Here is a 72,089-nt window from a genome sequence, read left to right as displayed (position 1 = left end):
TTATATAGCTTTCATTGCTTTTTTACCCTTGTTTCGATTTTTATTTAGTAGAGGACAATCTGGTTTAATATGACCAGGCTTATTGCATTTATAACAAATTAAAGTGTCATTTTTACCTGAATCTTTCTTGGAAAACTTTTTGAATGATTTCCTCGAAGGAGTTTTATTTTTCTTTAAAAACCTCTGAATTCTTCTTGTTATCATCGCAACTTCTTCATCTTTGTCTTCATTTTCCTCATCTTCATCACTTTCACTTTCATGAGGAACAACTTTAAGTGCCAAGCTCTTCTTTGGCTTTCCTTTTTCTTCTCCTCTTTTCAATGTGTACTCATGGGTGATAAGTGACCCGATGAGTTCATTCACTTCGAGCTTCTTGAGATCTCTAAGTTCAAGAATCGCTGTCACTTTTGATTCCCAGCGTTTTGGTAGAGAGTTGAGAATTTTTCTTACTATTTCCACCTTGGAATAAACTTTGCTAAGAATTGTCAAGCTGTTTATGATGTTAGTAAAACGAGTGTGCATACTAGAAATAGATTCATCAGCATTCATCTTTAACATTTCATATTCATGAGTAAAAATATAAATTTTTGATTCATTGACTTGCGAAGTTCCTTCATAAGTAACTTCTAAGTTATCCCAAATTTCTTTTGCCGTAGCACAAGTCATTATTCTATTAAACTCATTTCCATTAAGAACATTAAATAATAAATTCATAGCAGTTAAATTCAAAGTATAAAGTCTATCGTCTTCACGATCAAACTCTTCTTCTTCCTTTTTGACCTTTACTCCATCAACTACTTTTGTTGGAATATAATGTCCATTTACAATGCATTTCCAGATTTCTCGACCTTGAGCCTGAAGAAATATTCTCATTCTAACTTTCCAGAATGAGTAATTGTCTCCACAAAAGAGTAGAAGCCGACTGCTAGATTGACTTTCACCAAATGAAACTGCAATGTTAGCCATAAGATCTTAACTCAAAAGATAGTTAATCTTATAATAGAGCTCTTAGCTCTGATACCAATTGTTGCTCAGATGACTAACACAAGAGGGGAGGGAGGTGAATTGAGTTGTATTAAAAAAAATAACAATTATAAATTAAATATACAATATAAAATATAAACAAAATACGAAATAACAATAAATATAAAGAGTAAGGGTAAGAGAGAAGCAAACTCAGTATGTTAACGAGGTTCAGCCCCACTGCCTACGTCCTAACCTCAAGCTACCCCTTGAGAATTCTCAAATTCACTATACAACCTCCTTCAGGTAGAGATAGAAACCTATTACACCTTTGAACAACACCGCTACAAAGGATCCGTGTAGAACACCCTCTACACTTACAATCACCTTACACGTGGTGATTCAACTATTCCCTGTGTAGAACACTTTTTACACGCACAAGGGTTATACACACCTTTTTACTGATACAAGAGCTGATAGTGGGTAGGTTATCAGAAAACACTCATCAATGAGTGAAATAAGAACAATATAGCGCAAACTATATTTCTCTCAAAATGAACAAGGATTAAGGCTCAATGCTTAGAGAAGAGAGAATGAAAGTTTTGAATGAATGTTGTATGCTCTGGATGTTGTAAATGTGAAGCTCTCAAATGATCTATTTATAGGCATATGAGACTTCATATTCAAATTTAAAAAGATTTACATGTCAAAGATAACATCATTCACTTTTTCAAAAAATTCAAATAAAAGGTTCTTCTTTTTCAATTGTCAAAGACAATATCATTCATTTTTCAAAAATTTCAAAGCTAATCTTTTACTTTTGGCATATGACAAAAGTAGCACACTTTACTTTTCAAAAAAATCAAACCTAATCTTTTACTTTTTGCATATGACAAAAAGAGCACACTTTACTTTTCAAATATTTCAAACAAAATCATCTACCTTTTGCATAAGTAAAAAAAACATCAATCACTTTTGAAAATATTTAAATAAAACATGCACATGTGAAAGATGACAATCAATCATCTTTAATATTTTCAAAATTCAACCCTTTAATCAAGGCATGCACATGTGAAAGAAGACTATCAATCATCTTTCAAAATTTTCAAATTTAATTTTCAAAATATTAACGCACATGTGGAAAATGTATTTTAATGCTTTATGATAAAATATTAATTTTGAGCCTTAATCCTAATTTCGAATTTTTAAGAGATTTACAACATTACTCTATAACTTTAATGTGAATTTGTTCCCTTCTTGCTCATGCTTGTTTTCTTGATGTGCTTGACTCCATTGTGTAGACAACTTGAGTTTGAAACTCCTTTATTCTTTGAATTCATTGTTATCATCAAAATCCATGTGTAGATATATAATTACACAAAACTTGAAACCTTGGATTCAACAGTTCAAACTAGCAAGGTCCTTTTCTTGTAAAAGACGCAATCTTCCTTTGGCCTCAGCAATTTTTACTTGTACATTGCCAAAACTTTTTTTGTTCCAACCCTTCAGTTTCTCCCCCACCTTTTGAGTCCATTGCATCAAAGACTTTAGGCCTCCTTCTTCACTCCTATCCCTCCATGATTCTTTTATAAGCTTAGAGCAACCTTCCTCCCCTAATCACATTGACTCAAATCTGAAAGGTTTGTATCCTTTCCTCTTTATTTGAGATCCAGTTGTATCCATCCACAAAGGAATATGGTCAGAATAGGCTACTGAACCATGTACCACACTCGCCATAGGATTATTCGAACACCAAACTTATTAGCTAGATCCCTAACCAGTCGAGCACTTATGCACTCAGAATCCACTCTTCTATTTGACCACGTATATGGACTTCCCTGGTACCCCAAATCCTTAACACCACAGTCATTTATAGCTTCTCTAAAACTGTTCATTTGCCACTTTGGTCTATCCACTCCCCCCCCCCCCCCCCCCCCCCCCCACTTCTCATATTGGTGCATAATTTCATTAAAATCACCAATCAATAACCACCCCAAATTATCATCACACTTCATTAATCTCATAAGATCCCACATTAAGTGTCTATTGGTCACCTCAGGGAATCTATAGATACCTGTAAAAAACCACCTCCTCTCACCTTGTTCTTTTTCAACAATTACAGCATGCATGTGATTTTTTGAATATTGTAAAATATAAAGATCTACTTCTGTTTTCCAAAATAAAGCCAACCCTCCCCTTCTTCCCTTACTACTAACTGCTAAACAGTTTGCAAATCCAAGCCGAAGCTTACATTTATCCATTTCAGGATTTTAGCCTAGTTTCCTGAATGAACAAAATGACGAGATCTTCCTTCATAACAAGGTTACGAAGGTTTCGAATTCCACGTGGGTTTCCAAGCCCATGAGAATTTCAGCTCAATGTTTTCATAATACCTGGTGGGGCTGACTAGCAGCCTCCACCATTTTCTATGATAATTCATTATTTTCCTGTATATCCCCATTACTTATCTTCCTAGCTTTTGCCAAGAAACAAATGCCTTCATCACTTATCTCCCCCATCCTCTTGTTGCCAAATGATCTCCTTGTTACAGGAGTAACTCCACTCTGAGCACGTGCTCTGCGTTTCCACCTACTACCCACTCCTTGCTCCTTTAGACTCAAAGTAAGTATCGGGGCCACAACTACTTCTACCTCATGCATGCAAACTAAAGGGGAAGTATTTAGCAGAGTTACAGACCCGTGTTCTTGAGAGGGCCCAGACCCATGCCCATCAGGTCCACCATCAGGTCCATGCCTCTGCCCGACAGGCCCACCATCAAACTCATGCCCCTCAGGTCCATGTCTTTGCTCATCAAGCTCATTGTCTCTATTGTCCTCTATACATTGATATCTCACAGTCTTGTTAGTTGTGACGACCCCATTTATCATTTGTTTCTACTGCATCTGTAGGGGTTCTCCTTAACAACCTCGTGGTCCCCACTTCCAGATTCCTCAGCATGGCATTCCTCTTGTTCCATAGGTGCCTTCCCCTCGCCCCTTCCTGCAACAATTCCTTTGTTTTGTTACACCATTAGATTCTGTTGAGTGGGGTGCAATATGCCTAAATCTCCCTTTATCAGATCCTCGCTCTGACCACCTTCATGTCATATTACTTCCCGATGCCTTTGTCTCCCCTTCACCATCGTTTCTTCCCATTTCAGGGGCCCTTCTTCCACTCTTCTTTGCCAGTGTAACCATTACTAGATGAAGACCAGCGCCAAAGACCAGTACTCTCAGCACATAGCCATGACCTGAACTGCATGCCTTTGGGACCTTCACCCCCATGCTCATCTTTTTGAACAGAACATCCTTTCTCCCCATGTAGAATCCAACCAGACGTAAAACAAATTTTTGGTAACTTTTCATAGCGAAAATGGACCCATACTTTCTCTCCCTGTACATTAATAAATCTTCCTCTTGCAACGACTTTGCACAATGGCATTTCTACCTTTACTCTCAAGCATTTCCCCCACCCTACTCCATCACTCTCCACATCAACTTCAATACAACTCCCTACTGAATCTCCAATCTGTTTCCCGCATTTCGTCGACATGCAGCCTAGAGGTAGTTTATGAATTTGTATCCAGAACGCTTCACGATCAAAAGCAATCCGCCCTGGTTGCATGAACCCGTCGTAAGGCAATAAGATAAACAACACATTATCAAACAACCACGGTTTGCCTTCAAGGATTCTTTGCTTATCGGCATGTGTGGGGAAAGTAACCACAAAAATATTTCTCTCAACTTCTTGAAACACTGCCCTTTTACTGATCCTCCAAATTCTTGCCATAGTGTTTCCGAAAATATCTTTCCCTACATTACGCTCTGAGCATACCTTTCCGATCAGACTCCTCTCGCTTTTCCTTTGAATCTCCTCCCCACTTCAGTTGTCAACATCTAGTACCACTTCCTCTTCCACTGTGAGGCTAAGATGCCCCCACATATCCTCAAGACCTTCCATCTTTAGCCCTTTCCTTCTATTTTGAGAGACCTTGGATGAGCTCTGCGCAGAACCCACTATTTCACCACCTCTGGGGTCAATGAAAGTCTAGACCAGAGAGGAGACTGCACCAATATTGCGAGTATTATGTTGTATGTAGATAGTATGTGTATGAGTAATTGAGAAGAGATATCATACTCATAGTCCAAACGCATTAAATATCACATTTATTTTTATTTTTTTTATTTTTTTTCTTAAACTAATTGAGTTATTCTACTTATTATCTTATATACTATATATTTGATAAAAGAAAAAATTAAAAAATTATTTGTGGTGCACAGTATGAGGATGATGGGTAAAATTTTTCAATTGAAAAGTTAAACTGTGATAGCTTAGAATTAATATAGGAGATGTGACTGGGCAGTTTTTCATACCATAAAGTCTAACAGAATAATGATATATACAAATCTGAAATATATAAATTTCGTGGACGCTTTTATAAAAGTAGATTACATTATGAAAAAGTATAAAAACTCATTTCATTTTTTTTTTTGGGAATTTAATTTTTTTTTATAAGAGATTCTTACAAAATTTGTACATTAGGACTTAACCCGAACATTACTCGAACAGAATTATATATGTTTTATACAGGCTAATAAAAACAGTCAATCTTGTAAAAAATTTTCATTAAATTCAAAAATTGTCCTCTTCTATATAAAATAAGAATGTGTCATTGGGATTCTTAAATATTGACAACTCACAGCTCGGAAGTAGTGATAATTGTGGGGATCAAATGAGAGATAAGGCATGCCTAAAATCTTGGAGTGATAAGGTTGCATATCCTCACAATCGAATTAATAGGGAAGCTTTTTCACATGATCTGTTATCCGTTAGTGGAGAGAATTTGAGTGACAACAGAGTTCTAAGTTCAACTTGTTCAAACCAAATGGGAGTCCAAGGAGATGTAACAGCTGCACATGAGATCACAACAAATTAAGAGGATTTCAGGTCTGAAGAGATTGCATCTAGTTCACAACAACAATTCAAATAAGTTGCAGATATTGTAATTTGAATGATTTTTCTGCAACTTTTATGCTAAGTAGTTAGCATAGCTTTTTAGTTTATTCAAACAAATGTTTGTAACGTCTTGTGCTCACATTTTCAAGACAGATTTTCACAATAATATATTTTTCAGTTTACCACATATTCATTTTCTCTTCTTGGTATCGAGCTAGGAGTGAGCACTTGACATACAACACCCACACACTCACAACTCTTCAACATACTACTCCAACCAAGCCAAACATGACATCACTTTCACTCAATATAGGAAATTTCATTACACTTTGACTCACCCTTTCCAACTATCCATTATGGCGTGAACAAGCCTTGACCCTTGCTGAAAGCCAAGAACTTGTTGGCCATCTTACCAATGAAGACCCAGCCCCTCCAAAATATAACAATACCACATCAGACAGACAAACACAAACTTTGACAGAAGCATTCATTGCATGGCAAAAATCTGACAGGCTATCGCGAGGGTGGCTCATCGGAACACTCTCAGAGAAAGCACTAGGCCTTGTTATAGGCATAGACACAGCTCACACAGTCTAGGAGGCACTAAAAAATGAGTATACGTAGGATTCTCAAGAAAGGGAATTTACACTGAAACAGCAAATGACTTATCTACGCAAAGGTTGTGATACCCCATTTTTACGTGTATTTTTACTGAATGAGTATTTTAATTTAATTAAAATATTGATTTTTTTCTTTTAAATTATCAAATTTTAATTAGATTTATTTAGTTGTGAAATTTATTTTGTGGTGCTTTCTTATTACTAATTATTGTTTTGTATTTAAATTGCTGTTTAATTTATTTTAGTTTATTTTTGGATTTAAAATTTAATTGTTAGTTTTTACTACTTAATCATTATATTTTAGCTAGATGTTGTGTTTAAATTATTTTATTCAATTTATAGCTTTTAAACTTGTTTTCGTTGGATCAGTTTCTGGACACCAGAGGTGAGGACTGGACCCCATTTCTTTTCTCTATCTTTTCTTTTTCTTTTTCTACTTTATCTTTTTCTTTTTCTCTTTTTCTTTCTTTTTCTTATCTTTTTCCTCTGGTTTTTCCTTCTCGTGCGCGCGTCTGTCTGTCTCTCTCTCTCCCCTTCATTTTCGCCATTTTCCTTCTGTCGCCCAGAGCCGCCGTTCGCCGGCGCCATGCATCTCACCACCCACCTAGATTTCTTCCCCTTCGATTGGTGATCATCCCCACCAAATTTCATCTCCATCCGAGCCACCGTTAACCACCGCGAGCTCCTCCAAGCCGCGACGTCTTTTCCCTCCAGCGTCGCCATCATTCCACTTCCGGCCACCATCTCTTCACAGCTTCATCGCCGAACTCTTGCCGTCCTAAACCACCCATTTCCAGCTCTGATCCATCGCCGGAGCAGCCCCCACGACCTCACTTTCCGTTTTGGGATTTTTTGGCCTTCTACTGCTTTTTTCGCGACCCCCCAAAGGCCAACCCTCACTTCCGCTAGCTTCATAAACACTTCTAAGCTATTTCCTATCAATCCCGAGCCTTGGATCATCCCCATTCAAAAGTGTGTATTTTACAACCCACAGCCACAATGCTTTTGCACTGTTACGTTGCTTTTTCTCTGTTTTTTATAGCTCTTTGATCCTCTGAAAATTATTTTATAGCACTGTAAGTATTTTCCAAACTTCATTTTAGATTTAAATATATTATTGCTTTTACAATAAATTATGACTAGTTGGTTATTCCGAACTGAGTCAGAGGAGTTGGGGGTCGGATAGATTTGAAGACAGAGTTGTTTGGTTATTGTTGATGTTGAGTTTTGTTGGATAAATTGTGTCTTGAGGTGTGCATTGCATGGTGCATACATGTGCATGTGTTAAATTGAGAAAAACTGGTTTTATCTGTGTAAATGGATTTTCGGGTGCGTGTGTATCACGACCCCAAGCCGGGATGAGGTATTATTTCGGTGGAGCTTTTCTGGTCATTCGGGAGTGGATAATACTTAGTGACATCTCCTGGGTTGTCGCTGGGCGATGACCAGATCGCACGATACGGTAACGCTGTCGTGTCGACTCCGTAGTCCCTTGGCTAGCAGGGACTAGAGGATGGCCTGGTCCAGGTAAGCGCTGGGTGCGAGACTGGGTATCGCTCGTTTAGATGTCACATGCGTGGTAGTTACCTGCGGTGTGGCATAGGAGCCAAAGTGTGCGGATGATCCCTAGGGGAGATCATAGTACATGCATTAAATTGGAACTGGTTTTGGATTTCGGATATAAGCCATTTTCTAAAAAAATGGCGAGTTGGATTAAAGGATTTTTTGTGTGCCATTTTCTGGGCAAATAGCGAGATTTTATATGTGAACTTTGTGATCCATTTTCTGGGAAAATGTGGTTTTCTTGGTTTGAGCCGTTATCTGGGATAATGGCAAAAACTTGTTTTAAAGGATATGTTTTGGGCCAAAATGAGATTTTGGTGTGCGTGGAAAATGTGAATTTTAGGACATGTGCATTTGGCATCCTTTCATGCATATTGTTAAGTATAATATATTTTTATCTTGTAGTGTTTGGATTATTACTTCCCTGCAGCACTATTTTTAGTACCGTAGATTTTGATGCAGAGGTTGAAGAGGAAGAGGCTGAGTCCAAGAAGGCGACTCCGCCATATTATTGTCTTGGAGTTGTTTTACTTTTGGAAATTATATTACTTGTTTTTATATTATGTAATTTGGATTTGAAACAATGTTAAACTTGTAATATTTTGTTACGCTTGTTTTAAGAGAGTTTTGTATTTAAACAAAATTCTGTTATCTAGTTGTAAGATTTTTATTACCGCTGCGTTAATTTTATTGTACATGTGTTGTATGTACACACACTAGACACTTAATGGGATATGTGACCCGTATTGTCATTATCCTGACGCCTCGATTTTCATATGTCTGTACGTAAAAGTTGGAGGCATCACAAATGAAATGTATATGAAAATTAAAAAATATTTGTGACAATTTAGCAGCTATTGAAAAATCAAAGTCAGACAAGGAAAACGTTTTTGTCTCCTTACTAGCTTTGGTCCACAATATGAACCTTTTACAACAACTTACTAGCTTTGTTTCCCAGCTTCAAAGTTTTGATCAAAAGCGTAATTGGTTTTCTGGACATACAGATGGTCAGTTTCGGCAACTCACTCCTCAACTGGCATTTTTTAGATGTATTGCAGAAACATGGGACACATAGCCAAAATTTGTTGGTGGCTGCCAAAGAAAACCACACAAACTGATATTTCTCAAGCACTAACAACGTTAACATTGGACACTATAATAGCTGATACAGCCCCTCATAAAGAACAGTCTATTCTTAAACATAACCAATGAGAACAGTCTATTCGTGAACATAACCAATGAGGAGACTACAAGTAAAGAGCCAGGTATGATATAGGTCCAGCTGTGACCTTCCTTGTCACCTAAAAGAGCCATACACGTCATGACACTGCACAAGCCGACGTCATTTCAAGAGTTATTTATTTTGATTATCTTAGGTATTATCAAGATAATATTCATTATAAAAATATCTTAATTATTTTACTTATCAACGTAAGATAAAATATCATAATATACATAAATAACATTAAAGTCACAAAAAATCACATAAATAAATTTACAAAGTGACGTAGGTTTATATAATATATTATATCTATTTTATAATAAAAATAATTTTATAATCTAACATATCATATTAATAATAATTTGTAAATTTATTTTTATAAAATTTTTTATAAGTAAAATATTTATCTTTATTTAATGGTCACAAATCTAGCTCTTAAAGTAGAACCATTATAAATATCATGCTAAATTAGATTAATCATCCTTTAAAAAAGTATCATGACTGTTGTTTGACTTGTTTCCCGTGTTACAAAATATCTTACTTACCGAAAAAACAATCAACTAAAGCTCATTGAAGCAGCTGAGTATATATATGTGGCGCAAAATTGAAAATATGTAAGTTTAGCAAAGCTAATTAGGATTATATATACACCTTTTTGACAAAACACAAAGTTCATGTTCTACTTATAGAATATATATGTTCTACTAATTGTTTTGTAAATTATAGATGTAACGATTCACATGAAATTACATCTGTCTGTAATTTTATTTTTATTTAATGATTAAAAATAATAATTTTTTTTAGAAATATTTAAAAATGTTAAGAAAATAAAAATAAAATAAAATATTTTGCAATGTTGAGATCGTCGCATGTGCGGCTGTAGAGCTATTCTTTATGGGCGGTGCTACTCCCATCGTCTGCTAATTACAAAACAAAAATAACTATACCATCATCTTAATTTGTTAATTAATAAGGAATAAAAGAAACAAAAACGACTATATCTATCTTGATAATAATTTGCCAAGGAAGAAAGCTTAAAATCATTTGCATAAGAATGTAATTTTCTGAAGAAATACAACCAGCACCATTTCCATTTCGACCCCTTATAATTAATTATCTTTTCTAGGGGGACTAATGAATACCTTGCATGAATGTACTTGAAAAAATAAAAATAAAAATAAAAATAATTAACGTGGATTCAGTTTGATTTAAAAAAAAAAAATCTAGAGATTTTAAATAAGAAAAAAATATCTTATCACAAGATAAATACTGAGATATGGATCCAATTGTACTGATCATGTATCCAAATCGATGATGATCTAAAATCTTATCCACGGGAAAAGTTGATTGCAAAGAGTGGCCGTGGGAATGATGAAAGCCGAAAGTCTACACTTTCGGATTCATGCTTTGCTTATCCATTATAAGTAGGGGTGTCAAATCGTATCAACGGGTCGTATTCGTATCGTGTCAAGGTATGTACATTACAGTTGATGAGTCAACACGAACACGATCTGTTAAGAATTTCGTATCAAAATCTTCAACACGAACACGACACGTTAAGATAACAGGTCAACACGACACGACACGATATGACCCGTTAACAAATATAAATTAAATTGACACGATACGGCACGACACAACACAACACGACACGATATGACCCGTTAACAAAAATAAATTAACACGACACGACACGATCTGTTTCAACCTGTTAGTGACCTGTTTAACCTGATTATAAGCTAACAACAAGTCTGAAATTAAAATCCAAATAATAAAAATACAAACATTAAAATCCTAATAATTAGTACCAATTACCAAATATGATACACAAATATGATCCACAAATATGTTTCACATTCCCGTACACATTGTAATAATATTAAAATTACATCCCAAATATAATAAACAAAACACGTTCTAAACCTATTAATGATACAATCCCAAATATGAACACGAATCTAAACACTTCAACAATTTGAAGAATGAAGTGGAGCATCCTCTTTGCCATTGTTGATCTCCAACTCCATTACATTTTCAGTTAACTCGTCCAATTCAACTTCTTGTGTTTCTATTAAAAAAAAGACATGAGTAATTTTATATCAAATAATATTATTGTATTGAAAAATGACAATCATTTATTAAATAAACTAAAAATAATATTACCTTGCTCATCGCCATGTAACCAATCTCTTGTGCAGACTAATGCCTCAACAATATCTGATTTTAGTGCACTCCTAAACTGATCAATGATACGTCCACCAACACTAAAAATAGATTCAGAAGTAACTGTAAAAACTGGAACACTCAAAATGTCACGAGCCATACAAGCAAGATCAGGATAACGAAATTCATTCCCTTTCCAAAAGAAAAGAATGTCAATCTTTGCATTTCTATCTGCCATAGGTTCATCCAAGTAAAGATCTAATTGACTTTTGTGCAAATGGGTACTAAGATCATCATGTCTAAATGAATCAAATTCCTGTACACAAAAAATAAATAAAAATGTTTCTTAATGATATGTGATATGAAACAACAATATAATATAAATCATTAAACAAAAAATATTATTTGATATTACCTGAAATACTTGTTTATTAACTGAGGACTCACTTTCCACTCCACTAACATTGCTTTCAGAAGTCATGGTAGAACAAGTGAGAACACTAGAAGAACTATATTCCATGAAAAGAGATGCCATTTTGGTCCGAACATTCATAAACTTAATAGAACAATCTCCATAAAGCTTTGTATAAGAGAAATCAACAAAATGAAGCTTGTATCGAGGATCCAATATAACTGCTATAACTAACAACACATTGAACTCAGACTAATATTTCTCAAACTTAGTAAGCATCTCACGAGACATTCTTTTCATGTAGTCATCTTCACCCTCATAGTGCCGCTTTAACGTAAAATAAATCAAAAACATTACTGAAAAGTAGAGATTGCTGTAGGGTATTTTGTCTCAGAAAAGTTACAAGTAGCTTCATAAAAAACACTCAATAAACCTTTAATCTTCTCCACTTTTTCCCACTCATCATTTGATAGACAATGCTTAAAATTAGAATTGGTCAACTCCAAATGGCTAAAGGCACGGCGATAGAAAATAACACTCTCAAGCATAAGATAAGTAGAATTCCATCTAGTGGGGACATCTTGTCTTAACCCGTTCTTACTATCTAAAAACATTTGATTTGTTAAATCAAAAAATTTTACTTTCCTTGTTTGTGATCCTTTCACATACGTGATACTTCCACGAATTTTTTGGATAGCATGATCAATCTCTTTTAACCCATCTTGCACTACCAAATTAAGAATATGAGCACAACAACGAATATGAAAAAACTCACCATCACAAACAAGAGCTTTCTTAATGTTCAACTGAGTTCTTAACAATTCTACTGAAACATCATTAGAAGAAGTATTGTCTAAAGTTAATGCAAAAATCTTGTGTTGAATTCCCCACTCACATAGCAAGTTATAAATTTTTTTAGACAAAGAGATGTCATTATGTGGTGGTGGCATGAAAGAAAAGTTCAAAATTCTTTTCTGTAAGACCCATTTCTTATCCAAAAAATGTGATGTAATACACATATAACCATCAGTGGTTATAGAAGTCCACAAGTCAGATGTCAAACTAATTCTACTAGGAGAATCATTTAAGAGACATTTAATTCTTCTTTTTTCTCGATGATACATCTTAACCAAATCAGCCTTAGCAGTATTCCTAGAAATACTTGGAACATTTGGACGCAAATATTGTAATAAAGATCTCACCCCCGAATATTCAATACATCTAAAAGACAGTTCATGCTTCACAATAGTGGCTACCAACAATTCTCTATATTCATTAGTATCAAATTTAAGATTACCTACTGAAACAGATCTAGATCCACTATTTTGTGCCAACAAATACTGACCAATATCTCGGGAACTTCTCCTAGGGCATGTGTCAATGTGATGCTTCATATTTCCGGTTCCATATTTGCTTGCAGCCATGTAAGTAACTCCACACAACTTGCACCTGGTTTGTGGCTTGCCATCCTTTTTCTCAGATTCAGGAACCATTTCAAAAAAACTCCACACGTTTGATCGCCTCATTCGTTTTGCTTTAGCCTCCTCATTTTGAAAACTTTCTGAATCCAACGAGTCTAAATCAACAAAATCTTCATTTTGTTCTTCTACCTCACTCATCTGACAACAACAAACAATAAGAACAATTATTGTAGTTAGTATTTACCATTTACTCAAAACTTAAAGAAGGAAAAAAATAAAATAAAATAAAAAACCCCAAAAAAGGGTCACTTGCACATATGTACTAAATAAAAATTAAGTTCAATATAAGATTTAGCTCAATCAATTGCATCCACCATAATATGTTAAATGCTTGGACCATCTGCCCCCATTCAATCCCCTTAATCAAATCATTTCCTTGCAAAATGACCAAAATGAAATAATATGAAATAATAACCTAGGCAAGTCAATGCCTTTTGTGGTACTTGCTTCGGTGGGACTTCAGTTTAACCCAACCGAGTTGTAAATTTCTCGGCTACTTATATTAGATATATTGGTATGGAGAGCTTCTCTGTTTGTGGTTTTCACTAGTGTCATACAACTATACCAACTCCTGCCACAATTTAACATCCACAATAGTGATATGCACACAATAAAGGTAGAGTTCTTCTCAAATAAAGGCAATATTGGCTTAACTTTATTTCTTCAGCAAATATGCATAGAGAATATGAATGCTAATTTAACAGACAACAATATCATTTAAGCATTCAAGGAGACAGCTACAAAGATATGACGGCAAAAGCAGAATAAATGTTATGAAAATTCTTGTAGTGGAAATTGAATGACATTCCTAGATTTTTGTACAGACCTGTACAACTAATAAACAAATTGGAAGTCGTCTTAAAATACCTCCTTCCCAGCTACAATAGCTGTGAGGCCCATTATCGGTTTCACCAATGATTAATAGTTTCTCCCAAAAGATTTAACTAATAGATAAAAGCACTATACAAATTAGAAACATCATAAGCAAATAAAATCAATAGAAAAAAAATGTAAATTACTCTTGGATACAAGAAACTATGAAAATGGGAAAAAAAAAAAACACCGACTCTTAAGCGTTTAATTTGAAATGGCCCTGTGAATCAGGAATGCTCAGCAACAATGAGTAGGGTCGGGGGTGGTGAGGTATTACCTTAGACTCAGCAACAATGCTCAACAGAAAACTAGAGATCTGAAAAACTAGAGAAAAAAAAAAAAAAAAACTAGAGATATGAAAAACTAAAGAAAAAAAAAACTAGAGATCTGAAAAACTAGAGAAAAAAAAAATCCTAATCTGAAAATTTACCTTTGAAATTGGATGTGGCCGTGGGCTTGAGAAGTGGGCGTGGCGCCGCCCGCCGTGTGCCACTGGGTGTGGTCGTGGACTGTTGCTGCGTGAGAAGAGGTCGGGGCTATGCCGCTACTGCTGCTGCGTCGTTGAACCGTTGAAGACCAAGACACGTCGGCAACGACTTGAGAAGAGGAGAGGCAGCTGGCAGTGTGAGTCTGGACTGTAAAAACACTAAAATAGAAAGAAAATAAAATCTGAAGGGGGGCGGCGTGGGAATGGTGGGAATCCATGGGATAATGTTTTTGGGTTAGGGTTTCCAGTTTTTTGAATTTTAGTTTTAAGGATATAAATGTAAATTTAATTTTTTTAACGGATTGACCTATTAGTGACCCGTTAAGCAATCGTGTCTTAACGGTCAACCTGTTTTAACCCGAACCGATTAAGCCTAAACCCTAACCCGCTTTTATCATGTCGTGTTCTTGTTGGGTTAACGGGTCGTGTCACATATTTTCACCCTTACCTCTATGGAAGATAGAGACAATGGTACCTCCACAACAGGGTGGAGGTTCGACGGAGAAGCATCCACTACGATGTGACACCGTTTTTAGCACACAAACCGACCATGAGGATCAGGATCGCGTGCTTACTACTTATCAGGCTTTATTGCTACGTGTAAAATAGTGATTTTCCTTTTTAGAATAATTACAGGTACAAAATTCATTTACAAATTATTTTACAAGTCAGTTCATGTTATTCAATATAATCTTATTAATTTATATAAAATAAATTTTAATTTTATAAAAGGACTCTCTATTTTATATATAGAAAGGAAAGATAATTGTAAAGAAGATTATAAATTAATATTTTCATTCATTTTAGACGTTTTTTTTTAATTTTTGCAAAGTAATAAACAATAAATTCGTAATTCATCTGTATTAATACTGTGATTTAATTAGATTAAAAAATTCCATCTATTTCTTTTTGAGTTATAGAAAATCTTAATCTAATTTCTTTGTATCCATCTCAACATGACCCTCTCTTTCAATTGTTTTAACAAGTTCTTTTCCTTTCATATTATATCCACTGATCCTCTTTCAATTGTTTTGATCAAATGCTTTCCTTTTCCATACTATTTTTCCGTTGCAGTATAAATTTTGCACCCATTTCTCAAATTTTTTAAGTAAAGGTTCTCTTTTTTTATATGATTTTTGTTAATGTCGTGTTATATACATCTTTAGGCCGGGTTCCTGCAACTCGGGTCTTGGTCCTTGTACCTACACATTTAAGAAAACACATAGGGAGAGAGGCCTTGGTGGAGGCTGGGGAGTCTACGATGTTTAAGTTAGTATATTTTTTTAATAGTTTGTGAGAGAGCTTAGCCAAATCAGATGGAGTTCTTCGTACCTGGGGGTCAACTTTTATACTAGGTTTTTGGGTAAGGACAATCTATACCTTGCCTCAGCTCGCTTATGTCACTTTAACTGTTTACTTAGTCAGAATCTTTTAATGCGGCGTGACTCCCTTGTAACAGCCCGCTAGAAATTCAATTGTGAAATTTCTATTAACTTTAGGAATCTCGTGAAAACCCCATAAGTTTTCACGAATCCATTAATCGTATAGGTTTTTGTCTAACTATATAGTTAGTGTTATTATTTACTATGGTATCAGAAGTGTATTTTTGATTATTGAAGATAGTTAGAAGTGTCAAAATGTATTATGGTTTGTGCCATTAGACTCGGAGGGTTATTTAAAGTCTTATGGCGCAATAACATTTTTTCATATTTTCGGACAAAACGTCTGTTCAAAACTGTAGATATTATTGGATAAAAAGAAATATCTTAAGGTAATTTTCATGAATATTATTGGGTAAAAATATTTTGAGTTGATTTTTATAGATATTATTAGATAAAAATATCTTAAGTTGATTTTTTGTAGATACTATTAGATAGAATATTATGAGATAATCTTTTATAGATATTTTGGGTAGGAGAAAACTACACTCAACTCTCAACTCCAGCCTCATCTCTTCCATATCTCATCTATAATTATCTCCAGCCACCTCTCCCCACGAAATTATCTTCATTTACACTTTCCATTGAAAGAATATCAAACACTCTCTCTCGGACAGCTTTTAGGAGGTATTTTGCACGCCAATTTCAAAGCTGTTGTAAGTGTTTTATCATAAAGTATCCTTCATATAAGTTGTTCCTTTTTGAGTCTAGTTTACATGGATATTTTATTTGCCCCATTTGAAGATCATTTGGTCAGTAAAATATTATATAAACTATAGAAAGGTCATTCTGGGAGGTAAACTGGAGAATATGTTATAGTTTGGAGTTTTTGACCAAGCTAATGGATAGATATTGGTCCGAAATTTTTATGGAGTATTGTTAACATGTATATATGACTATTGGTTGAGGATTTTTGCATGATTAAAGGTTTTGATGAAAGATGTTCTTAGATTTAGAAACTTAGAAACTGGAAGAGGAAAAACAGTTTCTGTTTTGAGAAAGTTTAACTCTTTGGTGGTCTAAACCTATTATAATGACTTTGATAATTTTATTGGAGGATCCTAAACATCTTATATACATGTTATATTATTATTTTGAAGATATTTGATGTTAGTTTCAAAGATATGAAATTTTATGCAAAGAGATATTCAGATAAGCCAAAGTGTGGATATTCTTGGCTAAATTTATGTTTTGGTTAATTTCTAACCATGTGATCTTGAATTAGAAGCTTGTATATGTTTTAGGACATCTTTTTAAATCATGTAATGGTTTGGTTTGAAGATCATATATTTATAAGTCATAGATCAAGAGATTTATCAAAACTAGTTGAGGAAAAAGTTTCTGTTTTTGGACTAAGTGTAAAACCAAAAACTCCAAATGTTATTTTGTGATTTTGGTAACTTTAGTTTGATGATTTAAAGCATGGTTGATGTTAGGATGATATTATGAATATGTTAGAAGTAAGATTTGATTTTTGAAATTCTTGGAGATGTTTTAATTTAAGGTCAAAACTTGTGATTCAAGTGCTTGGATCTTTTTACAAAAAAGTTTGGTGTTGATTATTAGCTTTTTCTAAATGGATGTTTTAAGTATGGTTTTAAACTTAGGATTGGAAGATGTTTGTTGCAAAATTTTGGTTTAAGCATGAGTTTTGAAGTTGGAAGGAATTGCAACAAAAATAAAAGGAAATGACCTATGGATGTTTCGACCATAGTGTGTTCTTCATAGTTGTATTTTGTTTTAAATTTTTCTGAGTTGATATTTAAGTTTAGGACAAAATTTACATGAGGAATGTAAATTTTAGAAACTTTTGGAGTTAGTATGCAAAATCCTTAAGTTATGGGTAAAACGGTCATTTTTCCACATGTAAAGAGTAAAATGAAAAATTTTACTCTTTAAGTTAGTATTTTCTATATTTCAAATATTTAGTGATTTAGTTCTAACTTTTAGAATCACTAATTACAGTTCCTCGTGGTCGCACTTGAAGTTTTATAAGAAACGCGGAGATCGAGGTAAGTTAGCTTTTAACTTACTAGCAGTCTACTGTGTATGTGTGCTAAGTAAAGGAACTACAATGTATGTATGTATGTTATCATATATGTCATGCCATGCCAAGTTATCACGTAATTGTCTATTATACAGAATTTATTCTGTCATCAATTTTTATCTGTTACATAATATATTCTGTCATGTATTACTGTACATTACAAGTATGTCATGTTAAATATGTTGTCTATTATATGTTATGCCATGTTACGAAATGTTTCTATCTCAAGTTGGTCATGTATTTCAAGTTACGTTCAAATCACGTTATGTTACGTTAGGGCTCCAGTCCTTTCGTTTTCCAGTCACGTTTCATCTTGAGTACATTCAGTATGTGTAGAATACATGGGGCCACAACAACTGTGGAGTATGTATTTTTCATGTTAAGTCAAGTTTGTGTAGAATACATGGGGCCACAACAACTGTGGAGTATGTATTTACACGTAGAATACATGAGGCCACAACAACTGTGGAGTATGTATTTTTCATGTTAAGTCAAGTTTCAGATCAAGTTCATGTCAAGTCAAGTTCAGTTCATGTTTCAATTTAAGTTATGTCAATTATGCTATGTTGTACGCCAAGTTATGCTTTAATTACTTATGAATTTGATTATGCATTTATGTTTTTACTGTCATGCATGCATCATTAGCTTGTGTGGAAGTTTTTTTGTTAACTTACTGAGATTTGTAATCAAATCTCACTTTGGTAGTCCTAACTACCATTCCCCCCGAATGGTAGATCTTGTTACAGGACCTGAAGGAGAATCAGGAGCTGATCAACTAGACACAGTTGACTAAGCGATGGTGCGACGTCAATGTTAATATAGTAGTTAACATAAATTACTACTTGTACAATGGAGTTGCATCTTTAGTATTTTTTGGATCATAACCATTTTGGACTAGTGTTGTGATCTACTCAATGGGTCCTTATGTATGAAGTATGTTTTAAGCATTTGGGATATTTTCAATTTGGTGCATAGTATTGCTAAAGAAAAAAATTATCCGCTGCAAATATTGCATAATGTTAGATGCATGTTAGGAACATTGCATCTTATATGTCATGAACGGGGGCATGTAACCTTGTGTTGCATGTCTCGACGCTTCAAATGTCCGTCTGATCCCAGATGGAATTTGGGGGCGTCACATCTCTCACTACACTTTAACTCTCGGATGATCATTGATAAGCCTCTCCATGCCCATTGTCAGAAGATCGAAGGTCCATCGCATCTCTCACCCACTTGTCTGTACAGGTTTCCGAGGGCCAGGTGTCATTGGAGAGTGTCAGGGCGGTAAGTCCCATCTGTCCCTACCGTACGCCTTTCCCATATGAGGGTTGCTTCATGGGTTGGTTTTACTCATGGGCCGAGTACTCTGTAGAGGTCTAATGACTCCTTTTAGAGGAGAGTTATTGGGCCTGATTGAGCTCTCTCCCCCATCCCCCGAGGTCCCGTATGGGCTTGCTATATGGACCAACATGGGGAAAAAAATCCTTTTACAGTTTGATGGGAATTCATTCTTGCCTTGTTTTTCTTGTTCTTATTTTTCTATAGTCACATACGTTGAACTCTCCTACCTTCAAAATAGACGGTTATTACTTTTCCCTGCTTTGCCACACGTCAAGCCTAGGTTCTTGGTTATACTTGCATGGCTTTTTTGTCATTTAATCGTTTCAGGCGACATTTCCTCTCCCGATTTTAGTGGCACGTCCTCTGACAGTTGGATTTGGCACTTGATTGCGTTTATCTAATTCTCTCAGCATTAATGGTGTCAGACGACTCTTTCTCCCCATGTCACATTGCACAGTACATGCCACAAGATTTGTGCTCGTCTTGCTAGCCTCGTGGGGTGTGTGTGTTCCAATGATTTGGGATAGAGGAATGCTACACATCATTCCACACCACACACTTTATATATTAAAATATTATTTTTTATTTTTTATTTCATTTTATTCTTATTAAACTAATTGAATTATTCTATTTATCATCCACACACTACATATTTATTATAGAAAATATGAAAAAAAATTAAAATAAATATAATATGTGAAATGTAAGGATGATAAAAAGAATTTTCTTTTGGGATACTGTCACTAGGCCTATTTAAATCCCACTTGATCGTCGTTACGGATTTCAGACCCCAACAAAAAGACAGTAATTACCGGTACGTAGTTTTGTGAAACGAGTAGCTTATGTGTCGAGAAATCGGGGAAAGTGTTACGGCCAGCACTCCTTGATCTTTTTCTTTTCTTTTTTGCTAGCAACACTCCTTCTTGATCTTTTCAAAGCTTAGTTTTGTAACTTTTGTTGCTTTTAAAAGAGAATTTTCACGTAGACCATACAATAATGGAAGCCAGTCCACTTCTTTTTTTTCTTCTGATCTCTAGTACTTTTCTCCATTGCTTGGCCGCTCTTAACAATTGCATGTGAATTTACTGTTAATGGTCACAAAAGTTTAGCTAGTCCAGATACCGTACACGTAAATAAATGGCAAGCTAGTACGATTGTACACGTGAGGCTTGTGCTATCAGATTACGGATTACTGCATTTGGGTGTGGCCATTTGTGTGTGAGAGAGAGAGAGAGAGACAGAAGGTGGGTTTTGAGCATTGGGCCAGAAGTCTCTTTTTCTTGCCACAACTACGGTTCTTCTTACTTGGGGTAACCACTGGAGAAGGAACTCTATAAAAGTTAAAAGAGACTTTAGGCCCAATGCTGAAAACCACTCTCTATGCCTTCTTATGTTTATTAATCCTTCTCTGACTTGAGCATTGAAGATCTCCCATTGGACACCTCCAGCACACTTCATTCATGCCTACACTTTAGCTCTTTAGTAGAGATTACTGATCTGCATTTTGACATGGGGAAACTGTTCCAAAACCTATTGATCATAAGTCCATGTAAATACCGTACCATTGGGAATTGTTGTAGGACATGTCAAACCGTAAAAGCTTGTTGCCTTTTACGTGCTTTTTAATTTTGTCACATGGGTTCATCCTAAGGATGATGTTCCACATGCCACAATTTCCCACTAGTGTTTTAAATTTTTAACATGCATCTGCGCATGTTTCATCCTCTTTTTTCCTAAAGAAAAACATCTTTTGCGACAAAGCAGCGGAAAATGCACAACCATTTAACTGCACCGCTTCCAACGGGTATTGCTGAAAGTATTTTTCATCTATCCTTCTCAATGTATTATTACTCGGTCAATAATGAAATAAATATCCATTGCTGTCTGCTTTCAGATAACAAAACTCATCAACTTAGGAAAATGGAATATCCTAGAACTGTGGAACATTATGAGATAAAATAACTTTCGTGTAAGCAGTAGATTGGGATAGAGCACATAATGTACAACACAAGCACCATGATCATGACGTTGTATTATTATACATACATACATTGAACGGTAGAATAAATATCGTCCGAATGTGCATTTTCACTCCGTTGGATATTTGCTGCCATAACTAAGAATCGGCTAGCACAGATACTTTTGTCGAGTGTGATGCTTCATTGCTACAAGCTGCAGGCGAATTGCAGGCATGAAGCGTGGTGCATATGTCTGTTGTTTCCAGGATTTTCTCTGCATTGGCTAGGATTAGAGGTCCATACTCGAAAACCATCTTGCACTGCCAAAGAATTTAGGATATTATAAAATTAAGTACAGTTGATAAACACTAAAGTAATACTTTCTTTGATCATGAATATCTCATTCCAAAACATGTCCCTAAACACTAAAAACAGAAGGCCTGGTTATCATTTTCTGGTACTTCTCTTTTTCCACTGATCGACCTTGAACAGGCCAATATATAAGCATCCTTGTGTCATTAATCGTAAAGATACCTATTCAGTTCTCAAGCATGTTAAGAGAATGAGCATCATTAAGGTGTTAAGACCCTCCACATAGATTAAGGGACATGAGAAATCATTTTTTTTTTTTTGATAAGTAAAAATAAATCAATTATTCAGATCAACCGAGTAGATAGGTATATTTCAACTTAATTTCTTTGATTAGAACCCCCCAAAAAATTTATTATATTTGTTCTCACCTTTTTCGCATAGTTCTCCATGGAATTGCATGCCTCCAAAAGCAACTCAACGATCTCTAGCTGACATAAAAGTACGATAAGATGTACGTTAGTTGCCTAATCAGCAGTAAGCATCAATGGTCTATCGGACCTTAGAATTTTGTGTTTTTGGTTTGAGATATCCTCGTTTATAGTGAGATATATCCCTGTTTTGTTCCACAAGATAGAATTGAGGTAAAATTAGACAAATGATCTGACAAAATGGGTCATGAAAATTCTTTTGATGATGAAATTATGACTAAAATTAAGCTGGTAGTAATACCGCAACTATGTAACTTCAAGATTCTATTATCAACTTTAAATTCCATATATATCTAAATATATATGCAGCAGACTGAAGTGCTGTGCATTTTTCATATACCGTCATTTCCAATACATTTTTACATTGATATTTCAATCACAAGTTGAATTTGTAAATTGTAATCTTCAAATTCCATCATATTGATTTTGATATAATTAAAAAGTAGCGGCCACTAGTTAGGTGCCGTTTAGATAGTGAGTTGAGATGAAAGTTGAAAATTAAATAAAATATTGTTAGAATATAATTTTTTAATATTATTATTGCTTTGAGATTTGAAAAAGTCGAATTATTTATTATATTTTATGTAGGATGAGATGAGATAAAACACTTTTACTATCTAAAGGCCGGGGAACTACATTCACTCTTGCTTTATCTGTCCACCTCATTTTATTCATCAACTTTTGGAATGAATTTTGCTTACAATTCAAAGAGGGCATCAGTTATGCATATAGTTTGGTGACAATTCTCATTGGGTTGGGCCTTCATCCATATAACAGCAATCTAACTCAGCTAGATGATGTCCAGAAGCAGTATAGGGCTTCAGTCTCTGTGTGTGTGTGAATATATATATTTATATATGCAAATGTGATAATATGAGACATATGTCCCAAACTTAAACATTCTGTAAACCTTAGTGCCTTTTTAATTATACTAACTGGAAAACCATGTGTGTGTCAAGGTAAGAAAGGTCAACACTTGCTCATAAATTGAAATAAATCATTCAAAGTTATAATGATTTATGATTAGGAAATGAAGCAAGAACATACCTGTGTGTCAGGATCTTTCAACTTAACTTCTATTTCTGAAACAGCACGGTGGGAAAGCCCACAGCTGTCTTCATGAAATTGAGAAGAAACCATAGCAATTTGTTGACAGAGATTGACTTTTCGGCAGAATTCTTCAGGTTTTAAAGAGGAAACCTCTAAAAAGAAGAGGGGAGCATGATAGTCCACCAAAATGATGCACTCTGCAGATGCAAAAAGGAAAAAGATGAGTTAGGAGAGAAAAAAAAGGGAAGGGTAACAGCCATTGGGAATCAAACAACAATTAAGTTTTAAGATTAGTCAATGTTCTATATGTTTCCATACATAAAACCAAGCTTTCACATACTTATTTGACACAAAAATTTCCAATGAAGTGTACTTGGGCCATGCCTTCTTTTCTTATGAAGAATACTTCTTGAATAACTATAAATATATATAGAACCTATCAGCAATTCAAATTGAGCACAAGGAGGTAAAATTGACCATTCAACATCATTAAATATATTAATTCAAAAAATCAATCAGCATCACCACTCAGTAAGTATGAGGAGTTAGACATGAAAAAAAATTAAAAGTAATTGTAGTGGTTGAGATCTGATGCTGAGATCAACCAAAAACTAATTTGTTTCCTCTTGAATTTTTGGGGGTCAGGGATAGCGCTAACTGTTTTACACCACAATTAACTTGTTTGATCTAATGTAGTAACTCAGCTAAAACAGTAAATATACCTCCCGTTTGAACGAGCCAACCTGAGAGCAGGCTAGATGGAGGATAGCAAGGATCTCAGTCTGGGTCTTGTTTTCAGCAAAGTAATCCAGTGCCTCCGAAGCAAACTCCTCACACAATGTACATACTTTGTCATTCCCTAAAACTTCCTCCATACTTTGAACTTTGATATCATGATCCTGGTAGTTGATCTCCATAACTGAACCAAAACATGTGCCAACATAAATTTTGTAACATTCTCATGACAAAATAAATGATTTACTTATCCAATAAAATAAAGGCACACATGGACCATTAAATTTCTTAGCATAGCCGATAGAAGCTACCTGTAGATTTCATTCTTACAGAAATAATTTTTTGGCAAATACGATTATAGTTTGGTGACACCTACAAGTAGTAATCATTACATTTCTAAGCATAAATTTTTGCAAAATGTCAAAGAATATAATGAGGTTGATGAGATATTTTTTTTTATAAGTAAAAAATTTATTATATCTTTATGCATTTTAAGTGCCCGACTTTTTCACGTACAGGGAGCATTCTTTTTACCACCCAGTACACTTGGGCAAGGTATGCACTTGTTTGAAGAAAATCTAAACCAAGTTCAATATTTGGCTGCAAACTGATGTAGAGATGTAATGATTTTCTTATTCAAAGGCCTTAGCAAGCCCAAAGTAAAGTTCCCGGTGTATCATGTCCCAAAATATTTAAGCTAATTGTGGGATTTAAACCTAGAAAGCCCTAAAATTAAACAGTGAAAGTGTGTGAGTGTGGGTTTGAGTGTGTGTAGAGAGAGAGAGAGAGAGAGAGAGAGAGAGCCTGTGTGCCTGTAATTTTGGCTGAGCTAAGTTTGAGTGTTATCAAATATGTTACCTATTAAAAAAGTGTTGTCAAATATGAAAGGCACCACCGACAACAAATAGATACTTAAGCTAACAGTTCTATGACAGGCCATAAGCAGTACCTTCTTGGAGTTTTATCTAAAACTATGAAAAGTGAATTAAGGCATGCTGAATTACAAGGACTTAAACCTATCCCTGTTGAATTCTTATGTGCAAACCAAATTTCTAATTGGATGGTTCGAACAAGTAGAAAGGGCTGAGATTTGCATTCTCAGCCCTCACACGATGGTAATTAGATATATATTTTTATAAGTAAATATAATGGTAATTAGAGATTAAGAAGTGAAAAAAAAGAAAGAAAGAATGAAAACATGCAAATTGCTAAAGAACAATAACAAGATTAAGAGTTCAGTTGAAGATTTCACCTGATATCTCAATTCCATTCCCACGATGCAACTCAGTGCTCACCAGTTGTCTAGCATCACAAGCCCAACTAGCACCCAACACTACAAGAAGTAAGAGCCCAACTCTCACCTCCATTGTGCCTGAAGTTGAACATAACACTACAAGAAGTAAGAGCCCAACTCTCACCTCCATTGTGCCTGAAGTCGCATATGTTCAACAAAAATATCATAACCTCGATATGGAAAATTAATTCCAAGTGAAACATACTCAGACCATAACTCATAATAATTTCTGAGAAGGATTTTAAAATTATTAGAAAAATCAGAAACTAGTGGCAAGACATTCCATGATGGTAAAGATGAGTTTTGCTACGTACAAGCAAACTTACGCACTAATCTGCATACCAATACTGATTCCTTCACATTCAAAATTTAAATTAGCACTGTTTTTTATAAAATTTACTTTTTGACCAATCACATTACATTGGTGTACATATTAGTGCACAATTATACTTGTAACTAGATTTTTCCGCTAAAGATATCTAAATGGTACAAGGAGTAGAAGCTAAACACTGAGCTTTATTAAGGAGGATTCCAACAATCATGGCCAGAAAACTGAATCAAGTTCAAATCAGCTAAGTCAACCAAATCAAGCTCAAATATAGAATCCTAGCTGTTTCCATTCACTGTAAATATTTTCATTTGTTGTAAAATTTATTCTTGCACAATACTAGTTTCCGTGTATATGTAGTTACCAAAAACAGCTTCTACACTTGTATATATTTGGTTAACAGATCAATGAAAAGGTGTGGTGTTTTTCATTGAAACTGTATGTTTTAAATCTCTTATATGGTATCCAAAGAGCCGTTCTCTCACGAGCAAACAGATCCTACTCTCTAAGATGGCCTCCTCATCGGAACAAACTTCTACTCATCCACCCCACTCTCATCCCATCTCACCCACTGAAAATGCCCTCATCGCTCTCAATATCTCTACACAGATCAATGAGAAACTGACACCATCTACCTTCCCTCAATGGAGAGCTCAATTTGAAGCTCTCCTCATCGGCTATAATCTCCTGGACTATGTCAATGGCATTTCACAGTGCCCCTCCCCTGTCGGCACTTCTTCCATCGAGTTAAATAAAACTCACTGGGTTCGTCAGGATAAATTAATCCTAAGTGCTATTCTGGCTTCAACCTCCACCATCATTACTCCCCTCATTGCCACTGCCAAAACCTCCCATTAGGCTTGGCAAAAATTGAATCATATGTATGCCAGTAAATCTAGAAGCCGAGCCATGCAACTCAAGGAAGAACTTACCTTGATTCAACGAGGAACTCGTTCCATCCCTGATTATTTGCATGCGGTGAAAGCCCTTGCCGATGAAATCGCCCTTATCGATCATCCCATCTCTGATGATGATCTTACCCTTTATGTTCTTAACGATTGGGTTCTGATTTCAGGGAAATTGCAGCGTCGATTTGTGCCCGGGAAACATCCTTGGCCTTTGAAGAATTGCACGACATCCTTGTGGGGCATGAAAGCTATCTGCGGCGTCTGGAGATGAAAACCCAGCAACTTGTAGCTTCTGCGAACTTCTCTTATCGCAACAAGCCGAAGTCTGGTGGGTCTCAATCAAAAGCCACGTATAAGGCCAGTGGGCCTTCTCGACCTCAAGGCCAAAATCGCAACTTTCAAGCCCAGCAAAATCGCAAGCCCTCTAATCCGTCCAACCAGCGCCATTATCAACTGAAATGCCAATTTTGTGATCAAATGGGCCACATTGCCAAGTCTTGTCCCCAGCTTCACCCATCTGAAGTCACGGTCAACTGTGCAACTACGTCAAATCAACAGGATAAAAAATGGCTTCTTGACTCCGCTGCTTCTCACAATATTACTGGTGACTTGGCAAATATATCTATTCACTCTGAGTATGATGGCACTGATGAAGTTGTTATTGGTGATGGGTCAGGTTTGGCCGTCTCACATATTGGTTCATTGACTTTAAATTCTCCAAATCGGACTTTTATTCTTCGAGATACTCTTTGTGTCCCTAATATCTGCAAAAATTTAATTTCCGTTCATCATTTCACCTCTCAAAATAATGTTTTTGTTGAGTTTCACCCTTCTTATTTTCTTGTGAAGGATCAGATTACGGGGGCGTCCCTACTAAGAGGTGCATGTGAAAGCGGCGTTTACATTTTTTCGAAATCACTGGTGGGCTCATCTTCCCAAATGGTGGCTAACGTGCATGAACAGACCTCGTTTGATGGGTGGCACAAGCATCTTGGACATCCGCCATCTAAAATTGTCCAACATCTTGTCAAAAATTTTTCACTTCTTGTTATGAATAAAACAATGAACTCTTTGTGTTCCTCTTGTTCTATTAATAAAGCTCATCAACAACCTTTTCGATCCACGAGCTTTTAGAGTAATGCTCCTCTAGATCTTATTTATACTGATGTATGGGGACCTGCTCATTGTCTTGGTCTTGATGATTCTCGTTTTTATTTACTTTTTATTGACCATTACACTAAATATATGTGGTTCTATCCCATCAATGCAAAGTCTTGTGTTAAAACCATTTTTCCTCAATTCAAAACTCTCGTTGAAAAGCGTTTTCAAGCAAAAATTAAAAGTCTCTATTCCGACAATGATGGCGAATATATCGGTCTCAAACCATTTCTCTCTCTCCATGGCATTAGTCACTACACTACTGCCCTTCACACCCCTAAACAAAATGGTGTTTTCGAATGTCGTCATCGTCACTTAGTTGAGACTGGTCTTACCTTACTTCATGATGCCAATCTTCCTCTCTCATATTGGCCCCATGCCTTCCAAACTGCCACATATCTCATAAACCGTCAACCCACCCCTCTTCTTCAACATAAATCCCCATTTGAGGCTCTTTTTGGTCAAAAACCAAACTACCTCAAATTAAAATTTTTGGATGTCTCTGTTTTCCCCTTACTAGGCCTTATAACACCCACAAACTACAGCCCAAGTCCAACCCGTTCATTGGGTATTCTACAACCCAAAACGCATACAAATGTCTTGAGCCCATTACCCAGAAAATTTACACCTCTTGGCATGTCCTTTTTGATGAAGCTCGAACCCTAGCCTCCCTCGGTTCCTCTCCGACTTCATCTTCTTCTTCTCCATCTGGCGTGCCACACCCACACGATGTCGTTCCGCTCGCACCTGCAGTCTCCTCACTGCCGCCATCGCATGTCGTCCCAGTGGTCTCGGAAACTGTCTCCGCTGTGGTCTCATCTCCTCCAGGTAATATCCCTATATCCCCTTCTAATGAAATTCTAGATTCTCACAATCATTCGGATTCTACATCTCTATTGCCTGTACCTGTGCTTGAATCCCATTGTAATCTGCTCCTCGTACATCTCCCTCTTCCCCTTCCCCTGTTTTTCACTCCGAACCTATTCGGTCACTTCCCAACTCCACACGACGCACACACTCCATGACCACCAGATCTATGAATAATATCTTCTAACCCAAACAACTCAATGTTGTCACCAAACATCCCCTTCCCCCGTGTCTTGAACCAACGTGTGTGACCCAAGCCTTATCCACGCCTCAATGGCGTGCTGCCATATCCGAGGAGCTCACTGCTCTTGTGAGACAAGGCACATGGGACTTAGTTTCCCCTCCAGTTGGCTCAAATCCCGTGGGTTGTAAGTGGGTGTTTCGGGTTAAGCGAAAGGCTGATGGCTCGATAGACCGATACAAAGCCCGCCTTGTTGTGAAAGGGTATAATCAAAGGCCCAGGATTGATTACACGGAGACTTTTAGTCCCGTTGTAAAGCCTGCCACTATTCAATCTGTTCTTACAGTTGCTGTTATGCAAGGCTGGGTTCTAAGACAAATGGACGTGAACAATGCATTTCTGCATGGGGACATGCCTGAGGATGTGTATATGAGTCAACCTCCAGGGTTCAAGGATCTGTCTAAACCCAATCATGTATGCAAATTACGAAAAGCAATTTATGGCCTTAAGCAGGCCCCTCGGGCCTGGTACTCCACACTCAGGGATGCACTTGTTCACCTTGGCTTTCATAACTCTAAGGCTGATTCGTCTCTCTTTATTTATCGAAGTGGCTCGATTATATGCTATTTTTTGGTCTATGTGGATGACCTTGTGCTTACTGGAAATGATTCTAGTTTTGTCCACTCTATCATTCAGCAACTTGGTGTTAGATTCTCTTTGAAAGACATGGGCCCCCTTCACTATTTTTTGGGTGTGGAAGTTATCCCAACCCGTGCAAGTTTGTTTCTATCCCAGCATAAATATATCCGTGACTTGCTGTCCAAAACCAACGTGGCTGGTGCTAAGGATGTGTCTACTCCTTTATCTACTAGTACATCCTTAAAATTGGTTGATGGTACTGCTTCCTTTGATAGTACTGAATTTCAACAAGTTATTGGGAGTCTTCAATATCTTTCACTTACTCGTCCCGATATATCCTTCGCTGTTAACAAGTTATCTCAATTTATGCACAAGCCCACCATTACACACTGGACAGCAACAAAAAGGTTACTTCGATATCTGAAGCAAACCATCTTTCACGGCATTCAGCTCCGAAAGGACACTCCTTGGCATCTTATGACATACTCCGATGCTGGTTGGGCTGGGAATGTTGATGATCGTTCCTTTACCTCAGCCTATATTAGTTTTCTTGGTACCAACCCAATCTCCTGGAGCTCCAAGAAACAAAGGGCTGTTGCATGCTTTTCTACAGAAGCTGAATACAGATCATTAGCTAATGCAGCCTCGGAAACAGTGTGGTTACTTGGCCTTATCAGTGAACTTGGTTTTCCTCTCAAAGATCCACCTTCTCTGTTATGTGACAACCTTGGAGCCACTCATCTAAGTTTTAATCCAGTTTATCATTCTTGCATGAAGCACATTCAAATAGATCTTCATTTTGTTCATGACTTGGTTCAAAAAGGGACTCTCCATGTCAAACATGTACACACCCAGGACCAGCTTGCAGACTTATTGACCAAACCATTGTCTAGGCAACGTACTGAACTTCTTCGATCCAAGATTGGTCTTGCCGATGGAAGCCCTATCTTGTGGGGGCGTATTAAGGAGAATTCCAACAATCATGGCCAGAAAACTGAATCAAGTTCAAATCAGCTAAGTCAACCAAATCAAGCTCAAATATAGAATCCTAGCTGTTTCCATTCACTATAAATATTTTCATTTATTGTAAAATTTATTCTTGCACAATACTAGTTTTCGTGTATATGTAGTTACCAAAAACAGCTTCTGCACTTGTATATATTTGGTTAAAAGATCAATGAAAAGGTGTGGTGTTTTTCATTGAAACTGTATGTTTTAAATCTCTTATAAGCTTAAGATGCATGCCAAGGGACGGCATGTTAAACCTACACTGATAATGGAAGTGAAAGATGTAGCTAAGTTAATTCAATTCAAATGAAATATGTTGTATTCCCACATACTTATAGTAAGTTGGGGCTGCTTTCTTTGTTCAAATAAGCTAAAAACACTATCCTCCTTGGTGTTCGCTTATTTGTCAAATCACCTCAACATTGGCTATGGTTTTAAGATGTTATGCAATTGTGAAACCAAGTGCTAGTTAAAACTTTTCTTGTTTAGGACTTCTTCTAGCTAATGATCTAGAATTGTAAAATCTTCGGAACTCTTAAGCAGCTTGTTGATAATCAGTGCCAATATAAAGTTATAAGCCTCTTACAACAAGCCTAATCAACCCCATAATTAAGGCTCAACTAACTCTAAATACAAATGCTGGAATAGGGGCTTTGGATCATTCTATTTGATTAATGAATAAGCCCAAAAAGGCTTCTAACTGTGCAATCACAAGCGTCTTGCTTTGCAGGTAACCTTCAACCACTATAATATGAACTCTCCTAGATTCTAGTCCAGTTATTAGACCCCAAAACACACGCACAAACAGAGAAGAAACAATAAGATGTTGGATTTTGAATAAATCCGAGATCACCAAGATCTCTTGTCAAAACTGTGAAGAAAATTAACAAGAAAACATACCTCCAAACATTTGTGATGAGTTTTCCATGGAGCTTTAAGAGTTCCTATAAAATAGAAAAGAAAGCTTTGTTTCTATGGAGCAAGCTACTCTCTACCCATTTTTCTGTTAGTTTCAAATACGTATCTAAGCCCTCATTTTCAAAGAGATGAGATAAAAGGGCCAAAAGGGCCAGCTAAACACTAATAGAACTCAATGGGTTAGTTCTATTTAATTGGGGCAAGAGTAGGGGTCTCCATGTATCTATAAAATGGTCCATCCCATTATGGGCTCAATGATTAAACTATAATGCTAGTCCATTAGAAACAAATACAACAATCTCCCTCTTGGACAACATTATAATTAATCACAACATAAACGCAAACACACATTTTCAGAAGAAGCCTCAGAGACAAATCTGAATGTCTTTAAAACAATAAGCCTTGTCCAAAATGCAGTTGCAACACCTAGTCTAGTGACTATATCAACATGATCTTATACTCACAACCACATGATTCAGGCATAGACTAAATAGATTATCTCTGACAGGTAAGCTTTGTCCACAATGCGCGTGACTCAGACACGAGACTAATCAATATATCTCAGTACATAAAGTATGTCCTGTCCAAAATGCGCGTGACTCAGGCATGAGACCAAATATAATGTCTCATTACATAAACAATCGCCTTGTCCAAAATGTGCGTGACTCAGGCATGAAACTAATCAAAATATCTCAATACATAAAGTACGCCCTGTCCAAAATGCGCGTGACTCAGGCATACATTAACATGGATATATTTAAAACAGAATATGAGCATAAACAATATAAGCAAACATTCAATGATCACATAACTCCCACTAACTAATTACAATAGAAGACTCTAACAATCCCAAATGAGTCACATGCTCCTGAAACAATTTTGGAGCTAAACCTTTAGTTAGTGGGTCAGCTAACATGTGTTCTGTGAAAACATGCTCAACACAAATACAAGACTCGGCTATTTTCTCTCTAACAAACAAATACTTAATATCAATATGTTTGGAACGAGAAGAGTTTCTGGTGTTTCGAGAAAAAGCAATTGCTGCAAAATTGTCACAAAATATCTTCAGCGGCCTCGAAATGGTGTTCACAACACCTAGCCCCAAGATAAAATTTCGCAACCATATAGCCTGACATGTAGCCTCATAACAAGTTACGTACTCTGCCTCCATTGTAGAGGAACCTGTAAGTGTCTGTTTGACACTTTTCCAAGAAACAGCTCCTCTTGCCATCATAAAAACATAACCAGAAGTGGATTTCCTGTCATCTAAACAACCTGCAAAATCGACATCAGAATATCCAACTATATCAAGAATGTCAAATCGTCGATATGTAAGCACTAGATCTTTAGTGCCTTGCAAGTACCTAAATACTTTCTTTGCAGCTTTCCAGTGAGCCAAACCAGGATCACGCAAGTATCTTCCAAGTACACCAACAACATAAGCAATATCAGGTCGTGTACATACTTAAGCATACATCAAACTGCCCACAACTGATGAATAGGGAATCATTTGCATTTGAGTCCTTTCATTATCATTCTAAGGGCATTGAGACTTAAAAAACTTATTACCTTTTACAATAGGTGCTTTCCCAGGAGAACAAGAATGCATATTAAACCTACTTAGAACTCGATCAATGTAGGTTTTTTGAGACAATCCGAGAACGCCTTTAGTTCTCTCATGAAAAATCTGGATGCCCAAAACATAAGAGGTCTCACCAAGATCTTTCATATCAAAATGAGATGACAACATGTGTTTTGTCTCCAACAGAAGCTCAATGTCATTTGTGGCGAGTAAGATATCATTAACATAAAGAACAAGAAAGATATACTTACTCCCACTGATCCTTAAATATATGCATTGATCAACAAGATTCTCCTTGAAATCGCAAGAGGTAACAATCTTGTCAAACTTCAGGTACCATTGTCTCGATGCCTACTTAAGCCCATAAATAGACTTATTAAGCTTACATACCATGTGTTCCTTTCCTTCCACTTGAAAACCATCTGGTTGCTTCATGTACACATCCTCAAATAGATGTCCATTGAGAAAAGCTGTTTTGACATCCATTTGATGCAGCTCGAGATCAAACTGAGTTACCAATGCCATAATAATCCGAAAAGAATCTTTGGTAGAAACAGGCGAGAAAGTGTCTTTATAATCAATACCTTCTCTTTGGTTAAAGCCCTTAGCAGCAAGCCTAGCTTTATACCTTTCTACTTAACCTTCAGAATTATACTTGGTCTTAAAAACCCATTTGCAACCAATTGGCTTATAGCCACATGGTAGTTCAACTAAGTTCCATACACCGTTTTGACACATCGATGCCATCTCATCATGCATAGCATCTATCCAATATGAAGATTGAGGACTATCAATGGCCTTATTAAAAGAGGCTAGATCAAGAGACATACTAGTATTAAACTCATGCTCCTGCAAATATACAATATAATCATCAGAAATTGCTGGTCTACGACTTCTCTGTGATCTCCTCAAAACAATATCATCTGTTCTCATATCAACATCAGCTATAGTGTCAACAACCTAGTCTTGGACAATAGTACTGGTTCCCTTTGTCAATGGTGGTGCAACAACTGATGGGGAAGTAACCTGAACAGGTATAACAACACGCTCCTCTCTAAATACAACTTCACGTGTCACTGAACTCCCACTGTCACTAACATCCTCAAAGAAGATGGCTCGATCAAATTCAATAATTCTAATAACATTAGAAGGGCAATAGAATCTAGAGCCTCTTGATCCCACACAATAACCAACAAAATAACTAGAAATGGTTTTAGGATCAAGTTTCTTGTGCTAAGGATTATAAGGCCTTATTTTCACTTTACAGCCCCAAATACGGAAATGATGCAAACTAGGTCTTTTACTTGACCATAACTCATATGGAGTTTTAGGAACTGATTTACTTGGCACTTGATTCAAAATATATGTAGCAGTTTTTAAAGCCTCACCCCACAAAAATTCAGGCAAAGTGAAATGACTAAGCATACACCGCATCATATCCATAAGAGTACAATTTCTTCTTTCTGCAATACCATTCTGTTGAGGAGTTCCAGGCATTGTGTACTGAGTCTTGATACCACATGCCTCGAGAAATCTAGCAAAAGGTCTAGGATTTCTACCAGTTTCATCATATCTCCCATAAAACTCACCTCCTCTATCTGATCTTACTGCTTTGATTTTCTTATTTTTCTGGAGTTTCACAGTAGCCTTGAAAGCCTTAAAAGCTTCTAATGAGTCTAATTTTTCTCGAATGAGTTCAATACAACAATAACGAGAATAATCATCAATAAAGGTAATGAAGTATCTATAATTTCCCAAAGCGGCAGGTAAAATGGGACCACAAATATCAGTATGAATTAAATCTAGACTCTCCTGACTTCTACTGATCTTTTGCTTTTTGGTTTTCGTTGGAAGTTTCCCTTTGATACAAGCAACACAAGTTTCAAAATCAGAAAAATCCAAGTCAACTAGAATGCCATCTTTAATCAACATTTCCATTCTTTCTCTAGAAATATGACCCAACCTTTTGTGCCACAACATGGAAGAATTCTTATTGGATTTAGTACGTTTAGAGCCAACTACAGTATTCACAACAGAAACACTAGAAGAAGCAGGATTTAAAGCAGGAAGTAAGTCAATTTTATATAAACCATCATACAAGGTAGCAGTGTCAACTATAACATAGTCATAAAAGATTGTAGCCTTTCCATTTCCAAAATAAAAAAACATATCCACATTTGTCCAAAACAGACACAAAGATTAGATTTCTTCTAATGGAAGGTATAAAAGCAGCATCAAATAAGTTCAAAACATGTTTAGAAGCCAAAATAAGTCTAACTGTACCAATGTGTTCAACTTTAACCTTCATCCCATTGCCCATATTTACTACTAACTTTGTGTCATTTGGTCTTCTGCGATTCCTTAGCTCTTGCAAAGAATTTGTAGTGTGAATGGTTGCACTAGTATCTAGCCACCAAGTATCAGAAGGTACATCAACTAGATTAGACTCAAAACACACTAGTAGCGAACATGTACCTTTCTTATCTAACCAAGCCTTAAATCTCCTACAATCAATCCTCCTGTGCCCAAACAAATGACAAAAGTTACAATTTCCCTTAAAAACTTCCTTCTTAGGCCCATTTGGAACACTCATACTAGCTTGTTGAGGAGGCTTCCCATATTTCTTCATCTTATGGAAGTTGCTACTATTACTCTTGAAAATTTTTGCTATTATGCCTATTTAGTGGATGATTTTACTAAATATACATGGATAATACCGTTGTAAAATAAATCTAATTTTTTTTATGCTTATCTCAACTTTGAACAGTATGTCACAAGACAATATAATGCACATATCAAAGTTTTCCCTTCAGATGGAAGATGTGAGTTTTTGAACAAAAAAAATTGTCTTCACATTTTCTTGCAACAGTCATAGTTCATCAGATTTCCTGTCCTTATACTCCAGAGCAGACTTGTATGGTTGAACGTTATCATAGAATGATAAGAGAATTAGGTATGACCATGATATTTCACAGTGGCACTCCTTTATTTTTATGGGTTGAAGCATTCATGACTGTTGTATATCTTATTAATTGACTCCCTACATCTGCTCTTAATTTTGAAACACCATATTTCAAATTACATGGATCAAAGTCGATATACACTACACTAAGAGTCTTTGGGTCAAAATGCTTTCCTTACACGTGGGACACAAAACTTAATAAATTTGATCTTAAAATAGAGCCATGTGTTTTTGTGGGCTATAGTGACAAATATAAAGGATATAAATGCTTTCAGCCAATAAGCAAAATATTTTTTGTGTCACGCCATGTGGTTTTTGATGAGATGATGTTCCCCTATAAGGACTCAAACTCCACCAGAAAAATTCTTACAAATTCTCATGTTTTATCCATATTTGATTCCTGGTTACCACCAATAACTAATCTTGTTACTTCTACAGGATAATCACCACTTTATGAATTACCTTTGTGTACGAGTCCTTTGCCCTTGGTCACCACAACAACAAACCACAATCAATTCGAGATACCCTCTCCTTCCATTTCACCAACAACTTCTTCCAATATCCACTCTGAGTCCCCATCCAAAATACAACCAACCATATCCAATCTGGACCAACTTATCCCACAAACAGAAGACACGGTTACCCCCCTCCCCCCCCCCCCCTCCCCCAACCCCAATTGACAACTCACAACTAGATAAAAAAAAAATATGCCTTGACTATCTTAACTTCTTCCATTCCTCGTGAGCCTCATAATATTTGAATTGTTTTAAATCATCTAGGATGGAAAGCAGCAATGGAGTAATGGATAAGGAGCTTACTGCTCTTTGTTGAACTCAATGTTTCAAACTTCATATAATTTTATATCTACACATTGATTTTGATGGTAACAAATGAATTCAACGAATAAATGAGTCTCAAGTTCAAATTGTCTACACAATGGAGTCAAGCACATCAAGGAACGAAGCATGAGCAAGAAGGGAACAAGTTTACATTAAAATCATGTAGTAATGTTATAAATCTCTTAAAAATTTGAAATTAGGATTAAGACTCAAAATTAATATTTTATCATAAAGCATTAAAATACTTATTTGAAAATTTTGAAAATATTAAAGATGATTGATTGTCATCTTTCACATGTGCATGTTTTATTTGAATATTTTCAAAAGTGATTGATGCTCCTTTTAACTTATGCAAAAGGTAGATGATTTTGTTTGAAAATTTTGAAAAGTAACGTGTACTCCTTTTGTCATATGCGAAAAGTGAAAAGACTAGGTTTGAAATTTTTGAAAAATGAATGATGTTGTCTTTAACAAATGAAAAAAAAAGAAGCTTTTATTTGAATTTTTTGAAAAGGTGAATAATGTTGTCTTTGACATGTGAATATTTTTAAATTTGAATATGAAGTCTCATATGCCTATAAATAGATCATTTGAGAGTTTCAAATTCACAACACCAACAGCATATAATATTCATTCAAAATTTTCATTCTCTCTTCTCTAAGCATTGAGTCTTAGAGATATAGTTTGCGTTTTATTGTTCTTATTTCACTCATTGAGGAGTGTTCTCTGATAACCTACCTACTATCAGCTCTTGTATCAGTAAAAGAGTGTGTATAACCATGATGCGTGTAGAAAATGTTCTATACAGGGAATAATTGAATTACCACGTATAACGTGATTGCAAGTGTAAATGGTGTTCTACACGAATCATTTGTAGCGGTGTTGTTCATAGGTGTAATAGGTTTCTATCTCCACCTGAAGGAGGTTGAATAGTGAATTTGGGGATCCTCAAGGGGTAGTTTGAGGCGAAGACGTAGACAATGAGGCTGAACCTCTTTAACATACTGAGTTTGCTTCTCTCTTACCCTTACCCTTTATATTTATTGTTGTTTCGTATTTTATTTATATTTTATATTGTGTATTTGATTTATAACTGTTAATTTTTAAATACAACCCAATTCACCCCCTCTTGTGTTAGTCATCTGGGCAACACTCTTCATAAAAATCAGACCTGGAAGGTTGTTCCTCGGACTCCTGGTATGCATGTAATTGGGTCAAAGTGGGTGTTTAAGATGAAACTAAAACTTGATGGCTCACTAGACAAACTTAAAGCACGGTTGGTTGCAAAGGGTTACCATCAAATTGATGGAAAGACTATACAGAGACCTTTTCCCCAGTTATTAAACTAGGAACTATACGTATGATTCTCATTATTGCACTTGTTCAGAAATGGCCTATTCGATAGCTCGATATCAAAAATTCTTTTTTACATGGATTAATTTCTGAAGAAATATACATGGAACAACCTCTAGGGATGGCTGATCCTCAATATCCAACACATGTGTGCAAACTTCAAAGAGCTCTCTATGGGCTAAAGCAGGCACCATGAGCATAGTTTGATCGTTTTAGTGCTTTTTTGATTAAATATGGGTTTGTGTGTAGTTTAGCTGATCCATCTTTGTTCATTTGTCATTCTGATTTTCGCTCACTAGTTCTACTTCTCTATGCAGATGACATGTTAATCACAGGATCAACATTAGAACTTGTCACCACTTTTATTCAGCTTCTTACTAGTGAGTTTTCCATGAAGGATCTAGAACCTATCACTTTCTTGGAATTGAGATTTGTAGAACAAACGATGAACTTCATTTGTCACAATCTCAATATGCTCCTACTATATTGAAAAGACGAATATGGTCGACTGTAACCCTACGAGTACTCCCTTTGAATCGAAAGCAGCATCCCCACTGAATGCTGAGCCTCTAGATGATCCAAGCTATTTCCGAGAAATTGTAGGCAAGCTGCAATACCTCACTCTTACTAGACCAGACCTCTCTTTCAATGTTAACTATGTGTCAAAATTCATGCATGCTCCAACTACAGCTCATTTGAAAATGGTCCGGCGCATCCTTTAGTGTGTGAAAAGAACAATTTATCTAGCATTGAATTTCACTTGTAACACAACAAATGATCTCTATGCTTTTTCAAATGTTGATTGGGCTGGTTGTCCAACCACCAGACGCTCTACCACTATGTATTGTACGTTTCTTTGACAAAATCTAATATCCTGGTGTGCCAAAAAAACAACATACAATTTCTCGCTCTAATACCGAAGTAGAATATCGAGCTATGACAAATACAACAGCTAAACTAACATGGATAACTTTCATTTTGAATGATCTACACATTCCCCTTTCTTCTACTCCTACACTATATTGTGATAATCTTAATGCTCTTCATATGACGGTTAATCCAGTTTTTCATGCACACAGTAAACACATTGAATTGGATTACCACTTCGTGCACGAACGGGTTGCTCTTGGTCTCCTAGTCACCCAACAACTTGCTGACCTATTCACTAAACCTATATCCAAAGCAGCCCTTCAATAGTTTTGCACCAAACTTTGCCGTCAACCTCGGCATAGTTTGCGGGAGGGTATTGACAACTCAAAGCTCGGAAGTAGTGAGAATTGTGGGAATCAAAGGAGAGATAAGGCATGCCTAAAATCTTCGAGTGATAAGGTTGCATATACTCACAATCGAATTAATAGGAAAGCTTTTTCACATGATTTATTATTCGTTGGTGGAGAGAATTTGAGTGACAACAGAGTTCCAAGTTCAACTTATTCAAACCAAATGGGAGTCCAAGGAGATGTACTCAGAGGATTTTGGTTATGAAGAGATTGCATTTAGTTCACAACAACAATTCAAATAAGTTGCAATATTGTAATTTGAATTATTTTTTTGCAACTTTTATGCCAAGTAGTTTGCACAGCTTCTTAGTTTATTGAAACAAATGTTTGTAACGTGTTGTGTTCACGTTTTCAGGACAAATTTTCACAATAATATATTTTTCAGTTTACCACATATTCATTTTCTCTTCTTTAAATACATAGAATTCTATGTTTTTTGAAATAGTGGCAGAACGTTTGTCTTCTATGTAGGAAAGTAATAAAAAATAACATGGTTTATAGCATAAAACTTGGAAAAATGAGCACAAGTAAGCCTTGACTAGGGTTTGGGATAAGCATTAAGTTAATGTCAGAACATGACATTGCTTCTGAATAAACTAAACAAGTAGGTTTGCCCATGACTCAAGGGGGGAGTCTTAATTAACAAGTAACACACCTCACAGAAAATGATTGTTTTTGTATTAGGCTGTCATTCCTGAAACATTTTTGCTGGTTTATTCGTACCGAAAGTTATTAATTTGTTTACCATTTTATGTATTTTTTTAATATAAAAAGTGGGAGGTTTCTAATCCAAATTTTTTATTTGAAAAATTAAGACATATGTTATTAGGCCATTAAACTATTGACTATTTACCATTTTATATGACTTCACATACCTATTAATTTAATTCATCTCAAGATTATTATATACAGCAACACAAGAAAATTAATATAAAGTACCAATCAACGGTCACGTTTGAGAGGAAAATACACCTCATTGGCCCTCTGTTTTTTATTATTTTGTATTAATTAAAAGAAAAATATTTTAATTATAAAAATAAATTTATATATTGATATGATTTAACATAATACTTTATATTATAAATTTATTTATATTATAAAGTAAATATAAGGCATAATATGAAGATATGCTATTTTATAAATTTGTTTTTATAAAATATTTTATGATTGTGATTAGTTTATTTAAATTATCCTTTTAAATTTCTGTTCGTAAGAAATTGTTTAAGTGACGTGTCAATATCTATCTATTATATGTCATCAACATGTGTACTTTGAAAAACAATCTAAAGAATAAATAAAAAAATAGAAGCAGTACAATCCTCCAATCCCATCCTAATCTAACCCATTAGCATTAAACTCTGTTTTCCACACATCTTGCTGCTCCACTCGCCAGACAGAATGGCAAAAGAAGAGAAGAAAATGATAATAGCAATGAAAGGACATCCCGGCACCGGAAAGAGCACTTTAGCCCAATCTTTAGCCTCATCCCTCAGAATTCCTCTCATTGACAAAGACGACGTCCGTGACTCCACCTTGCCTCTCCAACGCTCTCTCCTTCCCCTTTCCCCCACCGCCGCTTCCAACCTCCTCAACGACCTCTCCTACGACGTCATCTACCGTTTCGCCTCCACCCAGCTCCGAATCGGCATCAGCGTCATCGTCGACTCCCCTCTCTCCCGTAAATCCCACCTCGACCGCCTTGTCCAGCTCGCTGATTCTTCTCGGGCCAGCGTCTTCGTCGTCGAGTGCAAACCCACTGACGAAGAAGAGTGGAGGAAGAGACTCGAGCGGCGTGGCGCCTCTGTTGATGGAACCGCCAGCTGGCACAAGCCAGCCACGTGGCGGGATATCGAGAGGTTGTTGGTAGGTTACGCTGGCTGTACGGATTATGATATTGGCGATGTCCCAAGATTGGTGGTCGATACGACGGCGCCTGTTGAGGTTGGGGAGCTTGTTTCGAGTGTGGTGGAGTTCATCGGCGCTCAAGCTGAACATGAATTGTGAGGTATGCCTTGGATAGAGATACACAAGGTGGGGTTAAAAACAAAAAGCTAACATTGCCATATGGTTTGTTTCTTTTTCTTCTTCTTCTTCTTCCTTGGGAAAATCTGAAATCTCGTACTTTGTTCATTTTCTAACAAATGTTGTGGAATTGGAAATGAAGTTCGAAGCTTTTGTAGCAATTGCAATCACATCAGCAACGACATGACTTATTTTTGCTTGAGCAACAGAAGTCCAACTTGGAACATATTTTTCTCCGCATCATAAGAAATGGAACACAGCATAAAATAAGGCCAAACAGGCAAATATGGGCTTTTTACCCGCCATAAGAGAAAGTTGAGGATTATGTAAAAATAACGAACAGCTTTACAAGCAGCACAATCAGGAAGGAAATACCAAATAACAGGCCGAGATACCCAATATTGAACCACAATCATACATAATTTTAAACCAGGAACGCACTTCAGAACGAAAAGAAGGGGACTGAAAAAATAAATTTTAAGTCAGTGCTTGACTGAGATCTTGATTTTTTTTACAAGTAATTGGGACCTTGATTAACTTACCGCGTTACCTCAAGTTTGGAGTTGGCCTCTTCTTTTTCTTGCTTTGCTTTGCCAAAAGTAGGGAGAACCTAGCAAATCCAGACTGCTTTCTCTTTGCAGAGAACTGCTTCCGACCACTCTTCTCCCTCTCAGCCTTCCGAAGGGAAGGTTGATCACTGTATTGTATGCTAAGCATCTCACCCAGTGATACCTTTCGCTTCACGGAGCTTCTCTGTGCCAGCATCCCTGATTCAAACTCCTCTTTCATAAGCAGCTTCATGCTTAGTATTTGTCCTATTGATAGTGTTGGCTTCAATACAGGTGTGGAACCATCACTAGCCAGATTCAGCCCGTTCAAGTGAAGTGGGTGGGACTCTCTTCGATGGAGGGACGGGCAAGAGTTCTTAAACTTGGTAGAGTTGTGGACAGAACGTCTTCTCTGGCCATGCTCGGGTATCCATTTACGAAGAGCCGCCTCAACTGCTAGCTTCTCCCTGTTTGCAGCTTCCACTCTGTTCAGAGCTTCTTCCAATGCCACCTTACTAATTTTAACTTCCTCTGTAGCTTCTTCCACCCTTTTTAAGATCTCCATTTTGGATACATTTGCTTCATCAACTTGAAGCATAGCATCTATTACTCTCCTCTTAGAAAGTTCCTCAGCCTGCTGAGCTTCGCTGGCCAGAGAAGAGTACTCTTTGAACGAAAGAGTTACTCTGTCAGGATTTTGCAAATGGTTTCTAGACGGGGTCACATGGTTCGATAGAGCCTTGATATCTTCAAGAGCAACAGCTTCTGCCGCTCTAGCTGCTTCCTTCATTTTTCGAACTGCAACCAACCTGATTTCAGCTGTTTTTATCTTATTTTTTGTCTGTTCAATCTCGGACATTGCTCTCAGAACTTCTGACTTTGCAGCTTCTCCCAGTTTTTTGAATTGTTCTGCTTCGGAACTCAGTCTTTGGAGCTCCTCCGAAATATCTAACGCATGATCAGAACCAACTTTAATTTCAGAATCTTTTACCGACTGTAGCTTTAGTCTTGTTTGGTTTAACTCTTCCTCAAGAGAGGATACTTTTGAAGAACTTAGAGTTAACCTCTCATGGGTTTTTCCGAGTGAGATCCTTTCCTTGTCTAATTTCTTGTTAAACGATTTAACAGAAGCTCTAATCTCAGAAAGATCATTAGTGCTCCTGGTGAGGTTCAACTTAGCTTGTTTGAGTTCCAACAAGATTAAACCTGGAGCTGAACAAGGGCATGAGCTCAAACCTTCCACTGAATTCGGATTCACATGGTTTCCCTTATCTTCCTTTTTCACCTTATGAATCATGTTCTTATCATCTATATTTGTCTCAAGGGTCGAACTAAATCCAGATGCTTCTTTTGGTAAACTTGATTTCAATTCTTCGACACTTGCTTTGGTCGACTCCAGTTCTTTCAAGACCTCCTGTGTTTTCCTCTCTTTTAGGATAAGGTCTTTGTCCAACTGTGCTGCCTTTTCCTCTGGTTTAGTAACGTCAACCTCTTCCATGCGATGCTGCTAATAGAGAAAACTTGTTACAAAACAATCAAGTATCATTAACCAGACAGATGGATATAAATGAGGCATCATGCCTACATATGTCAAAGGGAAAAACCTCCACGATAATTTTGGCAACAATGAGCTCAGAGAGCCGCAGAATCAGAAACTCCAAATGTGTAAGGGAAAAACACGCACCTCCTTCGGAGGCACGATTCTCAGTGGGATCATTCCAATTGAGGAGACACTAATGGCGGACATGGGTAAGTGAGCCCACAGTGCATTTAATAAGCAACATTAACCATAACATGATAAAACTTTTTATACATGGATGCCCAATTCGTATTTACTTTCTATGTATGCATTTCAGGCAGAGCAACTGACCAAGACCCTCCCTGAAAACAACGGCTGAGATGAACTCTAAAACGGCCACATTGATGTTTCAAAAAAAGAAGTTTAGATCGATTATACCAGGCTCAAGAACGATGTGCACAAAATGTGGACTACATTGGGGTGCTAACAGTTGCCCTTTTAACAGTCTGCCCGTGAACAGTAGTCTTTCTGTCACGTTGAGATTAATTACTGTCACATGATTTAGCAAAGTAGAACCGTTTTCAAACATAAGAAGGTCATCCTATGAATCACAGTCGCCATGTAAAACACATTCATGGTACGCTTTGACAGCTGACGGAGCACTCTATTCATACGCCTTTGACACGCAGCATATGACTTGAACGTAAGGTAACACTAACAGCAACCAGGAACTAAAACCCGAAACCTAAGTGAAGACGAGAATTTTAAACTATATCATATGTAGAGTATAAACTTCACGACTCTGCTTTTACTCTGAGGATGACAAATAAACTTGACCCATTGCAAAATCAACAGCTTTGAAGAACAGATAAAACATTCTAACCTTTTATTTCCAAGTCAAAATTAAAAACCCACTCTTTGTTATATACAAAAAAGCAAGAAATTAAAAGAAAAGAAGAGAGAGAGAGAGAGAGAGAGAGAGAGAGAGAGAGAACCTCGGGTTCGGCCAGCCTCTTGTCGTGGGGTTTCCAATAACCCAGTCCACCGAATCGACTCACTGCCTCCTTCACGGACTCAAACGGAACCGAAGTATCGATCTGCGATCCGAAACTGCCCTCGTTCTTCACATTGCCGCTCGCACACACCGTTGCACCACTTGTCATACCTGAATCTGAGATTCTAGCGGTAGATTCTGGTTCCGTTTTCGAACCACCCGTTTTTCCTTGGGTTACAGCCATTGGTGTCCGAAGAAAAAACAACAGAATTTGGGCGAAAACAGAACCCTAGCACTTGTTTGTGGTATACAACTGAATGGTGATGATAGTGTTTAGTGGAATGAGAGAGAGAGCGCTGCACAGAGATCCGAGGAAGCGAGGGAAATAGAACTCCTAGTGTACGTGGGGTTTTCCATTCTGTGCGAATTCCCGGGAAAGACCGTGATGTTGGTGTAATTTACGGGGGTGGTTGAACGGATGAGGTTGGAAAATAGTGCCAACTATTTTGCCCTTAATGGGAAAGAGAGAAAAAGAGAAAGATGTGCATTGATGTTTGAAGTTACAACGGCCAATTATGAGTGTCTAACGGCCTTCTGTCTGTGGTTCCTTAAAGGACATCATGAAAACGCGTTAAGAAAGGTTGTATCATGGTAATTAGCAACTACTTTCAACGATTGACATTGTCGAAAAATCTCGCATCAAAATGCGCGCATTTGGAGTTCTTTTTTTTTTTTTGATAGAAATATGCTTCAGTGCATTCATTCATAACGAAGTTACAACTGTGACTTATCAATACAGGAGAACCAGACTATAAGTCAATTAACGCAACTGCTTAGGAGCTTCCCCGTCAACAAATTTCTTTGTGACGGACATTGTCTAAACTTCTACACCTTCTCTCCTGACAACAATCAAAAGAGAAAGTGACAGAGCTAAAAACCACCTTTCTTCTCTAAAGAAGAAAGGTACATTCACGCTCCATCCTCTCAAGGAGGAGGAGTACAACCACACTCTATCCTCTCAAGGAGGAAGAGTACCACACCTACATTCCTCCAAAAGAGGAGTAGGACAAAACACCCACATTCCTCTAAAAAGGACCAACTACGCCGAAGGACCACCGAATGATCCCCGGAGCAGGACATCCACAAATGACCCATGAACGCCCGTACCAAAACAGAGCATCAAGCTCCGTCCCACACCACCTCTCTCCCACCATCCCCTCCTTCCTGTTCTGCAGAAACGGCCTAGACGAGCATCCGGCACCCTTTATATGTAAGAGCTGACACAAAACACAACCAGACTAAACTAGGAAAGTAGGAAAACAAAAGCAAAAAGAACATGAAAAAGGAAGAGGGGAGGGAGGGAGGAGCCGAGGCTCCCACCTCCCTCTGTGGAGGATTTCTGTCTTGCTTTCTAGAGAGAGGCGAGAGCTTCTCTCTCTAGACTCCTCTTTTTTCGACCGCATTTGGAGTTCAGTATGCCTTGTCTTTACATTCAAATTTCATTTTATTTATAAATTTGTAAAATAAATACATATATAGATTTAATACAAAGTGTTTTAATCCCATCCAAACCACCCGTTCTAAATGAGTGGTATTTGAATTGCACACTGTCGTCATTACATATGGTCCTCAACATTGCTGTTTCACTTCTCATAGACTACCTATCAAGACCCCGCTCGTTTAGAAGCCCTAGGCCCAAATTATTACTAAATCCAATCCCAAAAAAAAAAAAAGGAGAGAAGACATCTTTTTGGCACTTACCCTAAAACCCATCCGTCTTCTTCCCCCTAGCCCAATACTCTCTCCCTCTTGTCTCTGAGTTATGTGTCACCCCACATCTCCTTCGCCTCCTTTCTCCCACACATAGAGGCCATCACGAGCCACCACACCAAGCACGCAGTTAAGTCCATCTCTCTCTCTCTCTCTCTCTCTCTCTCTCTCTCTCTCTCTCTGTCTCTCTGTGTACTGCCGTGTCACAACGGCCACCCTTGCCAAGCCCTTGCACCACAAAGGTCCGACTCACCAAGCCCTCATACCCATACTGCACTGCTCGGCACACACCCATACCATAGGTGTAACATTGTGGCGTCTGTTCTAAGTGTACTCGCTTTGGAGGCAAAATGGTTTCTATTATGCTTGGCTAGCCGTATAGATGAACAACTTTGCCACATGGATAAACATGATATATGTTTCTATTTTTCAAGTTGTTTCAGTATGTTCGTGTCTAATGTCTTTTGTCTACTTTTTTATTGTAATGAAATGCTTCATAAATACCATTATTATTTTTTAGAATATTTTATTATAGATTAATTGGCTTCCAGTTACACACTACTATAAGTTCGTTGCTTATTGAATTATTGATAATTCATTCGTTTATCTCCATATTTTTTAGTTGACTTTGATGGTTGTGACTATTGGAATAGATGACACTTGACAGAATTAGAAGAGAAATATGAAACAAGTGCTTGGCGGTATATGTGGATTAGTCCAAGTTAAAGAAAAATGTTGCCAGTGTTTAGCTTATTGTCTTTGGAAGTGAAATTACCCAAGTACTCATGTGAATTCACGAAAGTATAATCCATTCAACAAATTGGTTAGTCGTCAATCATGCAATTATTTAATAAATAAACAATAACATAAAATAAATAAATTGCATAATACCAAGATTAATTATGAAGGAAAACCCTTTAAAAAAATCTTTAAAGGTAAAACCCTCAAGGGCAGCCAAATCCAGAAAAGTTAATTTTATTATTTGAAAATCAAATTACAAAACCTGTTCTCAATTACATAACTTTTGTCAATTGACTTACTTACTTGACCAAACAAACGACCCGTTTGTCTACCGCAGTAGCAGTCAGAACTTCTGACGATCTTCAAATATCGGCCTTTTCTCCTGAAACTCTAGTGTTTGAAACTCGATCAATCAATTCTCCAACATGGAGCAATGATGTGATGCCCTCAAATTCTGTTTGGGATCGGACGGACATTTGAAGCATCGAGACATGCAACACAAGGTTACCTGCCCCCGTTCATGACATATAAGATGCAATGTTCCTAACATGCATATAACATTATGTAATATTCGTAGCGGATAATTTTTTTCTTTAGCAATACTATGCACCAAATTGAAAATATCCCAAATGCTTAAAACATACTTCATACATAAAGACTCATTGAACAGATCACAACACTAGTCCAAAATGGTTATGATCCAAAAAGTACTAGAGATGCAACTCCATCGTACAAGTAGTAATTTACGTTAACTACTATATTAATATTGACGTCACACCGTTGCTTAGTCAACTGTGTCTAGTTGATCAGCTCCTGATTCTCATTCAAGTCCTATAACAAGATCTACCATTCGGGGGGAATGGTAGTTGGGACTACCAAAGTGAGATTTGATTACAAATCTCAGTAAATTAACAAAAAACTTCCAAACAAGCTAATGATGCATGGATGACAGTAAAAGTATAAATGCATAATCAAATTCATAAGTAATTAAAGCATAACTTGGCATAACATAATTGACATAACTTAAATTGAAACATGAACTGAACTTGACTTGACATGAACTTGATCTGAAACTTGACTTATCATTAACTTGTTCTGAAACTTGACTTAACGTGAAAAATACATACTTCACAGTTGTTGTGGCCCCATATATTCTACGTGTAAATACATACTCCACAGTTGTTGTGGTTCCATGTATTCTACACAAACTTGACTTAACATGAAAAATACATACTCCACAGTTGTTGTGGCCTCATGTATTATACACATCACAATGCAGTTAAATACATACTCCACAGTTATTGTGGCCTCATGTATTCTACATGTAAATACATACTCTACAGTTGTTGTGGCCCCATATATTCTACTCGTCACAATTGCTGTGTCTCACGTAGTGTATGCGTCACAATTGTTGTGACCTCATACTTCGTGTGCCACAGATATTGTGGACCCCACAAAACTGAATGTACTCAAGATGAAACGTGACTGGAATACGAAAGGACTGAAGCCCTGACGTAACATAACGTGACTTGGACATAACTTGAAATACATGACCAACTTGAGATAGAAACATTTAATAACATGGCATAACATATAATAGACAACATATTTAACATGACATACTTGCAACAGTGAATATTACATAACTTGACATGCATGTAATAGATGGCATACTTAGCATGACGTACTTGTAAGGTACAGTAATACATGACAGAATATATTATGTAACAAATAAAAATTGATGACGGAATAAATTCTGTATAATAGACAATTACGTGATAACTTGGCATGGCATGACATATATGATAACACACATACATACACTGTAGTTCGTTTACTTAGCACACATACACAGTAGATTGCTAGTAATTTAAAAACTAACTTACTTCGATCTCCGCGTTTCTTATAAAACCTCAAGCGCAATCACAAGGAACTGTAATTAGTGATTCTAAAAGTTAGCACTGAATCACTAATAACTTGAAATATGAAAAATACTAACTTAAAGAGTAAAATTTTTATTTTACTCTCTACATGTAGGAAAATGACCGTTTTACCCATAACTTAAGGATTTTGCATACTAACTCCAAAAGTCACCAAAATTTACATGCCTCATGTAAATTTTATCCTTAACTCAAATATCAATTTAGAAAAATTTAAAACTAATCACAACTATTAAAACTCCATAGGGCTGAAATTCTCATATGCTATTTCCATTGATTTTTGTTTCTAACTTGTTTTGATTAACCTTTTGATCTATGACTTATAAAGATGTGATCTTCAAACCAAACCATCACGTGGTTTAAAAAGATATGCTAAAATATATATAAGCTTCTAATTCAAGATCACATAGTTAAAAATTAACCAAAACATAAATTTAGCCAAGAACATCCACACTTTGGCTTATCTGAATATCTCTTTGCATAAAATTTCATATCTTTGAAACTAACATCAAATATCTTCAAAATAATAATATAACATGTATATAAGATGCTTATGATCCTCCAATAAAATTATCAAAGTCATTGGAATAGGTTTAGACCACCAAAGAGTTAAACTTTCTTAAAACAGAAACTGTTTTTCCTCTTCCAGTTTCTAAGTTTCTAAATCTAAAAAAAGCTTTCATAAAAACCTTTAATCATGCAAAAATCCTCAACCAATAGTCATATATACATGTTAACAATACTCCATAAAAATTTCGGACCAATATCTATCCATTAGCTTGGTCAAAAACTCCAAACTATAACATATTCTCCAGTTTATCTTCCAGAATGACCTTTCTATAGTTTACATAATATTTGACTGACCAAATGATCTTCAAATGGGACAAATAAGATATCCACGTAAATTAGATTAAAAAAGGAACAACTTATATGAAGGAAACTTTATGATAAAACACTTACAAAAGCTTCGAAATGGGCGTGCAAAAAAACTCCTAAAAGCTGTCCGAGAGAGAGTGTTTGATATTCTTTTAATGGAAAGTATAAATTAAGATAATTTCGTGGGGAGGGGTGGCTGGAGATACTTATGGATGAGATATAGAAGAGATGAGGCTGGAGTGAGAGTGGAGTGTAGGACTCTCTTACCCGGAGTGAGAGTGGAGTGTAGGACTCTCTTACCTAATAATATCTATAAAAATCAATTCAAGATATTTTTATCCAATAATATCCATGAAATTAGTTTAAAATATTTTTGTCCAATAATATCCACAAAATTAGCTTAATATATTTTTATCCAATAATATCTATAGTTTTGAACAGACGTTTTGTCTGAAAATATGAAAAAATGTTATTGCGCCGTAAGACCTTAAATAACCATCCGAGTCTAATGGCACAAACCATAATACATTTTGACACTTCTAACTATCTCCAATAATCAAAAACACACTTATAATACTATAGTAAATAATAACACTAACTATGTAGTTAGACAAAAACCTTTACGATTAATGGATTTGTGAAAACTTATGGGGTCTTCACGAGGTTCCTAAAGTTAATAGAAATTTCACAATTGAATTTCTAGCGGGCTGTTACAAATGATCACACTTGAAGAAAGATAAAAAAATATGAAAATTCTTTAAGAAATTTTTCTCATCAAAATATGCGTTGGAAGGTACTCTAGAAAATATCTAAATCTAAATCTCTACATATCCTAACCAGTAGGATCTCTTAAATAAATAATTTGAAAGCAGCTTTAGTCTCAGCAAGATTTTGTTGACGAGGCGAGTCTGTCTCGAAGACGTCCCCTGACGGAATGCTAACACCTGCGATAAATTCTTTCTACAGAAACGGATTCAATTTAACCTCTTCTCTGGATAAGTGCATATTTCTTAGGACTCAACTTTCACAATCATGATTTATTTGAACGACCTCTAATACCTCATAGATAAACTTAATACTATTATAGATAAAGTCAATAAATAATTAACATTCATCCAAAATTACAAACATAATGATAGGATAAACTCTATGATTTTAGTCACCTAGTCTTATCCAAACTTATCAATTTAGTCACCTAGTCCTAGCCAAAATCTTACATCTACAATCTCCCAATTTGAAAAATTGGTGACAAACTCTTGCATTTACAATCTCCCCATTTGGTGGATTAGTGACAAAATAAACTTTGATGAATGTAATATAGGCCTATCAAAACATAACTAGTAGACCAAGAAATCAATTAGAAATTCCAAGCAAATACTCAAGAATAAAAAAAATAATGGCATAGAACAATGACTAAGATTAGTACTATCATAATTCACAAGATTTAAAATCTAATTCAAAGTCTAAGCATGTTCTAGTCCAACATCAAATTTATGTCCAGCAAAAATAAACTTTCTCCCATTCAATATTAAACAACACATAAAAAAATCATTCAATACCCCCTCAACAAATTCATTTCAGTAGCAAATTCATTCAACTCTCCCTCAACAACATACTTACTCAAACTCTCCCTAAATTTCATAATACCAAAATAAATCACAAAATAAATCAGTCTGCTCCTTCATTACTTTTCCTTTTTGTCACTAATCTGATAAGACTCATAAGAGAGTAAATACCACTTATATGTGCCAAGATGACGATACTAAGAAAGATCTTGATTTGACATTACTAAAACTCCCTATGATCTTTACTCAACCATGCATTTTGATAAACCTAATGTATGAGTATGAATACATGTCAAATAATGAGCAAATGAGTATCATGGTTTGGTTGAGATATAAATACAAACACTTGGTGGGCACTTGGTTAAAACTGAAATGTATAATGATATAACCCACCAAAAATCATTCTCAATACATGAGTAAATAGACCCATATGAACAAATATTCAAGTATTCAAGGTATTATAGCCCCAACATCACAAAATAACAACCAAAATCCCAATCTCCATATATGTATACGTCGAAGCCTAGAATTGTAGGGAGAGAAGGATTTGAATAAACTAGAAGCCTTATCGTGATGTAGAATCATAGACTAGGATTATTTGTTCTTAATCATGAGAAAGTCTAAACCGATTGAGCAATGCGGGTAGAACCGGAGGGTAAATGGATGAGAGGGTGTTGTGGGCTGTGTTATTGTAAGATAGGGGGAATTAATATTGGGAAGGGGGACTAAGTGAGTTTTTGTGACTTAAGTCACTTAAGTGATTAAAAAATCGTGTATGTGCACTCTGCCATAGCATCCCACTGGGACTTGTCCTATTAAAACAAAGACAACTCCCATACTTCTACTCCAACATCACACATGCCCAACACTGACCCATCTTCAAAAATATTAAATATATTTTATATTTTCATTACTTTATTTATTTTATTTTATAACTTAATTCAGGTGAACAAATGTTCTCGGCTCTAGAAGGGAATTACAACGTTATTGCCAAATGTGATGTTGAACTCTCAATGGCTTGTTAGGAATGGTCAGTTAAATTTTTGGATGGATAATTGGATGGGGTGTGGTCATTTGAGGAATCTTTGTCCGGTGGTAGGAAGTTCTAATTTGACGGTTGTTGAAATAATTGATGATAGGGGGCCAAAAATTGAAGAAATTCAAAACCTGGTCACGCTCGAGGTATTGCAGCTAATTTCTGAATCTGGTGTAAGGCTTCAGTAGGGGAGGGATGTGTTGGTATGGAAGCATTCTTTGGATGGAGACTTCACCACTAAATTTGCCTGTGATATTTATAGGCAACGTGGACAAGTATGTGAGTGGAGAAAGTGGCTTTGGCAAGCAGATATACCCAAGAAAATGTCTTTCTTTTGTTGGAGTGCGAAGCAAGGAGCTATGCTGACTGATGATTTTATTCAACGTCTGGGCATCCCATTGGTCTCTAAATGCCACTACTGTATCATGCCTCAAGTGAAAACTGTGCATCATATTCTATGTGAGGGGACGAATGCTCAAAAGGTATGGAAGCTTTTTGCAAATCTTTGTCAGATAAGATTGCCGGTGATCTGGAACTGGGAGGGTATGGTGCCTTTTTGGTGGCAGCGAGCGATGGCACACTCTCAAGTTGGGTGGATACATGGACTCATGGAGCTCTTCCCATTATTATTTCTTGGGCTTTATGGAAGTCTCTGTGTGCGGCTAGATTGGAAGGTGTGTTGTTTAAGATAGAAGATCTTATCATAACTGTGAAGTTTTTACTTAAAGATACTTTTTCCAATCTAAAAAATTTCAATTTCAGCATATGAGAAAGAATGAGTGGTCAGTGATGGAGAGTTTAAATATCCTGATTTTTCCTATTCATAAGAAAAGAGTGTCGTTTATTAAATGGAGCTTGCCGCCGACAGGTAGGATGAAACTTAACGTAGACGGTGGTGCTTGCAACAATCCGGAAGAGGCAGGGGTGGAGGGGTCATCCGAGATTCCAATGGTAGAGTTATAGTAGGTTTTGCGCACTCTTATGGTGTTGCATCTAATACTATCGCAGAATGTCGAGTTTTACTTGATGGTCTTCGGTTATGCAAACGTTTAAGTTTGCGGGATGTCTTAGTAGAATCGAATTCAATGGTTGTCATGAATTGGCTTGCATCTGGAATTTGTAGACTTTGGTTTCTTTGAAATTTTTGGAAGGAGATTAAAGAACTTGTTCATGAGCTCAATGCACGGTTTAGGCATATTTTTTGAGAAGCAATTATGGTAGTAGATTTTTTGGCAAAAGAAGGTTCACATGGAGTCACCATAGATTTTTTTGGTGTGGAAATATTACAACCTCGTTTGTGAGGATTGTTGTTTATGGATTGCTTGGGAATTCTTTTTATTAGAGAGAAATGAGGTTTTCTTTTTACGGATTTTTGGTTGGAGAGGTCGACTCTGTTTTTGGTTCAGGGGTTTGGGTTATCACCTTGGTTTGGGCATTATTGTGTATGTTTTGTAAGCTTAAGTGGTTGAGTGTTTTGTAACCACGGTGTTCTTTGGCCATAAGTGAGAGATCTCTAATAATACTCGGGGTAGGGGCCTCTACTGGACATGGGGCCCTAATTATTTTTTAAAAATAAATTAAAATAAAAATAAAAATAAAAATTAAGATATAAAAAATAATAATAAAAAATAATTTTTTTTCTTATATATATAAGTAATGAGACAAGTAACATACTTAGATGCATCTTAATTCAAACATAGTGTCACTCACAAAAACAATTCAATAGAATACACCCTCTTATTTGCAATAATCCCATTGGATGTTCATACCTCATAAGATCATCAATGTCAAAGTTCTTATGAGTGTGTGAGTGATAAAACTTATATAAAATATAGAATAATAACTTTTTATCTCTTTTTCTTTTAGATATATTATTGATAGTATTATTCACGAGTATATCCTTCTTATAGATGGCCAAGAGATTGTCACTCACCTTAAAAGTCAAACTTTACACTAAGGCCTAGATACATAAATATCTCATCCAAATACTAGTATGCACAATCCTTTTATATATCTATTTTTGTTACTCATCTTTTTCTACAATGATTAAAGTAGTGATTCTTTTTATAAGGACTTAAGGGACAGATCCGTGTAGGGTGTTTATCTTTTTTCGCAATGATTCAACACCTACTTTTTCCATATGGATCAACCATTTGTGTTTTGTAAGGGGAGATCCCTTTATTATTGTACTAGGTTTACCTAGCATTAGTCAATTCAATGCATGTACTTCTTCTATGGTGAGTATCTTAATAATAAATATGGAACTTAATCATAAGAAATATAAATATAAGTTCCTCCCAATGCATGTAAATGAACTTTGTTAAAATGACCCATAGGATTAGTATACACAAAGTAGACTGCACAAAATAGAGAAATGTGTAAACTCAAGAATTTACTATGTGAGAACACAAGTATTTAAACCTTGACATATCAAGTATACACTTTCCTTTAAAAAAAAAAAAACTTAGAAACAAACTAGAAAAAATAACCTATTTTAAACTGAAAAACATAAAAATAAGACAAGAATGCATGTCCTAGACTATTGCGATAATATAAGAAATGCAAGAACATGTAGGTGGTCCTATTAATGTGACACGGCATATTCTTTGACCACACACTTTGCTTTAAACTTTGGCATATTCTTTTCATCAACACTACTTTGTATGATTTTTTTTTTTTTTTTTTTTTTTTGGTGAAGACAAAATTCTGCTAGCTCACCATCATCAACTTGATTTTCTAGAGTCTTTCCCTTCCTTTTTAACTTTCTTTTACCTCCATTTTTCTTCACTTTATTCAAGTTAAAGCAATCAGCCCTGCTACGTACAGTCACCGGATATAGTTGCCATGCATTCGGCTGATGTCGGCATATATTAAAAAAAAAAAAATCCCATTTACTGTCTTCTTCCCATTTCGTTTTAAGAAAACAAAAACAAAGTTTATCACAGCTTCTTCCCATTCAATCCAAGCTATCCATCAAGAAGTAGTGGATTCTGTGTTTTTTTTTTTTTTTGTAATTCTCTAAAAACCATTACGTGGGTTTGAGCTATCCATCTAGACGATGTCAGTTGGCGTCTGGGTTTAAGTTTGAATGAAGCGGAAGAGGGTTTCAATCGTTTGGCCTCTCTTGAAGATGGAGATTCGATCTGGGCAGTCCAGCTTTGGCTATGGCTTTGGGGTTGGCTATACATGGCCTTACCAGGAATAGCTTTAAGATCGTAATCGGAAGAAGATGAAAACAAATCAAACAAAGTCTAAAAAACAGAGGGAAATCGAAAGTTTGCCAAAAATTCTGTGATCGATTTTACACAGACCTATTCCAAAAAATTTTCAAGAAAAGTTTCAATACATGATGAAAAGAGAAACAAAACATTCAAAAAAATATCCTACCCAGGGAACCCACGGTGAACAAATCAAAGAACTCACCCAACGTCCCTCCTCCTTCCTAACCCAGAGAACTCTAATCAAAATCTTCAGAGCCACTTGAATGCGTTGTTTCCCTTCAATACTCAAAATTTATGGTCCAAAAAATAAACTCTTTAGTTTCCTTCTCTATATAAAGTTTAACTCTAAACCGTGTTTAACTCTCGATCAAAGTATGTGCTCAAACAATATGGCATCCACATCCAAAAAAATCACCCCTTTCTTGCTGCTTTCCCCATCAAAATTCTCCTCCTGATCATCGTTCTTCACATCTCGATCAATACCCGAAATGGGTTTTCCTCTAACACGAACGGATCCACCAAGAACCCCTCTTCTCCTTGCAGACCACTACGGTCACATGCCGGCCCAGTGAGCCAATCAGTCTTCGTATTCTCCTCGAACCCACAAACCAAATCCACGAACCCACTCGAATTCAACATGATCTGCAGAAATGAGAGCTGCAGTGCAGTGAATCAGATGAACAAGGTTGTAATAAGCAAGGGAAAAACTCAGGAGCTGTAGTTCTTCTAGTTGGGCCTCATTTCTGTTGGCGCTGACGAGTGGGGGAAGAGAAAGGTCAGACGGAGATGGAGATGCAGGGAGGGAGGGAGGGGGGAGCGAAATTGAGAGAGAGAGATGAAGATGGAAGGAAATGGAGAGTAAAAAAATAAATAGATGAAATGCACCGTTTTATTAGATGATGTAGGCAAGCCGGTTACACCCGATGCTTGCATCCAGCATTTTTCTAAAACAATATGGCCTTATACGGCTAGCACTACCATAATAATAACAAGTAGAAATCAACTTACTTTCAAACTTATCTCGAATCAGTATTTTTGAGGTTAATTTTTCATGAGATTTTTTTGAGTGACTTGACTTGGATACGGCTTGATTTTGAGTATCCACAACTTGATTTTCTTTGACAAAGACAATATCTTTAGATGTAGTGGCAGTAGAAGATGAGGTTAGATGTTCTTTTGCAATTTTTTGAGCTTTTGACCATTGATATTTCAACATCATAAATTTTTAGCGCATTAGCAAGGTTATTATTTTCATTCTCTACAGCTGTGAGTTTATTGTATAGCTTCTTGTTCAGTTTTTTCAGCTTGACCACTTCTTCAGATAAATCATTATAAGTTTCATGTATGCTTATCTCATGGTCAGCATTAACAAGAGCCATATCGGAGTCACTACCATTAAATTCACTTTCTGATTTTGTTAGCACAATATAAAAAAAAATCATTAACAATAGTAGACAAAGCCATAAAAGAATTTTTATTATCAGATGATGAACTTGAAATTTTAGATTTTGAACTGTCACTAAGTATGACATTCAATAATTTTCCTTTTTTTTTTCTTAAAGTTTGAGCATTCAATTTTTATGTGACCATAACATGAACATTTATGACACTTTAGATTGTTTTATTTCTTAGATGTATCTTTATTCCATTTTTCAAAATCATAATCTTTATTCCATTTGTCAAAATCATTTTTCTTTGCAGAAAATTTCTTACCCAATTTTTGCTTTCCAATAGCTTTCTTATTAAACAAGAATACTCTGAATTTCCTTGCAATGAGATCTATATTCTCATCGTTTAGATTTTCTTCATCAAAAAAATCATCTCGATCATCTTTTAGAGTTTTTAAGGCAATGAACTTACATTTTCATGTTTGAAGAAGTGATCACTTATAAATTTGCAAGGAGCCGACTAGTTTTTCAACCTTAATAGCATCCAAATCCTTGCTTTCCTCAATGACTGTAACTTTTGGCCGAAACTTCCAGGCAAGGACCTTAAAATCTTTCTCAGGCCCTTGAATTCTCCACATTCTCATCGAGATTAAATATATAATTAACAATATCATTAAGTCTAGCATAAAAATTATTAAAACTCTCATCTTCAAGCATTTTAATCTCCTCAAATTTAGAAGTTAGCATATGCAATTTCGAAGGTTTTACAATTCTTGTACTTTCATATCTAACCTCCAAAATATCCCAAAATTTTTTGGCAATCTCACACATTAAGGTTCTTTTAAATTTATCGGGAGATAAAACCATGAAAATAGCATTAAGTCATTTGATATTCCAGTTGCAATTGGTGATCTCATCTCTAGTTCAAGCATCAAGAGATGTCTTGAGCTTAGTCTATCCTCATTCAATTGCATACCACACACGTTCATCCAAAACCTTAAGGAAAGCTCTCATACGAACTTTCTAATAAGCATAGTTTTTCCTCTCAAAGTGTGGCATGACATATAACGATGATGACATGATCTACAAGGGCATGGATCATATTCGGATGAGTGAACTTGTTACTGATGCCAATTGAAATTACCCAAGTACTCCTATGAATTCACTAAAGTGTATACCAATTCACTCAACAAATTGGTTGGATTGGTTATGAAGGGAAACCCTTTAAAGAACTCTTTAAAAGTAAAACCCTATAGGGCAGCCAAATCCAGAAAAGTCAATTTTATTATTTGAAGTTCAAATTACAAGCAGTTTTTCAATTACAAAACCTTTGTCAATTGACTTTTTTACTTGACCAGACTAACAACCTGTTTGTTTCTACCTTAGTAGCTGCCAGAATCTTTGAAAATTTACAAATATTAACTTTTCTTTTAGAACTTCAGTGTCTGAAACTCGATCAATCAATTCTCTAACATGGAGCAACGATCACACTCGAAGAGAGATAAAAAATATAAAAATTCTCTAAGGAATTTTCTAACTAAAATATGCACTCAAAATGTATTAGAAAATATCTAGATCTGAACCTCTACAGATCCTAACCAGTAGGATCCCTTAAATAAACAATCTAAAAGTTGTTTTAGTTTTGGAAGGAATCTGCTGATGGGGCGAGTCTATTGCGAATACATCTCCTGACGGAATGCTGACACCCGCGATAAATTCTCTTTGCAGAAACAGATTTCAGTTCAACATCTTTTCTTGATAAGTGCAAATTCATTGAGACTCGACTTTCACACTTATGACTTATCTAAACAACCTCTAATATCTCTTAGATAAACTTAATATTATTATAGATAAATTCAATAAATAATTTACATTCATCGAAAACTACAAACTTAATGATAGAATAAATTCTATCATTTTAGTCATCTAGTCATATCCAAACTTATCAATTTAGTCACCTAGTCCTAGCCAAAATCTTCCATCTACAAGGAGTTTTTAAACATTTGATATTGGTGGGTTAATGTATTTAAGTTCTCATTATTATGGATTTCAGGTTAAAAGGTTTCACCCTCAGGTTTGGGGCGTGACACTACCACAACCTCCTTGACATGCCTCCACCTCAATCTTTGCAACAAATTTAAGACTTTTATGCTTTTCTTGCTCTTTTAATGTAAGTGCCAAGCTTTATTTGTTGCCATAAGCGAGGAATTAGTTATACATTTTACTTTACAAGAGCTCACGGTGCTCTCTTTCTTACTATGAAATCACTTTTATTCACTTGCCCCTATTTGAGAATGTTAAGGAAGCAGGATTGGAGTTTTAAATCACTGTCTCAACACAATTAGTCTCAGTGTACATCTTCTTATCGTGGGGTCTATGCATAGAGTTTTTCTACGCATCATCCTGATAACACACACTTGCTAAGAGGAAAAGCAAAAAGATAAAAAAATAAAAGCAGGTGTATGGTTTAAGGATGATGAGTATAATTTTTCTTATCCATAGTAGATGGTTGAAATCAATTTGACCATTAATGGATTGCACCAATAACTTCTGAATGAAATTGGGGTTCTTAGGGTTTCCTTCCACCAAGTTAAAAATATAATTATTTTACGAGAACCTCAGTAAAAGAGAACTTAAGCAGTATCTTGAAGCCGTGATTTCCGTTTTGTATTGTTTGGAATTTATGCTTCCTAATTAAGAAAGTAAGTTGTTGTCTCCACTATTGCTGCTTCCCAAGTGCTTGATAAAAATAAAGAAAAATCAATGGCTTCCTCTGTTGAACCTAACATAACATCATGAAGTGACCAATATTGGTACGTTGCATGGAAATACATACAAACAAGGATCGCTCGAAGAGAAAGTACAATGCCATCGCGACTTCATACTCTATATGATCAGGTGTTTTGAAATTTCATTTACTTTTGCTTGCATATTTTCATGGGACAATGTTTATCTATTTTGAGGAATGATAAGTTGTTATGAAATTGAGAGAGAACAACTTATATTTATGTGTATTAAACTGTATAATAGAAAGCCTTATTTATAGATAAATAAGGTCTAATAAAAAAGAAAATTTTAATAAATCAAATGTACTAATTTATTTATGCAATAAATTAAAAATAATAGAGAATAAGTCATATTATCATACATATTCTAAAATTATGAATATATTCTATAAATACAAGAATTTGGCTAAGACTAGGTGTACAATGATAGAGTTTTATCATATCATTAAGTATGTATTTTGGATGAATATAAATTATTTATTGACTTTATCTATAGCAATATTAAGTTTATCTAGATGTATTAGAGATCGTTTTAGGTAAGTCATATGTGTGAAAATTGAGTCCCAAGGAATCTACACTTGTCCAAAGAAGATGTTGAACTGGAATCTATTATTGCAAAGAGGATTTATTGCAAAGTGTCAGCATGCCGTTAGAAAAATCTTTGCAACAGATTTGCTCCGTTAGCGAAGTCTTATTGAAACTAAAATTTCTTTCAGATTGAATATTTAAAAGGATTCAGTTGGATAACTCAAGTAAATATTTTTTTGCCATGAATTATTAAGAATACATTTCGTGTGCTTGTGTGAGAAAATTAACTTGAGAACTTTCTTCTTGTTTTCATCTCTCTCTTTGAGTGTGATCGTGCTCCATGTTAGAGAATTGATTGTTGAGTTTCAGCCAATGAAATTCTAGGAGAAAAGTTAATATTTGAATATCGTTAGAGGTTTTGGCTCCTACCAAGATAGAGGCAAACGGGTCGTTTGTTGGGTCAAGTAAGATAATCAAGTAGTAAAAGTTTTGTAATTAAGAACTTCCTTGTAACTTGATTTTTAAATAATAAAATTGATTTTTCTGGATTTGATTGGCTCATATAGTTTTACTTTTAAAGAGTTCTTTAAAAAATTTCCCTTCGTTACCAATTGTTGTGTTATGCAATTTATTTAGTTACTTTATATGTTCATTTTATTAAATAATTGCAAAATTTGAGATCTAACCAATTTGTTTAAGTAAATTGATAGATATTTCCGTTCATATACAGGATTATTTGGGTAATTTTTGTTGGAATTAAAGTGTGGTTCACTCATCTGAATATGATATGTGCCCCTGAAGATCATGTCGTCATTGACAACCCTGTTACATTTCGATGGGGAAAACTATGCATAGTGGAAAGTACGTATGAAGGATTTCCTCAAATTATTGGATGAACGTGCATGGTATTCAATTGAATGAGGATGGACTAAACCCGGGACAACTATTGATGCTTGGACAAGAGATGAAATTAACATTTGTAACTAAAATAACAAAGGACTGAATGCTATTTTCATGGCTTTAGCCTTGAAAGAATTTAAAAGAATTTCCATGTGTGTGGTTGCTAAAGAAGCATGAGATATCTGAGAGGTTACACATGAGAGAACAAGAATTGTAAAAAATTTAAAATTACAGTTGCTAACCTTAAAATTTGAAAAGATAAGATGCTGAAAGATGAGAGTTTTAATGATTTCTATGTGAAGTTTAACGATATTGTAAATTATAGGTTTAATCTCAGTGAAAAAGTAAGAAGACTCAAGAGTTGTGAGGAAGATCTTGAGATCTCTACCTGAAAGATTTCGGCCAAAGGTTATTGCCATTGAGGAAACTAAAGATTTGGATGCAATCAAGGTTGAAGAACTGGTTGGGTCCTTGCAAACATATGAATCGTCATTTCCTCAAACGAGAAAAGATAAGTCTATTGCTCTAAAAACTGTGAAAGAAGATCATAAGCATTTTTCTGATAAAGAAAATTTGAATGATGAGGATATAACTATCATTACAAGGAAGTTCAGAAAATTTATGTTGAGCAAGAAAGCTAGTGGAAAGCATAAACGAGGTTTGAAATTTCTTGCAAAGAACAATAAATCTAAAAAATGGAATAAAGATAAATATGAGAAAACAGACAAAGTAAGTGTCATGAATGTTCAGGTTATGGACACATAAGAGTTAAATGTCCAAATTTTAAGAAAAGCAAAAGAAAATCACTAAATGTCACACTCAGTGACAATTCAGAATCTAAAACTTCTAGTTCATCATTTGATGATGAAAATTCTTTTATGATTTTTCTACTGTAGTTAATGATTTTCCTAAAATTGTGTTAACAAAATTTGAGAGTGAATGTGATGATAGTGACTCGGATATAGCTCTTGTTGATGCTGACCATGAGTTAAATGTACAAGAAGCTTATAATGATTTAAATGAAGAAGTGATCAAACTGAAAAAACTCAACAAGAAGTAGTACAATAAACTCACAGCTATAGAGAATGAAAAGAATAACCTTTTCGAAGCACTGAAAATTTCTTATGTTGAAATATCAAGGTTGAATGCTCAAAAAGTTGCACCAGAAAAAAAAAAAAAGAACTAAAAATTTTCCAGGAGTGCAAACAAAAAAACTGCAACACAAAAATTGGAGAAAATGTTGAGCTTTCAAAAGTCTAGCTATCGTTTAGGGTACACAACCTCCCAAGGCAAAAAAATCAAGCCTCATCATTTGTTGCCACTACATCTAAAGGTATTGTCATTTTCAAAATAAGCCAAATTGTGGATGTTTAAAATCTAATTGTATCCAAGTCAAATCATTCAAAAAAATTTAATGAAAAATCAACCTCAAATAAGCTGAACCGAGGTAAGGTTGAAGATAAGTTTATTCCTACTTGTCATCATTGTGGTGTTACCGGCCATATAAGGCCATATTGATTTAACTTGTATAAAGTGCAGGAAAATGAAGATGAAATAAAGTTAAAAAGGAAGGAAAAGACTTTGGAAGATCAAGTTGATGAGATGAGTCATAGAATGTTGTTTTCACAATAAAGAAAAGATCATACAAAGTAGTGCTGATGAAAATAATAAGTCAAAATTCAAAACAAAATGGGTGGCCAAAGAGGATGCCACATGTCTAGTTGCTCACACGGCCTTTAAAGTAAGGGAAAATGTCCTTTGCTACCTAGACAGTGCATGCTCAAGACACGTGTCTAGAGATAAGGCCAAATTCAAGAGTATTGAACTAATTGATAGAAGCACCGTGACATTTGGAGATGGTAGCAAGTCCATTGTTGAAGGGAAATGAAGTATTGAAATACCTGGACTACCTATTCTTCATAATGTTTTATTTGTTAATGGTCTTAAAACAAATTTACTTAGCATTAATCAATTTTGTGATGATAATATTTTTGTGAATTTTTCAAATGATGAATGCAATGTCTACAATCAAGCTGGATAATGGATTTTAAAAGGCACTAGAGCATTAGATAATTGCTATGAAGTCTTCTCAACATCAAATCTGAGATATCATAAAGTCTTACTTGATGAAGCTAAGTTGTGGCATCAATGTCTTGGGCATATTCATTTTAAATACTTACAAAAAATTTCAAAAAGAGAAGCTGTAGCTAATCTACCCAAGTCTATTAAAGCCAAGAAAATAGTTTGTGGGTCATGCCAAGAGGAAAAGCAAACAAGAGCTCAACACAAGAAAGTTTTCCAAATTCTCACTTCTCAGCCACTTGAGATGTTGCACATGGACTTGATGGGTCCAACACAAATTGAAAGCTTAGGTGGACGGAAGTCCATTATGGTTGTGGTAGATGATTTTTCAAGATTCACATGGACTATTCTTTTAAGGGAAAAATATGAAACATTTGACTTTGCCAAGAAGTTGTTCAAAAGACTACAAATAGAGAAGGATTTTTCTATCTCTAGAATTCGTAATGACCATGGTAAAGAATTTAAGAATGCTAACTTTTCCTTGTTTTATGATGAATAAGGCATACATAAAATTTTTTTTGCTTCTATCACTCCACAACAAAATGGAGTGGTAGAAAGGAAAAATAGAGTCATTCAAGAAATGGCTCAAATTATGTTGAGTAGCAAAAAGATGACACTATATTTTTGGGGAGAAGTTGTGAACATGACAAGTCATATACTGAATTGAGTGGTTCTAAGGCCCGACACCAAACATCCACTTTATGACTTGTGGAAGAATAAAAAGCTTACTGTTAAGTATTTTAGAGTCTTTGATAGCAAGTGCTGCATCTTGCGAGATCAAGAAAACTTTCATAAATTTGATAGCAAGAGTGATGAAGAGGTGTTCCTTGGTTATTCTTCTAACAGCAAGACTTATAGAATCTGCAACCTATGGACAAAAACTGTCATGGAATTTATCAATGTGGTTGTAGATGATATTTTAGCCGAGACTACCAAGAGGGAACTTGAAAATATGAAAGAGTTGGTGCAAGTTGTTGAAGAGGACTCACAAGTGCAAAGTGAATAAGACCACAAGGAGCAAACACCACAAAACTCTCATCCTCCACAAGACAAAAAACCCTCTTCAAGGGTTACTCATAACCATCCAATGGAGAATATACTTGGTGAGTTAGATAAAGGTATAAGACTTAGAAAATAAATCTGAATCAACTTTCTTTTGTGTGTTATTTGTCATAGGTTGAACTCCAGAAAGTTGAGGAAGCTTTAAATGATAAAAGTTGGGTTAATGCCATGCATGAAGAACTTCATCAATTCAGTAGAAACGATGCATGAGAGTTAGTTCCTAGATCAAAAAATTACAACATCATTAGAACTAAGTGGATCTTCAAGAACAGGTTCAATGAGCATGGCAGCATTGTGAGAAATAAAGCAAGGCTAGCTAGTTGTACAAGGCTACACACAATTGAAGGAGATTGATTTTGATGAAACATTTTCCTCGGTGGCTTGTTTAGAATTTGTTCGCATACTTCTTGCCCTTGCTTGTCATCTAAATTTCAAGTTATATAAAATATATGCCAAGAGTGCATTTTTAAATGGATTACTACAAGAAGAGGTATATGTTGAACAACCTAAAGGCTTTATTAATCACCTCTATCTTGATCATATTTACAGATTAAAGAAGACACTCTATGGATTAAAACAAGTACCTCATGTTTGGCATGAAAGATTGACAACTTATTTATTTGAACATGGTTTCACTATAGGACAAGCTGATAGGACTCTTTTTATAAAGAAATCAGGTAAGCAACTACTCATTGCTCAGATCTATGTTGATGATATTGTGTTTGGAGCAACACTTGATTCTCTTTTATATGATTTTTCTATTGAAATGAGCATGATTGGTGAGTTAAAATTTTTCTTAGGCATTCAAGAAAAACAAAGTAAAGAAGAAATTTTTTATCTCGCAATCTAAGTTGGCTAGAGAACTTGTTAAAAAGTTTGGAATGGAAGGAAAGAGCCATGCTCACACTCCTATGACCACTCTAGTAAAAATCAACATAGATAATAATTAAATGTATAAGTGCAACTGTTGATTATGGGATTTGATATTCTAAGAATACTAACTTGACACTAGTTGGCTATTCAGATTCTGATTGAGCTGAGAATGCTGATGATAGAAAGAGTATGACTGGAGGATGTTTTTATGTAGGTGGCAATCTTGTAGCTTGGATGAGCAAAAAGCAAAATTCAAGTTCCTTGTCTACTGCTAAAGTTGAGTATATAGCAGTAGGGTGTTACTGTACACATCTGCTATGGATGAAAAAAAATGTTTGAAGACTACGAATTTTCTCATGATACTATGACTATTTATTGTGATAATTCTAGTGCTATTAGTATCTCAAAGAATCCCGTTCAACACTCTAGGACCAAGCATATAGACATTAGACATCATTTCATTAGAGACTTGGTTGAATCTAAAATAGTGTCTTTGGATCATGTGTCTACTGAGAATCAATTGACTAATTTGTTTACTAATCCCTAAGATAGTTTGAGATTTGAGTTTTTAAGGAAAGCCATTGGTGCGTATGATATCAAAGTAAGAGGCACACTACATACTTGCATTAGTTTAGGACATGCATTGTTTTCTTTTTATTTTAAGTTTTTTTCCTTTCAGTTTAAATCGTATTATATTTTTGTTCTTGCTTTGTTTCTAAGTTTATTTTTTAGGAAAGTACATACTTGGAGTGTGAAGGGTCGATCACTAGAGTCCTCACATAGTAAATTCTTGAATTGATGCATCTTTCTATTTTGTACAGTCAACTTTGTATATACTGACCCTCTAGTTCATCTCGACAAAGTTCAATTGCAAGCACTGTGAGAAAATTACTTTTATATTGCTTATAATTATATTCCATATTTATTTTAAGAGGTGCTCACCAAAGAGAGAGTCCATGCCTCAAATTGACTAATACTAGTTGAATCTAGTACAAAAAATAAGACATCTCCCATTGCCAAATATAAATGTTTGGTCTATATAGAAAAAGTCGGTGTTTAATTATTGTGAAAAAAGACAAACACCTTACAACTTATTGGCCCTTAAGTCTTTATAGAAAAAATTGTTGCTCTAATAATTGTAAAAAAAGATGAGTAATAAAAAATGGACATATCAAAGGGTTGCACAAGCTTTTGTTTGAAGGAGATACTCTTTCAAGTATCTAGGCCCTATCATAAACTTTGAATTTTAATGTGAGAGACAATCTCTTGGGAGCATCTATAAGAAGGAGAATGCTAATAAATCATAATATATATATAGAAAAAGAAATGATGAAAAATGCATATATATTTTTAGTAAGTTTTCTCACTCACACATTCACATGAACTTTGATATTAATAATCTTATGAGGAGTGAACAATTATTGTGATTGTTACAAATAAGAGAGTGTACTTTATTTATTTTACTGTGTGAGTGACACTATGCTTGGACTTGTGATGCACCTAAGTATGTTCATTGCCTTTTTTTTTTTTAAAAAAAAAAGGAAAACAAGATTGTAAAATATATATATATATATTATTTGTCAATCAATTTTAATTCTTCAATTTAATTTTATTATTATTTTGTTAGGTTATTTGGTCTATGTCAGTTTTGCTTACTTTACCTTTTGGTGCATAAGTTTGGAAGTTATGGGTCTGGGTATCATGTATGAGTCCCAGTGGGATTCTTAGGCATAAGCCCATGCACGACACTTAGCTACTTAAGTGACTCAAGTCATTTAGCCAAACAGCCACCCCCCCCCCCCCCCCCCCCCCCCCCCCTCCCCTCCCCTCACCCAGGGATACATTATTTCTCACTCACATACGACACTCCCATTCTTATCGCCCCCTAACCCTATCTCATTTCTTACCTTATCATTTCCTAGTCCCTTGTGGGTAAAAAACAATACCGATCATCTTCTCCCCCAATTATATTTCACGGTAAGTTTATTTTTATTTGTATCTATTTTTTCTAGTTCTAGGTTTTGGCACACATAGAGGTTGGGGATTATGGATTTTGTTTTCGATTTGTGTGTTGAAGTTTGGATTAGTGATGATTGGAGTATGGGTATGTGCATATTGTTGGATGGGTTTAATAGGACCATGTATAAACGTTAGATTTTGATAGGTTACAACATTGTTCATCTCAGTTTTCATTTTGTGCCCACTAAATGTTTGGTTTTATGTCTCAACTAACCCATGTCATTCTTTTGGTCATAATTCCCATGGCATTCAAATACATACATTTAGAACACTAGAGTGTTTGGTTTTTTGTGGAGAGTTGAGACACTAGAGAGTTGCATGTCATGTTCTACATGTTCTCTCGGCTCCTCTAATTGTGATAATTATTATTATAATTCTGATTTTGTTGATTTGGTTCTTCAGATGAGATTTAAAGAGAGAACAAAAAGAAAGAAATTTGCTGTGATAGCCCCACTTGAACACTCCTCAAGTGAGAAGGAACATCTACATGAGACAGTGCAGGCTAGGGAGCCTTCAGCTCCTCCAGTCGAGACTCTAAGGCCTAGAGTTTCATTTGAACGCTTCACTTTAGTGGAAGCTGAAGCGGCTACAAAAAAATTTCCTCTCTTTGGCCTGTCCTAGGTGATTGAAAGGTGAGTATAAATGACTTCCTCACTACTGAGCTTGAGCTTATACGCCATATTTTTGTGGAACGACATTGGAAAAAACTTACACACCCCTCACCCACACAGTGTGTTTAGGTGGTATGTGAGTTTTATTTCAATATAGCTCACTTTAACCTTGATGACCATAGCATCATATCTAGTGTTTGGGGAACACTAATAGAGATATCTCTTGCCATCCTTCGAGACCTATATGATCTCCCTAAGGTGGAAGCACCACTATAAGGACATAGGGGCCCCAACAAAGATAGCTATGCACAATCTCTTTGTTGGCCCTCAAGGCCTGAAATGGACTACTAAAGTCAATCTCTTCCACTATATGTCATGCTCCCACAATTCAGATTGCTAGCTAAGATAATGTTGTCTAACCTCTGACCAATAAGCCGCCATATTGAAATTACATTAGAAATGGCTTATTTTATGTATTCTTTGGCCACAGGGGTTTCTATAGATTTTCCACAACATGTAATAGATATAATACATCATTCTTGTGTGGAAAAGGAGTTAAATTTGCCATTTGGCAGCTCGATCACCAAACTGGATATGAAAGCTAAAGTCCCTCATAGGGACAATGAGACAACAATGAAGATGGCTGTTTGGCCCACACAGTGGTCAAGTCAGAGGTAGTTTAACCAAAAAGAGACCCCAAACAACAGAGTCTACATCCTCTCCTCCTGAGTCTTCCATTCCCATTTCTCAAGTCCTCGAGCAGATCACTCTTCTTTTCAAGAAGATTGACATGTTTACTACCAAATGGGAGATCAGTCAATTCAAGCTAGAGCAACAAATAGCTGTTGTAGGTTCTGACTACGTACAAACAAATGATCTCCTTGTCTAACTCTCCTTGGACATGCAGCAAGTTATGGAGAATGTCATGGATTATGATGCAGATGAGTAGATGTCCTTGGGCTAATTGCTACCACAAAGGGGGTGTGGATGATGATGTTGAGGGGGAGCAGTAGCAGGAGCAGCTACACTTGAGGGTGAGCATCAGCAGCATTAGTAGAGAATCAACAACCTAATCTTGTTTTAATTTTATTTCACTATTTTTTTTGGAATGTAATAATAACAATGTGTTTTATTCCTTTCTTGTGTTTGCATGTTTTTTATTCTTGGAAGTGATTAGAACATTGACGTGCTTAGAACATGTTTAACTTTGATATTGTAGACTGACTTCTAAGTCAGCATGTTGTTGTTTGGATTATGTTTTTCTAGTATTCTCTACTCGATTTTCTTGATTTGCTGTTTGTGTTGTTGACATGTTTGTTTACATCTATTAAGCTGGTTTTGTCACCAATTCGTCAAAGGGGGAGATTGTAAATATAAGAACTTGGCTAGGACTAGGTGACTAAAATGATAGAGTTTACCCTATCATTAAGTTTGTATTTTGGATGAATGTGAATTATGTATTGACTTTATCTATAGCAATATTAAATTTATCTAGGAGGTATTATAGATTGTTTTAGAAAAATTATATGTGTAAAAATCAAGTCCCAAGGAATATGCACTTATTCATAAATGATGTTGAATTGGAATATGTTACTGTAGAGAAGATTTATCGCAAAGTGTCAGTATCCCGTTAGAAGAATTCTCTACGACAGATTTGCTCTGTTAGCAGAGTCCTACTGAAACTAAAATTTCTTCCAGATTAAATATTTAAAGGGATTCAGTTGGATAACCCAAGTAGAAACTTTTTTTGCTAGGAATTATTGAGAATACATTCCGTGTGCTTGTGTGAGAAAATTCACTTGAGAATTTACTTCTTATTTTTAGCTTTCTCTTCAAGTGTGATCGTGCTCTATGTTGGAAAATTGTTTGGTTGAGTTTCAGCCACTGGAATTCTAGAAGAAAAGTTAATATTTGAAGATCGTTAGATGTTCAGGCTATTACTGATGTGGATGCAAACAGATCGTTTGTCGAGTCAAGTAAGAGAGTCAATTAGCAGAGGTTTTGTAATTGAGAACTTGCTTTTAACTTGATATTCAAATAATAAAATCGACTTTTTTGTATTTGACTGCCCTGTAAGATTTTACCTTTAAAGAGTTGTTTAAAGAGTTTCCATTCGTTATTAATCGTTGTATTATGCAATCTATTTATTTACTTTAGATGTTCATTTTATTAAATAATTGCAAGATTGATATCTAATCAATTTGTTCAAGTGAATTGATAGATATTTTTGTGCATATAAGGGGTATTTGGGTAATTTCATATTCTATCATAAATACATGTTTACTTGGCTAAATCTTTGGCCGACAAATGCAATCAAGAATTTTGTTGATTTTCTTGGTGAATGAAAAGTATTGTTCATGATTATATTAAATAATTACAAGATTGAGATCTAACTAATTTGTTCAAATTAATAGATAGATATTTTCATGCATGTAAGGGGTATTTAGGTAATTTCATATTCTATCATAAATACATGTGTACTTGGCTAAAACTTCGGTGCCAGCAAATGTAATCAAGAATTTTGTCGTTTTTCTTGGTGAATGAATAGTACTGTTGATGATAATATTGGACATACAAGTTAGTAAAAAATGAAAAATCTTGTTGCAAAGCTTGGACATACAAGTTAGTATTGAGTTTTAATAAAATCTAGTTGCAAGCACAACTATACATTAATATGTGTATCAATCTAATATGATTAGTCAAAAATTAAATTTTATTAAAAACAGTACTAATTTAAATTTTGAATATAAATAAATCAGTATTGATATGTAAATTAATACGTGACTTTACTTGTACGTGACAAAACTCAGTAAAACAACAAACTATATATTACCCTAGGACGCACTTATAAGACGTTACATCAAACTCCTAGTACGTACTTATAAGACGTTACATCAAACTCTGTAATTATATGCATTGAATCTTGCTTTCATGCAATAGTGCTAACCAGCCTCCATAACTCAAACGCATATATACAAATCGAAAAAAGAAAAGAAAAGAAAAGAAACCCTTGCCTCTCATTTATCATTTATACATTTATACAAAGCTTCGTAATAATTGTTATATTGTACCACATAAAAATGTTAATATTGACTCATTGAGTCAGACCTAGCAACTTGTTAGAAAAGGACCATCATCAAAGACAGAAGGAAAAGAAGAAATTGAATGAGGTGAAAGGTAAATGAAGTCAAGTCAGATACAAAAGGGAAAGGTGAAAAAACATCTAGCTGACAAGAAATCAACCACCCAGACCTCGTAAAACAGGGATGATTTCCCTGTAACCATCAGCTTTTTGGTGGGCTTCTTCTATCTTTGGCTTTGGAGGCTTTTTGGAGAATATCGAGAGAGGGTTCTTCTATCTTCCTCTCAGGGGGCTCCAAGGAGATCATCCCCTTCCTCAAGGCAAAAGGGTCTTTTTCAACCTCTATTGTATTAAGGGATTGTGAGGTCATGAGAGATGATACAAATCACCAAGTATAATAGATTTACCCTCCGAACACTGGGGGATATAGACTTTATGTCAAATTATGTAAATCTATATGTCTCTCACATTTATATTCCATACCTTTCATCTATTCTTTACTTTCAAGAATGAACATAAGAGCATTGTATCAACACTCAAGCCGTTAACGTGGGTCATACACTTATATCGTTGGGCTCGGCCTGGAACGAAAAATGCATCAACATTCAATAAAGAATACTAATTAATAATGAGAAATGCTAGATTATTAATTTTCTATATAATACTTTAAAAGTCACGGCAAATTATTCACCTCCCTATACATGAATACTCTCCAGTCTCCACTCTAGATGAAAGAGGGAATTCGACTGCAGCACTTATTCATGACCATTCAATAATATTTAAGAAGTTCAGTGTCTGTTGTGTTTCTAATTTTGGATCAAGATGGGTTGTATATTTTGAATTTTCTTCTCTCGCTTTGTGCCATGGTTCAATATTCAGACGTTGAAGTGAAAGCAATTTTTCCGTATATGGGGCCAATCGTTAAGCCCCGGACTGGAGTAAACTCACCATCTTTAATCTTTCAGTGCACGCATGAGTGTTTCTTATCAAAAGCAACAAAACCTGGATTTGCGTAAACAAACATGTTTGTGGCGGGTCACAGTAGCTGTTGCAGATATCATTGAACTTCTGAATCACTCGAATTGTACGTCCAAATGTC

General features: G+C 35.6%; 3 protein-coding genes across 4 annotated transcripts; 1 reads left to right on the top strand and 2 right to left on the bottom strand.

The window, feature by feature from the left end:
* Nucleotides 1-21,516: 21,516 nt before the first annotated feature.
* On the bottom strand, nt 21,517-25,487 carry LOC122277323 (prosaposin-like). Its single transcript, XM_043087282.1, has 5 exons — nt 25,363-25,487; nt 24,098-24,294; nt 23,373-23,570; nt 22,266-22,325; nt 21,517-21,845 (listed from the first exon to the last, which is right to left on the bottom strand). The coding sequence occupies exons 1-5, from the start codon at nt 25,475-25,477 to the stop codon at nt 21,684-21,686; spliced, it is 732 nt and encodes a 243-aa protein (XP_042943216.1). The 5' UTR covers nt 25,478-25,487; the 3' UTR covers nt 21,517-21,683.
* Nucleotides 25,488-40,825: 15,338 nt separating this feature from the next.
* LOC122277131 lies at nt 40,826-41,431 on the top strand. The gene has a single exon (XM_043087009.1). It carries the CDS (start codon nt 40,826-40,828, stop codon nt 41,429-41,431), a length of 606 nt encoding a protein of 201 aa, XP_042942943.1.
* A 285-nt stretch (nt 41,432-41,716) lies between these two features.
* On the bottom strand, nt 41,717-45,011 carry LOC122277610 (WEB family protein At2g38370-like). Of its 2 annotated transcripts, none has more exons than XM_043087682.1 (2): nt 44,512-45,011; nt 41,717-43,504 (listed from the first exon to the last, which is right to left on the bottom strand). In XM_043087682.1, exons 1-2 carry the CDS (start codon nt 44,752-44,754, stop codon nt 41,996-41,998), a joined length of 1,752 nt encoding a protein of 583 aa, XP_042943616.1. In that variant the 5' UTR covers nt 44,755-45,011; the 3' UTR covers nt 41,717-41,995. The 2 variants fall into 2 exon arrangements, with proteins under 2 accessions (XP_042943616.1, XP_042943617.1); XM_043087683.1 differs by having other exon boundaries at nt 41,717-43,501; nt 44,512-45,004.
* Between the last annotated feature and the right edge of the window lie 27,078 nt (nt 45,012-72,089).

The sequence above is a fragment of the Carya illinoinensis genome, chromosome 9, assembly GCF_018687715.1.
Source record: "Carya illinoinensis cultivar Pawnee chromosome 9, C.illinoinensisPawnee_v1, whole genome shotgun sequence".
In the NCBI taxonomy this organism is placed as follows: Eukaryota; Viridiplantae; Streptophyta; class Magnoliopsida; order Fagales; family Juglandaceae; genus Carya; species Carya illinoinensis.
Note: the sequence above shows the minus strand (reverse complement) of the source record. Positions and strands in the feature narration are given on the sequence as shown.

What these genes read in the sequence shown, in the direction of transcription:
- LOC122277323 (XM_043087282.1), bottom strand. Translation starts at nt 25,477, where the DNA reads ATGGAGGTGAGAGTTGGGCTCTTACTTCTTGTAGTGTTGGGTGCTAGT. An exon ending in GAATGGAATTGAGATATCAG is followed by an intron (nt 24,295 to 25,362) that starts GTGAAATCTTCA and finishes GTTTTGGTTCAG; the next exon opens with TTATGGAGATCAACTACCAG. An exon ending in TTGGCTCGTTCAAACGGGAG is followed by an intron (nt 23,571 to 24,097) that starts GTATATTTACTG and finishes GCATCTGCAGAG; the next exon opens with TGCATCATTTTGGTGGACTA.
- LOC122277131 (XM_043087009.1), top strand. Translation starts at nt 40,826, where the DNA reads ATGGCAAAAGAAGAGAAGAAAATGATAATAGCAATGAAAGGACATCCC.
- LOC122277610 (XM_043087682.1), bottom strand. Translation starts at nt 44,754, where the DNA reads ATGGCTGTAACCCAAGGAAAAACGGGTGGTTCGAAAACGGAACCAGAA. An exon ending in AGAGGCTGGCCGAACCCGAG is followed by an intron (nt 43,505 to 44,511) that starts GTTCTCTCTCTC and finishes TTTCTCTATTAG; the next exon opens with CAGCATCGCATGGAAGAGGT.